General features: G+C 48.0%; 2 protein-coding genes and 1 pseudogene across 2 annotated transcripts; 2 read left to right on the top strand and 1 right to left on the bottom strand.

Moving 5' to 3' along the window:
* The first annotated feature begins 2,011 nt into the window (after positions 1-2,011).
* On the top strand, positions 2,012-2,618 carry LOC127226607 (60S ribosomal protein L15-like; annotated as a pseudogene).
* Positions 2,619-27,548: 24,930 nt separating this feature from the next.
* Positions 27,549-46,581, bottom strand: Ndufv2 (NADH:ubiquinone oxidoreductase core subunit V2). Its single transcript, XM_051190897.1, has 8 exons — positions 46,516-46,581; positions 37,819-37,884; positions 36,471-36,533; positions 36,272-36,388; positions 34,195-34,363; positions 31,115-31,224; positions 28,879-28,955; positions 27,549-27,695 (listed from the first exon to the last, which is right to left on the bottom strand). Exons 1-8 carry the CDS (start codon positions 46,564-46,566, stop codon positions 27,602-27,604), a joined length of 747 nt encoding a protein of 248 aa, XP_051046854.1. The 5' UTR covers positions 46,567-46,581; the 3' UTR covers positions 27,549-27,601.
* Positions 46,582-55,181: 8,600 nt separating this feature from the next.
* Washc1 (WASH complex subunit 1) lies at positions 55,182-60,165 on the top strand. The gene is made up of 10 exons (XM_051190895.1): positions 55,182-55,335; positions 56,165-56,276; positions 56,440-56,586; positions 56,783-56,919; positions 57,107-57,239; positions 57,849-58,050; positions 58,134-58,304; positions 58,884-59,042; positions 59,611-59,679; positions 59,763-60,165. The coding sequence occupies exons 1-10, from the start codon at positions 55,187-55,189 to the stop codon at positions 59,900-59,902; spliced, it is 1,419 nt and encodes a 472-aa protein (XP_051046852.1). The 5' UTR covers positions 55,182-55,186; the 3' UTR covers positions 59,903-60,165.
* Positions 60,166-64,501: the final 4,336 nt, after the last annotated feature.

A 64,501-nucleotide genomic window follows, 5' to 3' on the forward strand; every position in this document is an offset into this window, starting at 1 on the left:
TATAGTTACAGATTTAATGTAAATCATAATCACTAGAGTAACCCCCAACTATACAAGGAGATATAAAAAGCACTCTAAATAATTACAAAAGGAGTAGTTCAAATATGCAAATAATCCAAAAAAAAAAAAAAAAAAAAGGGCAGTGCTGGGGTTGAGCAAGAGAGCTGGCCTGCTGATTAAGCCAGCGGGGAGCACGCTAACCACTGAGCAGAACAACCCACAGGTCAGAGAGCCAACTCCAAAAAGTTACTCTCTGACCCCACATGTGCACTGTGTGGCATGCACACACCGTTACGTACACACAATCAATAAAGACTTTTAAATTTAAAAAATATAATAGCCAATAAAGTGAAAGACCCAATCCAAACTTAGCAATAGTTACAAAATACCATGGTTCATATCTTAGTTGTTTTGTAAAAGGGGGGGGGGCTCAATTTTGCCTCAAGTTTCAGGGCAGGAAAGACCTGATCTCAAACCCCCAGTCACAAGGCACTCTAGCACAGTGCCTGAAAGGGCAGCCTTCTGCGCTGGTCCTTCTAAGAGACATGGCTCATTAGAAGAGGAGCTATGAAACAAGGAGGTGCCATCACTCCAGTGTCTGACAAGACACAGACCTCAAACCAGAGCTAGTAACACGGATAAAGAAGGTCACTGTACATTAGTGATGCAACAACCCATCAAGGATGTGAGCAACAACCCTGGAAGGCAGCTGTGTCTGCAAAGGCTGCTAACTGGCTGGCTGACTGACAGAGCTACAGTGATGGAGACAGGCCCACAGGCTGATTACCTCACTGTGGGTTAGCTTTGGTCCCCTGAATAGCCATTCCTTACCCACCCACCCCAGTCAGAACTAACATCCTATTATGTGATAGAAACAAACCTTTTCAAACTCATGAACCTGACAGACTGCATCTTCCACAAACCCAAAAGCTAAAGCTGTCGCCATGTAACTGACACCCACCCTGCCGTAACCATCTCTCTGATGTTCCTATATTTCCAGCTTGCCTGCATTCATGACTTTCTTTAGCCTTTGAAACTATAAAACTTCATGAAACTGCTTCCATGTTGGGACATGGAATTTGAGGCAACCTAAATCTGTATTCCTGGATCATGGTCAGTCAAAAAGGCTCCAGAAAAAAAACTATCTCCTACTCCTCTTTAGGTGAGAGATGTGTTTTCTGCGTTGACAAGGGCATTTCAATTCTAAGCACATATGCAACCAAACACAAGTGCTCCCAATTCATAAAACAAATACTCTGAGATGTAATGTAAGGTCAGACTAACCCAGCACAGGAACAGTTGGGACTTCAACACAAGACTTGAAGCAATTAACAGGTCATTCCATAAAAAAAAATGAACTAATAAAGGAATGTTTTGATTAAACTATATCATAAACAGACATCTCCACATTTCATCCTTGGCCTAATAGCCTGAGTTTGGAGGTGGGAAGTAAACGATTCCCAGAGGCTGTGTCTTCTGACCTTTTCCACATTAAATAAATTAATTCATCCAAACACTGAATAATACACATTTCTCTTTACAGCCCTCAGAACTTTCTCTAAAAAAGGTGATATGTTAGGACACCAAGAATGTCTAAAGAAATACAAGAAAAGTGAAATAATTCTGTTTATTACACCTGTTCACAACAGAATAAAATTCCTGATAGCAAGATACCCTGTAAAACACAGCACACGGAGATTAAACAATATGAAATGATGAATGGGTTATTGAAGAAAAAAAAAATCAAGGAGAATTTTTAATTCCTAACCCGAATGCAAATGAAAGCACAGCATACCACAAATGACAAAACACAAAAATGGGATCCTATGAGGAAGTTTGTATCTGTAAGAGCCCACATTAAGAAGGCATGCTAGAGCTGGGCATGGGGGCGCACACCTTTAATCTCCGCAGAGGCAGAGGCATGTCGGAAAAACACCAATACCAATGCACATAAAATAAACATATCATTTTAAATAAAGATCAAATTTAGGCTTTTTCCCCCCCTCTGGCGGCAGCCATCAGGTAGGCAGGTGAGGCAAGATGGGTGCATACAAGTGCATCCAGGAGCTATGGAGGAAGAAGCAGTCAGATGTGATGCGCTTTCTGCTGAGGCAATACTGCCAGCTCTCTGAGCTGCACAGGGCTCCCCGCACCACCCGGCCTGATAAAGCGCAAAGGCTCGGGTACAAGGCCAAGCAAGGTTATGCCATATACCGGATTCATGTTCACTGTGGTGGCTGCAAACGCCCAGTTTCTAAGGGTGCAGCTTAGAGCAAGCTCGTCCATCATGGCATTAACCAGCTAAAGTTTGCCCGAAGCCTTCAGTCTGTTGCTGAGTAGAGAGCTGGCCGTCATTGTGGGGCTTTGAGAGTCCACAATTCTTACTGGGTTGGTGAAGATTCCACGTATAAGTTTTTTGAGGTTATCCTCAATTTATCCATTCCATAACCCTGACACCCAGTGGATCACCAAACCAGTCCACAAGCACAGAGAGATGCGTGGGCTGACATCTGCTGGCCACAAGAGCCGTGGCCTTGAAAAGGGCGCAAGTTCCACCACACTCTCGTCGTGCAACCTGGAGAAGGCGCAACACTCTGCAGCTCCACCGTTACCACTAATATATGTGATGATTGTAAAATTGTATACCCAATAAACAATTTAGGACCATCATGTCTGCTTAAAGGTGTTGTTTGTCAACTAGTCTGCAGATTGTCACAGATGCTTTGTGAATTATAGCAGTGAAAGTGTAATAATGTTTGACTACAAGTGATGGCATACCCTTGTTTCTAAAAACTGCCCACGTTGTGTGCTGGGGTAAGTGTATGGTGTTTACGCCATGTGGTATACGACATGTAGAGTAGGGTAGGAGTCCTAGGGCTGCACTAAGATGTGTTTGCTGCGTGTTATAGAACCTATAGCTTTGTTGGGATTATGCAACCTTCTGGTTCATTGCAGTTCTGTTTGCTTGGGAATTTGGTGAGTACAAACTTTTACAGTAGGGTTCTGCTTAGAAGCCTCTAGGAGGAGAAGCTTCCTGTTTTGTGTGCATAGAAAAGAGATCAACCACAATCCACCCCACATTTTGGGAACTGAATACAGTGTCCCATTTTCAGAACCAGGTAGATTTGGAAGAGGCTTCCTGTTCTGTTGGATCTCTGTGGAGTATGGGTTTGATGCCCAGTAACCTGTGCTGACTGACAACCTGTATACTTTGAGGTTGTTGGAGACTGAACATTGGATGGGGTGGGGTATATTTAGGGGTGGTATACGGGGTTGCACTTGGGCAGATTTTTAAAAGTTGTTATCAAGTTAGTATGCAATCATTGCTTCTAGCCACATAGCAAGGATGATTGTGAATTTAAAGATCAAGCCTAGGCTGGTCAATTTATCTTGGGGGTAAAAAGTTGGCAGTATGACTTTGTTTACAGTCTTAGGTAGTGTCTGGGGCATATGAATGGAAGTTGTTGACATTTCACAAAGGCATACTACCTACCAAAATGTGTTTGACTATGGGAGAAGTAGACAGTACTGCCCTTATCACAGATCTGAGCTAGCAGGCCTGATAAGAAAAACTCTTTTAAACTGATTTTTTTTTTTTTCCTCCAGATTTTTAGAGGATGATTTTCGGAAAATACTGGACTCAATCTTGAGACTTAGAACTCTTTCCTACTCGGCAAAACAAATCATTGTATAGAGAAGTTCAACTAAAGTAGTAATTGTCTATTAAACAATTGGGGAAAAAAGATCCAATTTACAGAGGAACCCAATATGACAGATACCAAGAAATTAAAAAACCACTATGGTATACCTTAAAAATATATATTCCACTAAACTGGAAGCTCTAAAAGTGGACAATTTCTAGACAGATAACCTATCAAAATTAAACCAAGATGATGCAATTTTAAACAAGCAGTGGCAATGGAGCAGTAATAAACTGTTGTTTGTTTTTAGTTCCCGCAGGGATGTCAATGAGGCAGAGCTCAGTGAATATACTGCTCTTATGGAAGGACCTAGTTCCGTTATAGCACCCATGCAGAGTAGCTCAAAACTCCAGCTTCAGGACATCTAACGCCACTGGCCTCCTCAGGCAGCTGAGTGTACATAAACACACAGATACATACATACACATATAATTTTAAGAAAAAGAAACTAGGCTCAAGATGCAATGGAAGATTTCACCAGACCTTCAAAGAATACCAATGTTTTTCAAAATAATCCATAAAACAGAAAAAAAAAAAAAAGCAACACTACTAAACTCTTCTTACAAAGTCGTATTATCTCTGCTACCCAAACCAGATGAAGACACACAGCAAACAAACAAACAAACAAAATTATGGTTCAATCTCTCTGATGAAAATATATGCAAAATTATTAAAAAATACTGGCAAACCAATTTCAAGAGCAAAAGATCATCAGGTTTGTACACAGGCATAATGAATTGGGTCCAATTCCTTCCTAGGTCCACAGGGTTGCAGGAAAGAACCAACACCCCAAAGTTGTCCTACCTCAACACGTGCTGTGGTTTATGAGCACACATGTACACACACACAGTTTTAAAAACAGATGTATTTATTCCGTCTATGAGCGTTTTGCCTGCATGTACGCCTGGGTACCATGTACATGCCTGGTGCCTGCTGAGGTCAGAAGTCAGATCCCCTGGAACCGGAGTTTTAGATGTTTGTGAGCCGCCATGTGAGCACTGGGAACTGAATCCAGATCTTCTAAAGCAACAATAAGTGTTTTAAACTTCTGGGTCATCTCTTCAGTCCCACCAATTCACCAATTACAGAGACAGATATGTATATATCATTCACAATGATAAAGCAGGCATCACTCCAGAGATGCAGGTATAATTCAACATACAAAAATCAGTAAATGTTAATACATTACTTCATACATAGCTTCAAGGACAGAAATCACATGAGCATAGATACAGAAAAAAGCTTTTGGTAAAATCCAAACAAGTCCTGAAGAACCTGGTAAAAGAGGGTAAAAGAGGACTAATAACGCAATACTGAACATATCAGCTGCTTACCACAGACACGCTGGTCACGGCAGTACATACAGTAACATATCACAGCTGCTTACCGTGTTTACCGTAGACACGCTGGTCACGGCAGTACATACAGTAACATATCACAGCTGCTTACCGTGTTTACCGTAGACACGCTGGTCACGGCAGTACATACAGTAACATATCACAGCTGCTTACCGTGTTTACCGTAGACACGCTGGTCACGGCAGTACATACAGTAACATATCACAGCTGCTTACCGTGTTTACCACAGACACACTGGTCACGGCAGTACAAACAGAAAGAAAGGCACAGGCACAAAGCCAGCCAAACAAACCCAAGCACCTACAGCCACTATTTCAACAAAGGTGTCAAAAAGACACATGGGTATGTGACAAAAAAACAAACCACCTCTTTAAAAAATGGCCCTGAACACAGACACACCTACACATAGAGAAATGCAACCTGCCTGTCATCCTTCCACACATCCATTCAAAATGGAGTGAAGACCTTAAGTAAGACTTCAAACTTTAAACTTTTAGCAAATAGTCAAGATACAGGCACAGGCTGGGCATCGTGACACACCCCTTTAATCCCAGCAGCACTCAGGAAGAAAAGCCAGGCGGGGATCTCGGCGAGGCCAGCCTGGTCTACATAGCGAGATCAGGACAGCCAAGGCTAGACAGCTGCATAGGGAGACTTTGTCGCAAAAAGATAATGGCACACACAAAATCTTCCTGAGGACAATGTCTCAAAGGATAACTAAAAATTGATAAATGAGACTTCGTGACATTAAAACCCTGCACAGCAAAGGAAACAACCAATAGAGTGAAGGATAGTCAGACAACAAAAAGATAAAGGCAAGGAGGCCACACTGAGAGCTGAACTAAAGTTCCAGCAATAAAGTGTAAAAAAAAACTGGAAATAATTTAATGAAGCAATTAGCATTCATCCATTGTACTTCTAACAGAAGCAAGCAAGAAGCCAGAGAGAAGGCTCAGTGGCTAAGAGCACGCACCACCCACCCTTCCAGAGAAGCTGAGTTTGGTTTCCAGAATCCACACGAGGCAGCTCACAGCCCTGAAAACTCCAGCCCCAGGGGGTCCAACACTGCTGGACTCTGTGGGTACCTGTACTCATGTACACGCCTCTACACTGACGAACACATACACATTAAAGACAAACCTTTCTGTGTATACATACACATACATAGTTTAACTGAACTAGTTCCATCTAGGCTGGTAATGTCACCCCGCCCCATTCCCCACGAGCCATGGACTATAACAACCCCAACATGAGGCATGAGAGACCATTTTGAGTTGTTGGTCAGGGTTGTCCAAGGAACTCCCAAAATGTCACAGGCTACGGCTACTGCCCGTCAGAGGGCAGCTCCCTTTGCTGAAGATAGCACACACTTTGGATACAGGACCCAGAGGGCCTGAGCTGGACCTGAGCTGAAGGCCTTGTCCCTGAGGACTACCCTTATGGTACCAGACGGCGCTATGCCAAGGGAGGGAGACAACTACTCCTCCTACCCAATGGTTGCCCATGGACCACAGCAAGGACCAGCACACACAGTAACGGTGATGCTCATACCTTGTCAGAAGCCAACAGCTTTCTAATTGGACTTAAGTCTCCTCAACAAAAGGGAAGCCATGCCTGGAACTGAAAACCTTAGCCAACTACCCAGAGCTACTGAAGTCAGTAAAGAAAAATCACCAATGCTCAAAGTATCTAGTGTCAGGTACAGTAAATTTTTCATTAGCAATGGATAAAGCTTAAGAGATTCCAAAAGGGATCAAGCACAACCCTCCAAATCCCAAAAACAACTCTTACAACATCCTTTCTCCTTTTACAAAATAGTAAGCTCCTGAAGGTAAGATATCACTAACAGAGTAGGAAGAAGGGAAAAAAAAAAAAAAATCAATCCAAATGTGTTAGCAATTCTATTGCCATATAGACCTCCCCACCCCGCTACGCAATGCTACCAGACTAACCTGCTTAAAATGATTCTCGTTAGACTTTCAATTTAATTTTATCAAGTCTGTTCTGCATACAAAGTGGAACTGAACTAACATTTTCAGTAAATTTCAAAGTAAATCCCAGCACTGTAGAGACAGAGGCAGGAGGATCTCTTGAGTTTAAAGCCAGCCTATCTACTTAGTAAGTCCAGGTCATCTAAGCAGAGCTACATGTGAAACTGGCTCAGAATAAACAAACAATGAAAAAATGTTCTTTCAAGGTAAATCTCTAGGTCATGTTTCCAATCTTAACAATTCCCTACACAGATACTCTTAACTGCTGCTATATACAACATTCAACAGGGGAAAGGCCAAGGTTTCATTACGGAAATCAAACTTGGGATAAACTGTAAAGAGAGACCCAGAGAGTTAGAGGAAATGACAAGCCACTGCTGGGAAAATACATGCAGAGACGGCCATAAGAATTCATCTCCGGGGTGTATGTATAGCTCCAACTGAATTTCAAATGTTCATCCTTACATTCATTATGGTATTTTGTGTACCATTTAAATTACTTAAGAAATTTCAATTTTAAGAAAGATTTGTTTGTTTGTTTGGGACAACAGCTCACTGTGTAACCCTGGCTGCTCTAGAACATGCTTTGTAGGACCAGGCTGGACTTGAACTCACAGGGACTCACAGAAGCCTCAGCCTTCTGAATACTTCAAGTAAAGTTGTGCCCAGCTCGGAGATTGTCTCCATGTGTGTGACTGTGTATCTGTGCATCACTTCTGTGCAGAGGCCAGAAAAGCTCATCAGAGCCTGTAGCACTGGGGTATACATGGTTGCTAGCAGCCATGTGAGAGCAGGGACTGAACCCAGGTCCCCTGCAAGAGCAAGTACTCCTCTTAACTACTGAACCATCTTTACAGACCTCGTTTTGATTAAAAAACCTGATCATTTGGTCTGTCTTGTCTCCCATTCTCCACCAAAGAACATTACTACAGTCCATATTTTCAACAGATTATACCACGTATGAATAATCCTGGTGACATTTCTAAATATTGCTCAGTTTACTTCTGAATATAACTTAATGTCACTTCAACTGAATTCTTTAAAAATAAACACAGACACACACACCACACAAGCCAGCAAGATGGGTCAGTGGGTAAAGACCTTGGTCTTGAAAGCCTGGAACTTAAGTTAGCACCCTAGGGCTATGTAAAGATAGAAGCCAACCAACTCCATAAAGTTGTCTTCTGGCCTCAACATGTATACTGTAGCATGTGTACATGCACACATGCACGTGTGCGCACGCACACACAGTGTGCAAGTGTATACTTTAGCTTTGATAACAAGTGTACTTTTAAAATGGCAGATAAGGGGAGATGGTACATAAACTCTAATAGTCTTCAGTATAAGGTCGTGTTAGAAAAAGCAGAAAGGAATCTTTACACATTGTTGGAAATATGAGTACAGATACTACGGAAGTCAGCACCAAACAATCTAAAAGACTGGAGACTATGGTGAAGGGGGAAGAGTAGGCCTAACATTCGCAGAGCTCTGTGTCCAATCCCCAGAACTGAATAAACTACAGTAGCACGTACCTATAATCCTAGTACTTAGCAGGTAGATACAGGATGATCAGAAGTTCAAGGTCACATTTAGGGCCAGTGAAAAACACAATTTAGAGCTACCACAGGTACCTCAGGGGTAGAAGAATCACCCCAAGTTCAATGCCAGCCTGGTATACGCAGTGGACACAAGCCAGTGAGGGCTGTATAAAGACTGAGCACCACTCCTAGGTATAAATCTGAATTAATCTGGGCCAGCATACAAAAAAGACACCTTCATTCACAAGAGTCATATTATGGAATACACTGATAGATAAAGACAACACTAATTATAATTGTTTTATTCACTGTAAACTATATGTAATAAATTTACTCAGTCATAAAGAGTGGAGTTATGTCAATCACAGGAAAAAGAACGGAAGTGGAGATCGTTATGCTAAACAAGCCAGACTGAGGCAAACACTGCACGCTTTCTTTCATATGTGGGATCTAGATTTTAAAATATGAAAGGCATGGAAATGAAGTGGACCGTTTAGGGGAGGAGAAAGGAACACTGACGCGCAGTGAGGGTGAGCACAAGCAAATCACATGAAACATGAATGAGATGTTACATCCCACCACCCTCTGCCTTACCTTCCCCGGGAAACGCAAGCCTGAAGACGTGGGGCTGGGGAGGGTGACTCCTAGGTAAAGCGGCTGCTGTGTGAGCATGATGCTGGAGTCCAGCTCCTCCTCAGGACCACGTTACCCACGCTACAGCTGGGCATGGCGGCAGCAGCCATCGCCCAGGAGTAAGCACTCCCTGCAATGGAAGGCCCTGGCCCGCCAGTGAAACCTGCCTTATGCTCTTGCTGGTGCTGGAGTGCTTCGTCCAGGGAGATCTCCCCACCATGGCACAGCTGGTTGACAAAGACCGCCACTCCCTGGTCAGCCCACTGAAGGTGTCTACAACTCAGAAGTGTGTGCGCCCAGCGGGTCAAGGGACTATGAGGGCCAGGGTCTGAATCTAGGCTGGACTAGGGTGATGTCCCCAGGTAAAGACTGCTGGGAATCATCCCGCAGGAGATCGCATCCAAAGCCTGGATGGGATGCTGAGGAGGCATAGGTCTCCAAAGAAGAGCCCCAAAGGGATACCGAGGCGCTGGTACCAGTCTCTAGAGAAACTGACAGACTAGGAATGAATTTAAAACAAATGATGGTGAATTAATGTGTGAATACTTGCAATGGCCCCATGGTCCCAGGGCTATGGGATCTGATAGGGCCCAACCTGTGGTTCCTTTAAGTCTTTTCACCTGAATGGGCAGTCACTTCCTGTAGTAGGAGGTGACTAAGCATGGGGTTGGTTATACATGTGGCCCTAAGGTAAGATTTCTTAGGTCCCCAAGGCTCCTGGCCAGGCAAGCAACCACTTGAGGGAGAAGTTTGTCTTTTCCACCCCACTGGGTCAGGTCCATCTAAAATCCCCCAGTCCTGGTTAGGGAACTGTTCTGTTCATGGGGTCTGCACAGTCCCACAAAGATCGTCAGGCCTGAAGACACCAAGGAAGCACCACATCAGCTTCCCGTGACGCTGCCTCCCTACGGTCCAACGGCCAGCACCACCACACAAACAATCAGGACCACCTGATCCCATCTGTGCAGCGGCATCTGACCCAGCTCTGAGGGAAAGGCAGGCCCTCCCCTCATCCAAAAAGATTAGCTGTTAGGAGGGAAAGCCCCTCCATTGCTGCAGAGAAATTATAAGAGGCTTTTCTCCTCACCACCAGACTAAAGGACAAGACAGGCTCCAGTTAGACATACAGCTTTTACTGTAGCCCACATGGGGAACAGCTCCTCACATCAAGAGACTCAAAGCAGCAATACATCAACAAAGAGAACTACTTACTTCAGGAGGCAAAGAGATTAAAAACAGGCCAAATCCTCCAGCTCCTAGGAGCTGTCTGGGCCCCAGCTGTGGCCGGGGTGCACTGCCAGACTCGTAGTCAAGGTCGAGTGAGCTGGAGAAACCGACTGGCAGACCAAACAGCCAAGTAGGCTGCCCTCTGTGAAGACACAGCCCCTCCGTCCCCTCCATTACGCTCCGGAAGGAATGTTCACACTCTTCCAGAGCTCATTCGCAGAAGCCGGAAGGAAGGAAGGAAAAGCACACGCGAAGAAAGCGTTACTAAGAGTCAGGAGGGCTGCCTGTTACTGCACACAGGAAAGCAATCACGGGGATGACCGCTCCCAGCCCTGTCCCACAAGACCGTGAAGCGACCCATCCAGACAAGCTGCCGGGAATGCTTGCAACCGTATATGGCGGTTCTGAGGTTGCCAACCCTGACCCAACAAGCCAGCAAAGCCTGTCTACAGTGTGCTGGGAACAATTCCAGGGAGGGACCCAAGGTTCCCACCCTGACACAAAAACGATTTCCACAAGGGGACTCTCCTGACAATCAGCCAGCAGAGGGGACCAATGTCTGCTGTTTATGGTGTGTGCTTTTCCATGTGGGCGGAAGCGTTTCCTACCTGCACAGAAGGTGAGCACGAATGTTGCACACAGGGTACCACCCCCAGTCATCAGGCTGAGTTGTGACAACGAACAGAACCTTTAAAAACAACACCGGCCATGCACCACCAAGATGCAGGCCTACCTTGGCCAGGAAGTCTGCAACGGATAGGGTTTAGGACGTATTGCACACTGTAAATGTGGCAGCTTTTTCAGGGCCACGTCTGGCTGCTCCCAGGGGACCCAGGGACTTCCAAGCGTAAGTACACACCTGCCTCCAGCGGGTCTTCAAAGACCTGGCTGACACTGCACAAAAATCGCCCGATCCCCATCACTCCCTCAGCTCTTAAAGTTGCAGGTGTCACGGGCAGTTGTAGGAGACACTGCACCCACACCAAAGCTGCTGTGGACCCCAGCCAGGAGTCAACCAAGAGTCCCAGACCCAGACCAGCCTCTGAAACTGACCATCTCAAAATGGCCTCAGATGGGGACGATGGCTCAGCTCCTACCCTGCCTCCCTGCCTCCCGAGTGCACGGACACACCTGGAGCCAGCACCCCGCCCCGTCATATAGATTAGTCTGGAGAACCACCTTGTCCTGGGGCGCGCCAGTTCCTGAACACCCACCCACCTGTGCAACTAGCTGCTCCTCAGAGGGGTCCAGCCTTACTCCTTCAGGTGATGCTGCGAGGGAATATGAGAGACTGACCACACAGGAAAACAAAATGAATCTCTTTGAGGATGGACACAGACAGTGACAGCCTATAGACGAGCTGTCAGAAAACAATTAAATAAATAAATAAATAAATAATTATGGGGAACTTAGTAGTCCTAAATATTAAATATTAGTCATGTGTGGACTTGACCACAAAGGAGACCTGGAAGGGAGCTCCCACAGAGGGACAAGAAGTTAAGGCTGTTACGAGCCTTAACGGAAAAAAAAAGAGTAATATGGAGATGGACCTGAGAGAACTTTGATGTGAGAAAGCCATGCCTCATGATGCTGGCTTTAGTACTGTCAGCCTGAGCCCCTTAGCCCAGGTCAGGGCCTGCGAGCCCGGCTGCCTGTACTGGTGAGGGATGGTGAGGGATGGTGAGTATATAACACAAGAGGGGCATGCTTAACTGGGCCACCTGTTCAGGCCACGGGAAAAGCCCAATGGACACAAATTAAAGCTGAAGTGGTGACACACGCCTTTAATCCCAGCCCTCAGGGAGGCAGAGGCGGGCAGATCTCTGAGTTGGAAACCATCCTGGTCTTCAGAGTGAGTTCCAGGACAGCCAGGGCTACACAAAGAAACCCTGACTCAGGAGGGAAAAGGAGGGGAGTTTGTACCAGAATAGTTAAAAGAGCAGTACCTGCTAAGTTAAGGAAACACCTCACCTGCCTCGGGAGACAGATGCAAACTGGTAATCTTGGACCCCAACATAGATGTGCTCCCAGGAAGTGAGGTCCAACAATACTTGCATCCCTTAGAATCAAGACATATGAGAACTCCTGTACCTTTTTTTAAAACCAGCCCTGCTAGGACTGGCTCTGACAGAGTCCGTGACCACCAATGCCACTATAATAGGCATCCACCAACAAGTTCAACACAGTTAGTGCTCTACTCAGATCAGGAAAAGTCTCTCTTTGGAATCAGAGTAACCGCAACAATAATCCTCCAAAAACCATGGAGGATGAGACTTGTTTACCACTGAAACCAGGGGGGTGGGGGAGGGGGCAGAGCATGCACAAGACCTTAGATACTGTTTTTATGCAACGAGTCAAGAATGGAACAAGAAAAATGCCCCAACACAGATAACATGCCAGGAGTGAGTACCAGCCCATTTCTTCAAGAGAGACTCATGAATGTGAAGGTGAAAGGGAAGAATGGAGGAAAATATGGTAAAAAGCAATCAATCGATGCTGGGTTATTGATTTATGTAGTCACTTAAAGCACTGCTTATACGATCTGCCAAGCATGACTTCGCTTGCTGCCCAGAACAGAACGAGATCTGGGGAAATACCTGAATCAATCAGTTGTCACCCTTAACAACCTGCTGACTGCCACACAAGCTTCTGTAAAATCGCGCTTGCTTGCCCACCCCATAAAGTGAGAATGCAAACTGGACCCAGGGCGAGGCCTTTCAGGAACTGCCCTGGCTTTGGTCCACTGCTGACATCTCCTCTTGTCCACTCTCACGGGTGTTTATTCCAGAAATATCCCAACAGTGGTATATGCTGGCAACCCCACCAGTGAAAGGCTGAGGAGCTTCATGCCTGCTCTAGCCTAGTCTAGACAGCAGAGAAACTCCAGCTTCAACGAGGAAAACCTGTCTCAGGATACACAATGGAAAGCAGACACACAAGTCCACCTCCATCCTTTTTTTTTGAACAGGGTTTCTTTGTGCAGCCTTGGCTGTCCTGAAACTCACTATGTAGATCAGGCTGGTCTTGAATCCAGAGATGAACCGCCTCTGCCTCCCAGTGCTGGGTTTAAGGTGTGTGCCACCCCTGCCGGGCTATGGCTATCCCTTTTTGGCCTGCATACACACTCCACCAGCACCAACAAAGCAGAGATGAGGTGTGGCTCAGAATGAGGTCCTCCATTCATCTCCAACGCCACAAATAAATGTTAGGGCCGGTAGATATAATCAAGAGACACTGTAGATAGTTCTGAGATTGCCAAATAATAACTCAAAATATTAAATACATATAAATTAGGGAAGCCTGAAGTTTATGATAATAACTGCTGCTCCAGTATAAGCCTGTGGCCAGGAATACATCTTTTCCTTTGCCCATCCTCTTTATGAAGTTACTACCATTAGCAGACTACAAGAGCAATGTTAAAGGAAGCAGTAAGCCACTTGTAATTCACATACCTCACCCTGACCCAATTATTAGTTATAAGACTACATCAAGACTACTGCAGACTACAACTGCCCTTTCCGTGGTATCACAGCAAAGCTGAATTGCTCAGGCATTGCTTCAGGTCTAATCTGCTCCGCACTGTTTTTGACTCACAGATTACATGAAAGATTTCAAGATGCCTGTTCGTTCCACGGCAAAAACATCACACACTGTAAACTGATTTAAAATAGTGGTGTTGCTTCTGTTAACTCTTCTGGCAAGAACAATTAACACTGAAAACCCACCAAGTGTGGTGACGGTACAAACCTTTAATACTGAGGCGGAGGCTCAAGACCAGCCTGGTCTACATAGTGAGTCCCAGAGGAGCAAGAGATGACCTCAAACAAGTAATTTCCCTACACCATCTGCTAAATGCTGGGATTCCAGGCATATGCCACTATGTCTGGCTTGGTTTTATTTTTAAAATGAACCATTTCTTAATATATAATGACAAAGTCCAGGCCAACCAGAGCTACAGGGCTAGACAGTGTGTGTGTGTGTGGGGGGGGGGGGGTTCTGAAACCCCAGTGACACAGGTTTACAAACCAAGCAGAAGGAGGAAAATCAACTTTTAGTAGAAAAGACCAGCCTTGAGTCAGGTATGGTGGCACACACACACCTTTGATCCCAGCACTCAGGAAGCAGAGGCAGTAGGGTCTCTGGGTTCGTGGGTAGCCTGGTTTACAAAAAGACTTCCAGGAAAGCCAGGGGCTACAGAGAGAAACTGTGTTATGAAAAACCAATACATACATGTACACATGTACACACACACACACACACACGCACACACACAGATACGCGTGTGCGCGCGCGCTCTTGGGACAAGCCTTTTCTACACAGTGAGTTCAGGTCAGCCAAGGCTACAGAGAAGACCTTGTCTCAAAACCTCAAACAAGTAAAGAGCAGTAACATTGCAAAGTAAGTTAATGCTTCCTGGTCCTTTAAGGAGACCAAACTCCACCACCCCTATCAGATTCACCAACAAACTCTACAGTACAGTTCAAAGTATCGCTAGCTTTAGATACTTTAGATACTTTAGTACCTTTTCTCCACCTGCTAGGTGCAAAGACCATCCCTGGCTATATTCACGACTTAAAGCCAGCCTGGACTAGAGACTATGCCTCGAACAAACAAAGGAAAACCAAACAACAAAGATGCTGGAGCGATGACTGGGCAGTTGAGAGCAGTCAAGGCTCTCCTCTCACCTCTGTGGGCGCTGGGTGCACACAGGGTGCACAGATCACACGGTGCACAGATACACATGCAGCTACAACACTAATGCACACAAAATAAAACACATTAAAACATAAAAGTAAGACAGGTGTGGTGGCACATGCCCATAACCCCAGCTCTCAGGAAACAAAGGCAGGTACACCTCAGTGTGTTCAAGGCTAGTCTGGTCTGTACTGCAAGTTCCAGGTCAACTAGGCTACACAGTGAGACCCTATCTTCATTAATGACAGCAATAGTGAGAATATAGTAACATAAAATAACCACTCTATTTGTCTTGCGTATAAGCTGTGAGCTATCAGGTGTAGAACACTCGTCATTATGCTCCATCAGTCAACCAGTGCTCCATAATGACCATCATTCAAGGGTAAAACTGCCCCTTTACATGCTCAAAGGGTTCTACTTTCTGACATGAATATATACAAAAGCAATAGGCAGGATCTCAATGTAGTGACTCACACCTTTAATTCCAGAACTTGGGGAAAGCAATATTGTCAGGAGTTCGGGCCAGCCTGGGCTACACAGTAAAAACATTCTATCCTAAGCTACACAACAACAACAAACCCCAAACCACTGCAGTCATCACCCTGATAGCTAAACATGTAGTAATCCAGTTCCAAGTTTCTTCTGGGCTTTTAAATCGGCTGTAAAAGTCAGGATTCTAAAGGGAAACAACTGTAAGATAAAAGAGGTGGAAATCTAATAATGTTCGCCAGGTGAAGGGTTACAGAACAGCTAATCTACAAAGAAGCTAAAATTATAAAACGGAAAACAACACATCTTCAACAAATGGTGCTGTTACAACTGGATGCTGGTGTGTAGAAGATTACAAATAGATCCCTATCTATCGCCATGCACAAAACTCGAGTCCAAATGGATCAAAGACCTCAACATAAACCAATCACACTGAACCTCTTAGAAGAGAAAGTGGGAGGTACCCTTGAATGCATTGGCACAGGAGACCGATTCCTGAACCTAACACCAGTAGCTCACCTACTGAGAGCAACAATTAATAAATGGGACCTCCTGAAACTGAGAAGCTTCTGTAAAGCAAAGAACACAGTCAACAAGGCAAAATGGCTCCCTACAGAATGGGAAAAAATCTTTACCAACCCTGTATCTGACAGAGGACTGATTGACAAAATATATAAAGAACTCAAGAAACTAGACATCAAAAGACCAAATAATCCAATTTTTAAAAATGGGGTACAGATCTAAACAGAGAATTTTCAACAGAGAAAACTGAAATGGCTGAAAGACACTTAAGGAAATGCTGAACATCCTTAGTCATCAGAGAAATGCAAATCAAAACAACTCTGAGATACCATCTTACACCTGTCAGAATGGCCAAGATCAAAAACTGTGATGACAGTTTATGCTGGAGAGGATGTGGAAAAAGGGGATTATCCTCCACTGCTGGTAGGAGTGCCAACTTGTACAGTCGCTATGGAAACCAGTATGGTGGTTTCTCAGAACACTGGGAATCAGTGTACCACAAGATCCAGCAAAAGTGCTTTTGGGCATATACCCAAAGGATGCACACTCAGGACATTTGCTCAACTATTTTCATAGCAGCATTGTTTATAATAGCCAGAACCTGGAAAAAACCTAGATGTCCCTCGATCAAAAAACTGATAAGGAAAATTATGGTTCATTTATGAGTACTACTCATTTATGGAGTACTACTCACCGGTTTAAAAAAAAAAAAAAAAAAAAAAAGGACATCTTAAAATTTGCAGGCAAATTGAACAGATCTAGAAAAAAACATCCTGAGTGAGGTAACCCAGACCCAGAAAGACAAACACGGTATGTACTCACTCACAAGTGGGTATTAGACACAAAGCAAAGGACAACCAGACTACAGGCCACAACCCCAGAGACCCTGGGTAACAAAGAGGACCCTCAGAGAGACATACAAGGGTCTACCTAGGAAGGGGAAAAGACAAGACCTCCTGAGTAAACTGGGAGCATGGGGGAGAGGGAGAGGGTGGGAGGGGAGGGGGGTGGGGAGTGGGAAAAATATACAACAATGAAAAAAAAAAAAAAAAAGAACAGCTAGCTAACCTATTTCCTAGTATATAGTTTTTACTGTAACAGTAGTGCAAGGTAACCGGGTGATATAAGAACTCTAATATATATGTTAAGAGTATTAATTGCTTAATTAAATCCTGATAACTTCTAAAAATCTGAATAAGGAGGGACAAAAAATATCTAAAGGATATGAAGGGATAATTCACAAATATAAGTACTATTTCCCATATATTAGCTACTATCCAAACTCATAAGGCTAGAGTCAAATACCTTCTGCAACTACACAGTTTAAAGCCGCACAAAGTACAGTGAGGCCCGTGGCAAGGAAGAGCACTTGCCAGGCCTGAGTTAGACCCAGGGATCCAAGTGGCCGACTCCATGTTCTCTGACCACCACACAGGTGCCACATGCAAATGGAAACACAAGCATTTTTTAAAAAGTAGAATGAAAGTGGCAATATAATTCTAACACAAATGTATGTCTATGTAAATGCCCATATAAGTATGTGTTTATTGTGAATAGCAATCTGTAGAGCAAGAGGACACACGCCAGGAGAATGAGGAGCTGTAGAGTTTGCTTCTTCACAACAAAGGACAGAATGAGTAAGCGGAGATGCTACCAAGCAACCTTTTGTTTACCTTTCATAACATGAAGACAAACAGAAACTCAGTAAAAAGCTATTTTTGTCCTATTCAACATCATATTTTTTCATCTGTGACGTATTTTATAAATCCTGGGAAATGGGGGATAACTTCTGAAGGTTAAATAACTCACTCATACTGATGATCACTTCAGCTATTTAAAATACTTGTCTCTCTTTTCTGTTCTTGTAGATTTATTCATACTTCTTATTCATAAGTTAATTTAAAAGCAGTCTAAACTGACTCCCAGTGATTTTAACCTAGAATTGATCCATGGTTCCAAAGATTTAGATGTAAAATGTACCTTGTAAAGTCGAACCACTGTAACTTTATTTATTTGGGGGGCGGGGTTTGGGGGAAGAGGCTAGCCTGGAGCTCACTAGTAAACGAGGCTGACCTCAAACCGCTTGTGTCTGCCTCCCAACAAACCACTGTAACTTTTAAAGCATTCTTTCATCTTGAGTCAGTATAGCTACTCTAGGCAGAGAAGAGAATCACATATGGTTTTTGTTCTCTACTAGAAGGCAGAAGCTAGTCATGGTAGTACAATCCTGTTATCCTGGATGACCTCCAGTTCAAGAGCCATCTGTCAACACAGTGAGTTCCAGGCCAGCCTGGATGGATTACATGGCGGGATCCTATCACAAAAGATGGAGAAATAAGATGAAATAAAATACAATGAAGATTGGAGGCAGAATGCAGGAAAAGTCCCACATAGGGCAAATAATCTGAAAAATGATGACATGTACTTTTAAGTTTCAAAGAAGTAGTTAGGAAAAAAGCATTTACTGCAAGTATTTGTGATAAGTATTTCAATTGTAGTTCAAATACCTACTGATAATCAGAAAGGCAAACTACTACATATCTTTAACCAACTTCAGTACAACAGACAACTGATAGGGGGCATGGCTACTGAAAATACTGTAAGAGAGGGTGTGAGAGTGTGTGAGTGTGTGACAGAGAGAGACAGAGACAGTGTGACAAAGAGTGTGTGTGTGTGTGTGTGTGTGTGTGTAAGTGTGTGCGCATGCACGCACTGTGTTACAGGTGATTTTAACTCACTTGATATGGATGCTGAGGACTGAACTCACATCCTCTGGAAAACTGGAAGTGCTCTTAACCCCTGGGCAATCTCTCCAGCAGCTCCAGACTAAACAACTTTTATAGTCTACCAATTTTAAAACACAAATAACTTCTACACTGTAATTTACTTCATAATTTACCTTGTGCACTTAAGTTCCGTGTTTCAATTAAACTTTCTAGGGACTGAAGTTTAAATTGAGAAGCTTCTCAAAGTCCACACTAGTAAGAAATAAGAGAGCCTACTCTTGGATGCTCTTTTCTAACCTGGGCAAACTCAAATTTCCCTCTGCTGGACCCAGACCTTTAGAAAGTGTGACGTCAGCACGGTCTTTCTCTTCTTTCTCTTAGTGACTCGGATGTTAACTGCAGGACCACAGATGCAACAGCATGTATAAGGTGACCACGGGCACCACGGGCACCTTCAGGACAGCTCCCTCCCACCGTGTGGCTCGGGGCAAGCTCCTAATCTTGGCTTGGAGATGTAACTCAGAGACACAGTGCTTGACCAGCATGTCTGAGACCAGGAGATCTATCTCCAGAAATGAAAGGGGGTGAGGGAAGCAGAGAACAACCCACATATACATCTCAAAAAACAACGACAAACCCTATTGGGCTTCTTTTCCAGTATTTTTTTATAAAATACTTATTTTCATCTTCCTTTCTGGCCACCCAGATGGTGAACAACTGGCCCTCAAGCATTTTTGATGAAGTCTAAATTTTAACAAGTATTACCTTAATTAAAGCTCTTCAAAAACAGCTAACCACTCTTAACGAAAGAGAGACCCAGAGAGAAATCGCTAAGACACACATAGAAGCTCTTACTACTCAGCTTGAACACTTAATATCTCATAACTATGAATATTGTCGGCTTAATTTGCCATGTTACAACAACTTTTTAATAGGCTTATGAAAATCATCTGAAATTTTACACTTAACACACTGAACAAAGATTCCCATAAAGCAGTCAATAAATTCGATTATCCTGGAACTCACTATGTAAACCAGGCTGGTCTCCAAGTCAGAGATCTCCCTGCCTCTGCGTCCTGGCTGGGATTAGAGCCATGTGCCACCATCTCCTGGTTAATAATACTTTTTATGTTCAAGGTTAAAAATACTCTGATAATGCAGGCAACATTGTAACATCAATTTATTGACTTTCAATATCAAAGGAAAACACTAGAAAAAAATGTGCACTTTAAATAAAAAACAAATACAACACTAGAGAGGCAGAGACATATATGAATCAAGGCCATCCTGGTCTACATTGTGAAGTCCAAGTCAGCCAGGGCTACATGACTATCCTAACTCAAAAGAGAGAGGAAAAAAGAAGAAACAAATACAAAGTTAGGACATACTCTGAGACCTAGACAGGGTCTCACTCTAAGCCAGGCTGACCTCTCACCATGTTGTGGCTGGGCCAGCTTAGAATCTGGGGTGACCCTTCCACCTCAGCCTCCTAAGCACTGGGATTACAGGCGGGAGCCACCGCAGCATCGTGAGTACTTTAGAATCGCTGGATGACTAAAACACATGAACTGTTCAAAACTGATTATGTAAAGGAAATTTACTTCCTGCTACTACCAGGTCTGGAAACCAGCAAGAGACAAATTAACATCACTTACTATGATACTTTCACCATTGTTTTTAAAAAGCCATTGTCTGCTAAGGAAACAAATTATGCTTGCATGAGTATGTAACAAGAATGTTTTCAAATGCTGTATGAAGCAACTTTCCATTCTCCAGGAGGAATCAGAGGGGTAAATCAATATTTAGAGTGTCCATAATCCGCTTTACCAAGATTAGAACTAAGTGGGGATTGGGGAAAAAAATTATCTGCAAGGAATTATAATCCCCAAAATAGCAGGTACAGAAAAGCTGGAAATAAGCAAAAAAACCTAGGGACTGAACCATCTTGTTACACTTGAGAAGTACATTTTTTTTTTTTTAATTTTTAAGATTTATTTTATGTAAGCATATGCTCTATCTGCATATACATTTGCCCACCAGAGGGGGTCATCTGCTCTCACTACAGATAGTTGTGAGCCACCATGTAGTGGCTGGGAGTTGAACTCAGGACCTCTGGAAGACCAGCCAGTGTTCTTAACCTCTGAGCCTTCCCTCCAGGCCCTGAGAACAACATTTTCTTTAAAAGTAGCATCACCACATTCTATCTACATAAAAGTTCCCAGTATTCAATGTGCTTCCTGTTGTACTTTCGTTTGTTCTACCCAGCAACCGTGCAGGAAATTATGCAGGAAATTGTTGTTGTTGTTGTTGTTGTTGTTGTTATAAATTAGTGGTAGTGACAGTGCTAACTGAACAATCCTTCACACATTCCAAGCAGGCACTCTACAGACCCAGGAAATTATTTCTGGTAGATGAAAAATGCAAGGTTCTGAATGTCACATGACTTGTCAGGAAAAATAAAAGTGACAAAGAACTTAAATCTAGGCCTTCTCAGAGTTCAATGTCTTTTCTTCTACTTCATAAAGCTCCTCCTAAATAAAGGACACATTAGCATTTCACAGCAAGAAACCTCTAGACAAATCACTAAGGCAGACAACTATAACTCATGGACCTCCTTACTAAGCTTTACTTTTTCATTTGAAACATGAAGTACATGGATTAGAAAACATGAATTCACTTCTGGTTCTAAGACTAATTCTCCAAATGTGCCCTGTACATGACAGGTATACATTAGCAATAAATCCCCAATCAGAAAGACAACCCTGAAGCAATCTACTGCAAGTGAAGGGAAGTACCGCCTAACCGATGCTACCCCAGTGTCCTCCAGTGTGTGTGCTGGAGTAGTTCAGACTTCCTACAAAGACAGTCTCTTTTCAGACTCAAGGTGATGCTCTTCTGAAACTGGAGCTGCTGGAGAAGCCTGCAGTCTCAACTGGTTGGGAGGCTTGGGTATCGTTTGGTTCCTGGCACTCATATCAGGTGGCTCACAAGCACCAGAAACCCAGCACCTCCATCCTCTGCAGACACTTTGCAGACACATAACCAAAAACAAGCCTTCAAGGGGCTGGAGAGGTGGCTCAGTGCTCAAGAAACCCTGTCTTAAAAATCAAAAAAGAAAGAAAATTTTAACTAATAATCAGCTAAAGAAAAACCTCATACTTAAAAAGTAATCCTTTTCAAATATCCCAACTGACTACTATTTCTCTAACCCACTTCAGAAATAGTCAGTCACTTTCCCCGGTAACCTCGATGGGGAAAATGGGTGTCAGGACGGCGGATCTCAGGTTGGCCTAGAACTCACCATGTAGGCTAAACATTTTTCGTAGTAGTGGTGGATGTATTTATGTAAGCATGTGTGTAATGCATGCATGGAGGCTACCAGTCAACATCTTCGACTGCTCTCCACTGTAATTTTTTTTGAGGCTAGGTCTCTCACGGATCCTGAAGCCTGTCAATCTGGCTGGCTGCTTGGCCAGCCAGTCCCCAGGGCTCTGCTTGCCTCCCCTTCCCCAGTGAGAGAATCGGTCCTCATATTTACACTTTATGTAAACAGCCTTGACCTGCTGCTCCAACTTCCTCTTCCTGAGGGCTGGGTGTACAGACCCCGTAGGTGTGGACTATCAAGCCTGGTTCATTTGACGTTGGGGTAAAATCCCACGAGGTAAGCAAGCACTCTACTGCCCAAGATACATCTCCCAGCAACACCGTAATCTTGATAAAATCATCTTCTCTTCCAGTTCACTCCTTGTTTCCATTACGCTTTCCTGGATATTAGAGAGCCACTACCAAAGGCGATCATTGGTGGAGGCAGCACAGGCCTTTAACCCCAGCACTTGTATGCCAGAAGCAGGCTGATCTCTGTAATTTCAAGGCCAGCTTGGCCTACAGAGTTCCAGGCCAGCAAAAGGTACACAGAGAAACCCAGTCTTGAAAATAAACAAAACAAAAAAACCAAGACTACAGAACCTTTCCAGCCACTGATCTCTTTCTTTCACTATTGCTCTTACTTAACTCCTCCTCAAACAGACCTCACAGGATGCACACCCAGATTCCCACGGGTTTCAGCTCTGCTTAGTCCATAAACTACATTAATAACTTTAAAATACAGAAACGGTAAGAAAATGAGAAGGGTTTCTACTTTTAATTCTGATATCCCTCTGGTTTCCCTTCTCCAAACAGAACATCCAGTTACAGTTCAAGCCTGTGCTGAGCCCAGCTATTTGGTACAGCCTTAGGAATTTGATGTGTGCGTGTGTGGAGCATCAAGGATTCTTTAGTCAAGCCTTTCTCCCTCTATAAACTCCGGGGACAGTTTTTCGTATTTTTACATGTTTTTGCTTTTAACCCAAATGAGAGGCCTCTCGAAAGGCTCACAGTAGGCAGTCACGATGGCTCGGGACTGCAAAGCTACCTGCCACCAAATCCAGAGCTGGAGTTGGAGCTCTGGGACCCACAGAGTGTAAGGAACCAACTCTAGGAAGTTGTCCTCTGGCCTCCACACCCGCAAACAAACGTATTAAACATTTACATGTGACAGTGAAATGTCCTTTAAGGGTAATATAAGGCTACAGCGGCGATTCTAACGCACCACCAGGGCACACATCGCCAGCAGTGAGTTAATCTCCAGCAAAGCCTTTGTGTGAAGGCTGATGAACTGAGAAACATCAGCGACCAGCATCTTCAACAGCCTATGTTTTTAGTGAAGAGATGACTTACTCCAACAGCTCAGTCTTCCCTTATAACCGACTCAGACCATTTTAAAACAAGAAGAAACACTCTCAACCACAGAATCGGTGATGATCCCGAGGGCGTCACTGGTGGCGGGATTTGCAACACACTTCACCCCAGTTCAAAGGGGTGTCCGGCGGAAACGACAGCCCCGACAACCATACCGTTTCAGAGGTGTCCTACGCGCTCAACTAGTGCAACACTGTCCCCTTCCATCCTCGACGACTCTCCCCGTGCTCCCCAAAGCAGCTGGCAGCTGGGCTTCGGGCGACCCTCTTTGTACAAACCGTTTGTTCAACGCTTTGGATCCTGAAGGGTGCGTCATCCCACCTTACTCTCAAAAATCACACCTAAGATTCCAACGTGCTCTCAGGGTCTCTCAACACCGTTCCAACCGGAACCGGCACAAGCTGAGACAGAGCCGTCGGCCGGGCAGGTCGCGCCGGCGTTTGGGGACCCAAGTGGCTCCGCGCGGCCGGCGCCCCTCCGCTTCCACGCACCTCTCCCGGGACCACCGCGCCTCCTCCGGCCCAGCGACCGACCGACCGACCGACCGACCGAGCGGGCGGCCGACATCCGCGCACGCAGCGCCAGCGCCAGCGCCAGCGCCAGCGCGCCGGGCGGGCACCGGGAGCGCGCGGCGGCGGGGCGCGCCCCCGCGACGCCGTCCGCACCGGAGCGCCGGCGGCCGCGCCATGTTCCGGCGAGCCGCGGCCGAGGCCAGGCCGGGGCGGCCGCCCGGCCCGTCGGGGAGCCGGGCGGGGCGGCCGCCCACCCGCGGCCCGTCACGGTCGGGCAGGGCCGGGCCGGGCTGCGCGCGGCGGCTGGGCGCGGCCGGCGGAGGCGCAACCCCTACCTGACTCGGCTGCGGGCGTCCTCCCGGCGCCCGGCCCGCTGCGCTCGGCTGCGCTCGGCTGCGCTCGGCTGCGCTGGGCTCGGCTGCGCGGCGCTCGGGCCCGGCCCGGCCCGGCTCGGCTCGGCTCGGCCGGGGCGCGCTGCAAACCGCGCCCTCCTGCCTCCCCTGCGGTCGCCACGCCCCCCTGGCCCGCACGGACGCGAGGCTGGGCGGGCGCACGGGGCCTCAGCGCCTGAGCGAGGGCCGCCCGGTGGCCGCCGCCGCCGCCGTCTCCGCCGCCGCCGCCGCTGCAGCCCCTGACGCCGCCGGGGCCCGGCTCGAAAACATCTCCGGTCGCGGCCGGTCTCTCGCCACAGCCTCCCTGCTCCCGGACAGCGCTCCGCGCGATTGGCTGCGGCGCGAGCACGTGACCGCGGCGGGCACGTGACCCCCGCAGGCACGGGACGGGCGGCGTGACCGCCGTGCCCCGCCCCCGGCGCGCCCGTCCGCGGGCTCCCGGGAGGAGCGGGGCGCGCGGCGGCGGCGGCGGCGGCGGCGGCGGAGGAGGAGGCGGAGGCGGCGGAGGCGGCGGAGGAGGCGGAGGGGGCGGCGGCGGAGGAGGCGGAGGAGGAGGAGGCGGCGGAGGAGGAGGCGGCGGAGGAGGAGGCGGCGGAGGAGGAGGCGGCGGAGGAGGAGGCGGCGGAGGAGGAGGCGGCGGAGGAGGAGGCGGCGGAGGAGGAGGCGGCGGAGGAGGAGGCGGCGGAGGAGGAGGCGGAGGAGGAGGAGGCGGAGGAGGAGGCGGCGGCGGAGGAGGAGGCGGAGGAGGAGGCGGCGGAGGAGGAGGAGGCGGCGGCGGAGGAGGAGGCGGCGGCGGAGGAGGAGGCGGCGGCGGCGGAGGAGGAGGCGGCGGCGGAGGAGGAGGCGGAGGGGGCGGCGGAGGGGGCGGCGGAGGGGGCGGCGGAGGAGGCGGCGGAGGAGGCGGCGGCGGCGGCGGAGGAGGAGGAGGCGGAGGAGGAGGGGGCGGAGGAGGCGGCGGAGGAGGCGGCGGCGGCGGCGGCGGAGGAGGCGGCGGCGGAGGAGGAGGCGGCGGCGGAGGAGGAAGCGAGGAAGCGCGCACGGCCGCCTGGGGTTGCTGGCGGCGCCCCGAGCTGCTCCCCCGGCCGGCCGGCCGCACCCGGTGCCCAGAGCGCCGCGGTGACCACGCGATCGATCCTCCCACCATTTTGAAGTTTCAGCACATTTTGTCCACCTGGGACCCTGAGTCTCGAGGGGTGCGTGAGGAAATGTCAGCGTCTCAAGCTGCTTGTGCCCAGACTTCCTCTGAAGGCTTTTATCTGCAGCGGTTAGCCGGCAACCGTTGTGCCTTAACCACCCAAGTTACAGCTCCAGGAAACCATCCTCTTCCCTCATCGTTAAACTGTGGCCTCCTTCGGTATCCGCTAGTACCTCAATGACAGGCTTGAGACTGTCATAACCTCAGTATTCTGGCTTTTGCACTTGATGGGGACATAAACCTGCGTAAAAAAATTAGGATCTTCTTCCTTAGGTAACTCTCATATGAAGAAAAAAGAAAACAGTATGAACAGTAGGAAAGCACTTGGTTGCTATTGGAATATAACACCTAACTTTGATATGGGTGACAAGAAACAAAAAGTTGCTTTTAGGTCAATAGGCTCTATGGTGGAGAAAAAAATACTCTAGGAACCTCGTAGACAACTGTATGTACCGGGAACTGAACCTAGAGCCGTGGGCGTGCCAAGCAAGGGCTCTACAGTGGAATATGTAGTGCAGAGCTGTAGTTTCAGCAAGAACTTTTAAAAGACAGAACTTAAACCCCTAAGTCGCAATTACAACCAGTTAGTCAGGCTTTATAGGCACAGCTGGAGAGATGCTTGGAGGTTAAGAGCACTTGGTGTTATTTTGTAACACCTGGGTTCAATTGTCCCCAGCATTCACAAGACCACTCTAAACCATTTACAATTTAAGTTCCAGGGTATCCAATGCCGCTTTCTGGCTCTGGTGAGTACCAGGCACATAAAGTTTGTGTGTGTGTGTGTGTGTGTTGTGTGTTGTGTGCGCGCGCGTGCACGCTCCCGACAGTCTCACCAAGCAGCTGTCTAACATGGACTTGGATACATAGACCAGGCTGACCTCCAACTCAGAAGCAACTTGCCTCTGCCTTGTAAGTGCCTATTACTCTAATGAGGCACCTGTAAGGCCACTGATTGATAAAGCCTGAAGCGATCTGATTATTCAATGAATTAAAGCTATTTGACTTTTCAAAGGTACCATATTACCGCCTTTTTGAATTGAATGTGATAGTTTCATACAAACATGTTGTCCACATTCACCCATCTTTAAAATGCATCATGCTAACAAACTCCATCAATTAATTCTTGTGTGCATTCAATGTTGAGAATGTAGCCAAAGAAACCAAACTATACAGTTAAAGACCATGTGTGGTGTCTGGGGCACACCTTTAGTCCTAGCACTCAGAAGGCAAGGGCAAGGCAGGTCAGTCTAAATAGTGAGAGCCTAATAGTGTATCTAAGAAAACAAGATTATAGTCAAGGATAACATGAAATTGTTCTAACTTTTCTTCTTACAAGTAATGCTGTAACATCAAATTGTTCTAACTTTTCTTCCTGCAAGTAATGCTGTTACTGTAATCCGAAACTTGGGGGTGGGGGCAGTGGTCCATATACAACCAGGGCTACAGAATGGGAAGCCTGTCTCAAAGAACATGCACAAATACAAGCTTTTAGAGGAAAACCTCTTACCCCATTACTAATAGTGAGGCCTTCCCAGTTAGAAACACAGTAAAACTGTATGCTTAAATATTACAATGTTTAAAGGAAATACTGATATAAAGCTTATAAAAAGAGAATGTTAACAGAAAATTTTGCCACATCTAGAAATGGGAAAGAGAACTTTTACTTCACAATAAGCTAACACTGCTAGAAATGACCTGGCAGTTAAGATGGGTGACTAGAGTACTTGATGATAACATTCTTCACAGACAGACTAGGGGGGTGTTTCTAACAGCTTTAAGTTGCTAGGTTACTACCATGTGTACAGGTGGGAATAAACAGTATAAAGCATATGTAGATAGGTTCATATTTTATTTCTCCAGGAACAATTTTACAGTTGAGTATAAATTAAAGGCCTGCTTGTACACCAAAGCCAGGTCCTTTGGGTGGCTCAGTCAAAGACGTGAGGCCTCCGGCTGGCTCACAGCAGAAGCGCCCACTCCTGAAAAGAAAAGCAAGTAGTGATATTAGTGATTAGTTTTTACAAATTCTTTCTTAAAAAAAATTCGGTCAGGTGTGGTGTTACATGCCTTTAATCTGAGCATTCTGAGGCAGAGCTCTGAGTTCAAGGCTAACCTGGTCTATATAGTGAGTCTCTAATAAAAGGAACTTCCCAGCTTTACTGTAACTTTGTGGAACTATCTGTGGTCTGTTGCTGATTAAATGTCATTATGTGGCATATGGCTGTACTGTAATTAGAGACCAAACTATGTCACATTAGGATAATCAATTAAAGACCCAGTGACCAAAAAAAAAAAAAAAAAAAAAAAAAAAAAAGACAGGAGGGGTACAAGATAGCTATTTCAAGAAAAGTAACTATTTTTTCGAAGAGATATTTAAACAAATTTGCACTAAGGGAAAAACAGTAATAAAGATTATCTTGTCCCTGGAACTCTTTGTACAGGGGTAAGAGAGCCAGCTCTATAAACTTTCCTCTGACCTTCACATACACATTATACTGGTGAACATGGTAATTTTAAAATACTTAAAATTGCCCTGTATTTATACAACTGAGAGGGAAAACTGGATCTTTAGGTGGAAATAAGAGGTTGGGAAGCTAACTTCAGAGCAACCTTCCAGCAACATGAACTTATAACTTCTATTTGCAGAAGAGTCTCTTTCAATATAGATGTTTTGGGAGGTCAGATAACATTTTTCCCCCAGATATGTACGTGTATAAAATGTATGTAAGCATGTTTGCACATGTACGTGCACCTGGGGCCCAAGGTCAATGTTAGGTGCCTACCTATATTATCCTCTACCTTACATAAGGCGCCAATGTCCCCTGCTCAACTGTCCACTTGTGCTGTAGCCAGGCTGGCTAGACACCCTGCTGGGAATCTCACTGGATTACAGCTCAGACACCATGCCCCCTCAGCTTTCACATGTTCTGGGATTCTAACACGAATCCTTACGCTTACAAGGAAGAACTTTACCAACACTGAACCATCTCCCCAGCCTTATCTTATAGAGTTTTTAAAAGTATATCTTACTCAGATGACAGCTTTAGGTATGCAAACTTCCATTCTACTCCTGTGAACATGAGTATAAGATTCTTAAAATTAAGCTTATGATACTTCATGTAAGTTGCATGCCATCATAGTTTATTATATAAACGGGTATACCTTGGCCCGGGTTTTGGAACTTTCCCAGCTTTAAGTTCATCAATAATCTCTTCAATATCCTTGGGTGTTAGATCCTCCTGGAGAAAAAAAGAAACCACTGATGAATTATTGCTGTAAAAGAATCTGTAAATCCTTAAAATTAATTCATTTATTTGCCAAGACAGCTACAACTGAGCAATTCCAATACATACACACCAAAAGCTTTAGCTCTGCATCTAAGGTCTGGCCTCACCACCCACCACTGTCTCCCTGCCTCTCTCAAGTTCCTTGACTGATTAACTCACTCTGAACTTGTTTTTGAGGATTTACTTAAGTGATGGCTTGAATAAGAATAGCACCCCGTCCCCCATCTATGTGAATTCTTTTTCAAAGAATCAGGTGTGGCCTGGCTGAAGGAAGCCACTGGGGTGGGCTTCCAGGTTCCAAGAGCTCACCCCAAGCCCAGCCTCCCTCCCTCTCCCTGCCTGCAGAGCAGGGTGAAGCTCTCAACTAGGACTCCAGCACCTGCCTGCTGCCCTGCTTCCTAAACCTGAAACCATAAGCCACGGATTAAACTCTCTCCTTTTTTATAAGCGCTGCCTTGGTCATGGTGTCTCTTCACAGCCATAAGAACAGTAAGACAATAAAAAGTAGAGAAGTGCCAAGAAACAAGAAAATAACCCTAACCCTGAAGAGACACTGTAGTACAAGGGGTAATGATCGTCGGGAGTTGTGATGAATAAGCAGAGGCCCGAGTTTAAAGCTCTAACTACTAAGTAGGGGAAAAAAACAAAAAACAAACAAACAAACAAAAAAAGCCTCTAGACTACTGTATCAATATTTATGCTTCATACAAAGTCCTGTCTAATTCCTATTTGAGGAAGATATAACAGAGGCCAAACCCAACAAAAAATATCAAAAAACAAGACCCCAGATGAGCACACACACAAAAAAATCTTCATGACAAACCTAACACACAAAATTAAGATTCAAAGAAGCCTGTATATTTAATATAAGGATAAGCTAGAAAGTACCCGCCTTGAAAAAAAAAAATTCTAGTCTGGAAACTTTGGCATTGTAGAATGGGCAAAAGTATAGAGATCAGCTTTGGAGGCACCATTAGCATTTCTGGAAGCAGGAGAAAAGTAAGGTCAATCTATTATTGAAAATGCTATCTTCAACAAACACCTCAAGGAATCTCTATACACTATTTCTAAGAAATAAGCTGGATGGTGGTGGCACACGCTTTTAAACTCAGGAAGCAGAGGCAGGTAGAACTCTGAGTAGAGGCCAGCCTGGTCTACAGAGTGAGATGCAGAACAGCCAGGGCTGTACACAGAAACAAACAAACAAAGAAAAATAAACTAACAAAATAAAGTAACTGCAAACCATGATATAATTGGGCCAACAAGTAATTTCAAAATGCTAACTAGAAAACCACACGTAGGAGCTGGAAAGAGGGCTCAGAGGCTAAGAGCACTGGCTGCTCTCCCAGAGGTCTATAGTTCAATTCCCAGCAACCACATGGTACATAATAAATAAAACTTAAAAAAGAAGAAAACTTGGATATTAAAAACACCTCAAGAAAACTTACAGGTCAAAGATAAAGAAACAAGCACAAAATCTGTAAGGTATAAAGTAGCAAAGGGGCTGGAGAGATGGGCTCAGGGGTTAACAGCACTGCTGCTCTTCTACAGGACATGGGTTCAATGCCCAGCACCCACCTGTCTGTAACTCCAGTTCCAGGGGACCTGACATCTATGGCAAAACACCAGCGCACATTTTTTTTTTTACAGTAATAGAGGTATGTTATACATTTCATCTATTTTAAAAACTTAAGCAATATGACATATTACTACAGATCATACAGAAAAAGCTTTAAAACATCTATAAGAATCCACACGAAATGATAGTACCTAGAGAGAAAAAGAAGGTTTGAGGTGCTTTACTTATCTGTATAATTTTTTCTGCAAATAATACAATCAACAGACAATATTATCTAAGTAAATGCCCTAAAATGCTGCCTTACATCTTGTTTCCACTATACGTAAATAATTAATTCTTTACAATTTAAAACACTCAAGTTTATCATATCCTGTACAAAAATACAAAATATTTGAAGGTAATTCTTTTAAAACCTTCTAGATACTTAAGCAAATAGTCTCTTCTAAATGAGTAACTCAAGAATCAACACGTGAAATAACATATTTTAAGTAGGATACTATAGGACATTAGCTTAGTGAAGCTGAATACTCACATAGTAGTTGTCATTGATTTGAACCATTGGTGCATTTACACAGGCCCCCAAACATTCCACTTCTATAAGAGTGAAAAGTTTGTCAGGTGTAGTCTCTCCAACCTTTATTCCTAAAAAATGTAAATGATTGCTGTAAGAAATCGATTATAGCTTAAAAGCAATATGGTTTAAGAAAAACGACATATCAACAATATGTTATAGAGGGTATAAAAAGTGATGTGCATTAAATGTCCTTAAAGAGAACCGTGCATGACAGTGGACATATGTAAATCAGCAGCTGCAAAGTTAGACACAGATCTCAAGTTCAAGGCCGGCCTGTACTGTATGTTAAGATATTGTCTCAATGGATGGGTAGGTGGATGGAAGTTTGGGTGGGTGGAAGGATGGGGTGGATGGATGGATGGGTGGGCAAGTGGATGAATGGGTGGGTGGATGGGTGGGTGAGTGGATGGATGAATGGGTGGGTGGGTGAGTGGATGGATGAATGGATGGGTGGGTGAGTGGATGGATGGATAGGTGGGTGGATGGGTGGGTGAGTGGATGGATGGATAGGTGGGTGGATGGGTGGGTGAGTGGATGGATGGATAGGTGGGTGGATGGGTGGGTGAGTGGATGGATGGATAGGTGGGTGGATGGGTGGGTGAGTGGATGGATGGATAGGTGGGTGGATGGGTGGGTGAGTGGATGGATGAATGGGTGGGTGGGTGAGTGGATGGATAGGTGGATAGATGAATAAGTAATAGTATGGTGCTCATTTCCTTCTGTCTTTTGATTTTTGTATTTGTTTTTTTGTTGTTGTTTTTATTTTTTTCTTTTGAGACAGGGTCTCACATAGAAGCGCAGGCCTGGACTCTAATGACAACCTGCCTGCCTTAGGCTCCAGAGCTCTGGGACTATAGGCAAAAGCCAGAGTGCTTAGCTTTCTTAAGCAGGCTCGTTCCTTTAACAGCAATTAAAGCCTGGAGACCAGTGTATACTCAGTTTCCATTCACATTGTGGTAAGACTAAACTATTTCACCACCCAGCCGCTTGTCTGGCACGGGGCAGACCTCCATGCCTACCTCTTTTCTCTCACTCCTATACGCAGCTGAAGGTATTTACAACTTGCCTGCTTTGGGGTTTTTCTTTTAAGCTAACAAAATTGTCCTCAAGCTTCAAAACAAAGAAGCAAGTAAAATCAGGAGCTGGAGAAACTACAAAGTGGTTAGAGCGCCAGCTGCCCCTTGCAGAGGACCTGGGTTCAGTTCCCAGCACCCACACATGGTTCACAGCCACTAACTCCAGTCTCAAGCCGTCTGGCCATTGTGGGTATTACACAAACACATACTTAAACATACAAATAAAGAGTTATTAAAAAGTAAATAGTCGGACTGCTAATAGCACAGTTATACTATCAGATTGGCAAAGACTCAAAACAGGATCAAAGATTATTAAGGGGGTGAGGAAAATGAGCGCTCATACACTCAAGGGAAGACACTGGCAAAACATGGCAAGCGTGATTCTTACAATCAGTCTTAATACACAACATGCGGAGCATGCAAAGGTGTGTTCACATGAGAACACCAGAGTAACTCCATAAGGGCAAAACGATGCAAGCAAGCGCTGTGCCGCTACACAAAAGTCCAAAGTGTCACCTCAGTGTAAGCACAGGTAATGTGCTTCATAATAAACCAGGACACAAATCTGCTTTCTTTAACTAATATACCAAGCAGTTACCAGAATCTAAAAAAGCCTCAGAGGTGGGTTTTACGGGTCAACTTGAGCTTCCTGCCTTATATACTTCAACATTACTCAGATGTGTCTGTGACACGCAAGGACTTGTATTAAAGAGGGAAAAAGCCACAATTGGCAAAGACCGGCTACTTGAGAGACTGAGGGCAGAGGACTACCAGCAAGAACAGCTTGGTCAACTCAGTAATATCCTACCTCAAAATAAGTAAAAATAGGAAGCGGGGGTGGGGGGTGGGGGGGTATGCTGAGGATGCAAGTCAGTGTGAAAGTCCTCCCCTCCAGTGTGAAAGTCCTCCCCTCCAGTGTGAAAGTCCTCCCCTCCAGTGTGAAAGTCCTCCCCTCCAGTGTGAAAGTCCTCCCCTCCAGTGTGAAAGTCCTCCCCTCCAGTGTGAAAGTCCTCCCCTCCAGTGTGAAGCTGTGTCTTTAGTACAGGGAGAAAAATGAAAGGGTATATACTTTAACTTCACAAAGTTAAAGATTCAAAAATGGCAGCTTGTATGGAAGTGCCCACTTGTTTTATAAATAGGCTATAGTTATACCTATTTAACATTTTCTTTGTTGTGAAGCAGTACTCCTATGCTGTTACTTATTCTGTTGCTCAGAAAAGAGCATGGACATTTGAGATTATAGTTGAGTGTGTGCATGTGTATGTGTGTGTGTGTGTGTGTGTGTGTGCGCGCGCACATGTGCATTTGTGTGTATATTCATGCACGTAGGTGCTGGTGCCCAAGAGATGCTGGGTTGGAACCGAACTTGGATCCCGTGGAAGGGCAGCACATGCTCTCTTCCTACACCACCTCTCCAGCCCGTGCATTGTCTTTTTGTTTTGTGACATATGATAACATATGAGACAATTTTCCTAGAAGCTTTACAAACATACTTAATGATTAACATAGATTAAAAGCTTAAACTTGAAGCTGAGAATCAGAACACAAGCTAGACAGAATTAAAAGTAAATATGTTTTTTAAGTACCAAGAGAGTACACTACATTGGGGTTGAAATTTAAAGGAGAAAATGTCAGCTCCAGAAGAAAGGTGATTCTATCTGAGGGCAGGGAGTATAGAGAGAAGGCTGTCGCGCTAGGTTCTTAATGGATAGCCCAGGCTGACCCAGAGCTCACTGGATAGCCTAGACTGACCTAGAACTCAGCACCCTGAGTGCTGACATTATAGGTATGTACACACGGGTAGCGGAGGTGTTTCAAGACCGGGTTTCCCTATGTAGCCCCGTCTGTCCTGGAACTCACTTTGTAGTTCCGCCTGCCTCTGTCTCCCGAGTGCTGGGTTAAGTGCCCCACCACACCCTGGCTGATCTTGGTCTTGTTAACGGGAGAAATGAAGCCCCATACCAAGCTTTCTCTGCAGGGCCTCCAGTATGCTGTCAGAGTCACGAAGCATACAAGGTGTAGTGGTGCAGACCTGAATGTGGTACTTCCCAACTGGCTTCCGGTTATACATTGTATAAAAAGTTGCCACTTCATACACTCTCATTGGAGGCACTTGTAAAACTTCTGCCACCTAAAATGTTAAAGCATGAGAGGCGATTACTATGTTTATTAGCTGAGGTGTGGTTCTAGGCACTCTACAGTCAGTCACTTCATCTTTCTCTGCAGCCTTAGGACCAAGACTTAAGAGACTCCTCATTATTGAAACAGTTTTCAAAAGAAGATGCAATGCCATGGCAAGATGGCTGAGCAAACAGAAGACCTTGTTTGCCAGAGAGGCCTGATGACCTGTGCTTGGTCCCTGAGACTCATGTAAGACCGAATCGGGACTGAACACACACACAAGCAACTCTGTAAAATTGTCCTCTGATCTCCATACATGCAGGCATGCATGTGTCCACACATACATCACACACTAAGTTTAATTTAAAAAATATGTGTACACATATATACTTTTTTCTTTTGGTTTCTCTAGACAGGTTTCTCTGTGCAGCCCTGGTTGTCCTGGAACTCTCTCTGTAGATCAGGTTGGCTTCAAACTCACAGAGATCCTCCTGCCTCTGCCTCCTGAGTGCTGGGATTGAAGCCATGAGTCATGACTTCTGGGCTTCAAGCATTTTTAAAGTGTTTAAAAAGTAATGATGAAGCACTTTTAACAAGCACTATACATTACACAGTTCTCGTCTCTTCCTTCTTTCTGAGCTGGAGATTAAACCCAGGGCTGGGGTTGACAGGCCAATGCTCTTCCGCGTAACTACAGCTCCGTTTCACTACAGCAAGGATAGTATTTAGTTAAATAAAGCTTTGTAACACATTTCAGTATCAGGGAAGAATATGAAGCAAATAGAACGATCAATGCAATCTACAATTTGCTTTTGTGGTTATTAGATAAGTCTATTCCTATTCATCGAATAAGAATGATTGCCTTTTTTGTTTTTGTTCCTGTTTGTGATTCTACCTTAACAGTTAAACCAAATAAAATTTAGAAAATGATGAGAGTGAGTGAACTACAGTAGAAATATCTGATAGATGGTCAAGCACAATGAATTGTTTTTATACGGCACTTTGTAAATGAAATGCTGTATTCTCACATGAATGTAATTACTGTATTATCAGGATATAAGTAGACTTGAAATCAAGATAATTGCTGAAACTTTTTGAAAGCAATTAATCTTCACATCTCCGATCTTAGCCTTGGTAGTTGAGGCAGGAGGATTGGCAAAAGTTTAAGACTATATTGGATTAAGCCAGGCGGTGCTGGTACGCGCCTTTAAACCTAGCATTGGGAAGGCAGAGGCAGGCAGATCTCTGTGAGTTCCAGGACAGGTTCCAAAGCTACAGAGAACTGTCTCCAAAAATCAAACTGAACAACAACAAAAAAGACTAGTCTGGGCTAAGTGTGTCACGTAGACCCTGTCATGGAAGAAGAGAGATGAATCCTACAGTATTTATTAGTAGGCAGAAGTGTGTTGATTGGCAGTTCTGAAGGTAACCAAATGCAGACTTTTGTTAAAGACTAGAACCAAAGATGTAAAAATATTAATAGATTGCATTTGGTAAGGGATTTTACCCCCTGTAATTTTACTGTTGAAACACTGCATTAACTTTCAAAATACGTTCATACTAAACTATACACATTTGGGATTTTTCTCATTAAGTAATTTCCCTCAAAAGGTGGGTGGGGGCAGACACCACACAGACGGACGCAGGAGGAGGACGGGAGGGAGGGAGGGAGGGACAGATATTTCACATTAATGTCTATTTTCCTGCAAGGAACAAACGAAACTGCATTAAAGAAACTGACAAAAACACACTAAGGAGGTTCTGTCTGTCTGTCTGTCTGGCCATCCATCCTCTGAGAGAGAGACTAAAGGGTTGCAAACTCCTGAACGCTGATATTAATGGTCACTCTGATAATTTCTACATAAGGAAGCTGTCACAGGTGATGTCTCCTCTTCCTGAGGCTAACTGAATTCCGTACCTTGTTCATCGCGGATATGGGCAGCCATCCATTCTGCCTTTGGGCTAGATCCAGGACTGGGAGCACAGCTGCAGCTTTGTGTCCTTCTGGATAGTTCTTTACTATCGCCTCTATCCTCTGTAAAAGGAAAACGCCCGTATCACACAAAGGAGAGCACGGAATCCTTGATAAATCATCCACACTGTTCATTTAGTCATACCTTATAGTTTTCTGGTGTGAAATCAAATGGAGTATCTGGGTTATTCTCAGGAGTATCTCTATGCTATGTGAAGATAAAAAAAACAGACAAATTTTTTCCCAAAATTATCAACATTTCCCCTGAAATGTAAATATGTATTACCGTACATTACATTATACTGTTGCCGCTCATTTAACCTCTATTTTAATTCCATCATAGAGGCGTATATTAATTATAAACTGTTTGGCCGATGGCTCAGGTGTCTTACTGACTAGCTCTCTCATAATTATTAACCCATTTCTATTAATCTTGCTTGGCTTACCAGGGATGCTCGGGCCTCTTGCTCCCTTAGCATCTATACGGGGCTTCCCTGACTCCGCCTTCTACCTTCCTCTGTCCCTACTTAGATTTCCTGTTTGTTTATTGGTCAAAACAGCTTTATTCATCAACCAATAAGAAAAACACATAGTCACAGCATACAGAAGGACATCCCCCAGCAGGTGTTAATCAAAAGAGGAAAGAAATTGGAAGCTTTGGACAATAATTTCAGCTATGTGGCCAATTTAATGTTTTTTTACTAAGTCTAAGTCATAAATCATGGTGCATGTTTTCATTGACTTCAAACACTAGAAACTACTCATATCAGATAAATAAACACAACATCTAAAGCTTTCAGACTTGTACAACAAAATTGAGGCATTTGTAGATACCTCCTAGAGTTAAAACTGCGAAGCCAAAAATAAGGAGGCCAACTAATTCGTAAGGTAATATATTTATTATGTAGTAATGTCCTAACTATATTACTATAAACTCTGGAGTCACGGCCTTACCTTCAGCCAGCCAACATGACTGACTTTTAAGACCATGGAGTCTGACGACCAGGTTGGGGCTCATAGTAACTTTACCAAACAATAACCCAAATTCTTATTCCTACAGTCTCCTAGGTTCCCAGGTGTTAGTTTCTATTTGAGAAGGTCAGCTGTAGCCAAACATCTATTATAATAAGTTTAACAAGCTATGTTTAGATCCCCACAGTAGTCAATATCTGCCAGACACAGGTGTTGATGTTTTGTGTGTCTGGGTGGGAGACGTAGCTCAGAGGTTGAGGACTTAGTGCTCTTGCAAAGGACTCAGGCTGGGTTCCCAGCACCCATGCAGCAGCTCACAGCTAGCTGCTTGTGACACCAGTACCTACGGTTCAACAGCACCTCTGACCTTCTTGAGTTCGTGCATGGACACGGTGCCCATGTCTGTGCTCAGTCACACATGTCTAATTCAAACACTGCACACTCTAGGCAAGGATTCTACCGCCAGTGGTAACATGCCCCACCATTTAAGACACCGCATTAGGAGGGTTTTGATTACTCACCACAAACAAGGCCCCTCCGGCACCGCTCTGCACCGCTGTCTTATGCAGATCCCTTGCATGTCTTCCCTAACGTTAAAAAATAATTAACAACACTTACTCAAAATTTTAAGAAATTTTCATGAACTTGAAGAGTCACAATTTAAAACAGGGTCCCTATGTAGCCCAGGCTGACCTTACAGAGATCCACCTGCCCTGCCTCCCAAGTGGGGATGAAAGGTTTTCGAAATCACACCTGGCCCTATTAGTAAACATGGTAAATGCACATGGTGATATGAGTCACAGCTATGCACAAATGAGTCACATTATACTCCCTATGTAGCCCAGGTTGGCTTTTTTCTTTGCCTCAGCCTCCCTGGTACTAGATTGAGTGTGGTAACCCTGTCCTTGCCTCTCACCCACCTGAGCATGGCAGGTGTATGTACCCTAGCTCTTTAAAAGACCCCTGACCACTGGACTATCTTTCCCGCTGTCCCCCGGGGCAGACAGGACTGTCCCTGTCTCCCTCTTCTCTTCTGTCCTCTCTCTCTCTGTCTTTTTTACCTTTCTCTTCCCTTCCCCTTCCTAAGGAGACTTCTCACTAAGCTCTGCCTGCCTGCCTGCCTGCTGTGTTTTGTTCTCTTGTCCCTCTCCTGTACCGCCATCCCCAGCATAAACAATTGCACTGTTATTCTAAACCCTACCATTTCCAGAGTCTGTGAAGCACAAGGCGGGGACCTGGTTACCAGAGAAGACTAAGTGTAAGTGACAGGAAGTAACAACACACTTCACTTTGCCATAGATCAAAGGTGTAGTTCAGCTTAGAAATAAATTTCCACAGCACATCTTGCTTTAATTATAAAATACCTAGTTACTGACTGCGAGGCACAGGCATAACATATCAATTTTAAGTAGATTAGAGAAGTTCCCAGAGGGGCTTTGCTTCAACTATGTTCTCCCATACCCCTCCCACGAGACAGTCAGTGCATAAACAACTGCTACCTTATGCTTTTCTCTTGTTGTAAACATATAATTTTTAAAAAGAATGCGACATAGTCAAGGCTGTGAAAAAAGAGACTAACTCAGGCAGTGGTTTCCAGGCCAGCATGTTCTACAGAGCTCCAGGACAGCCACAGATGCAGAGAAACCCTGTCTCAAAAAAAACAAAACCACTCCAAAAGCAAAAATGAAACTAAGTAGAAAGCAGTTAGTGCAGTCACTCCATCGAGAACACAGTAAAATGTAAAAACAATTTGAAACAGAGTCACTTAAATAAATGCTAAGAAAAAAGTTACTGTGCAGTAACGTAAGAAATGGCTAGTTTAACGTGGACAAAGAACCTAACCCTCTTCTCACATTGGCCTTAGCAGACTCTCTTCCTTCACACCAGACTAGCTTGACGGTTCCTATCTTCGGGCTCAGTTCTTACTCCTCTATCATGTCTCTTTTCCTTCTGGCATCATCTACTGCCTATGCTGACAACTATATTAAGTCTTTCACACTTCTAGTGACAAAGAATAACACCTGGGGAGGTTATAAATACATAAAGTCAATAAGAAAAATTAATAAAGAGCATGAACATTTAAAAAACTTACTAGCAATTAAAAGCATGCCATTTAAACATCCCCAGCTTAAATCAGGAAAAGGTTTTGGTTGGAGATTTTTTTTTAAAGATAACATTCCATTTTGTTGAGAGCATGGGAGAATGCGCTTGCTAACGCATTGGGCAAACACTCACACAAGCCTTTTAGGGAAGCAAACTAGTATGATTTATGAAAAACCTCAAAGAATTTACATCTTTTAACACAGTAATACTTCTGGGAATTTACAATTTACTTTTAAAGAACATTATGTAGCCAGGGGTGATATTGCCCTGTCTGTAATCCTAGGAGGATGTCATGAATATAGGCCTATATAAAGGTAGGTGTAGGTGTGTGTGTGTGTGTGTGTGTGTGTGTGTGTGTGTGTGTGATGAAGATCAGAAGAGGATATGGCATTATAGGCAGCTGTGAGTTGCCCAGCGTGTACCTGGAAATAAACACTGGTCCTCAGAGCACTAGGGCTCTTAACTGCTGAGCCATTTCTCAATCTCACTTTAGTATTTAAATTTCATGTGTACAGGTGTTCTGCATGCATGTATGTCTGTGCGCCATGTACAAGAATGGTCCTATGGAAGACAAAAGAGTGTTGGATCCTTTAGAACTAGAGTTACAGATGGTTGTGAGACACCATGTAGGCGCTGGGAATGTAATTCTTGTCCTCTGGAATGGCAGCCAGTGTTTTTAAACACTGAACTACCTCTCCAGACCCTCATTAATAATTTTATTTTTCTGTGTGTGTTTTTTTTTTTTTGTTTGTTTGTTTGGTTGGTTGGTTGGTTTTTCAAGACAGGGTTTCTCTGTATTGCTTTGGAGCCTGTCCTGGAACTCGCTCTGTACAGGCTGGCCTCGAACTCACAAAGATCCACCTGTCTCTGCCTCCCAAGCACTGGGACTAAAGGCGTGCGCCGCCGCCACCACCACCCGGCTTTCTTTGTTTTTGTTTTTTCTCATTTAATATTTTTAAAGCTTAGTTGGGTTTTTGTTTGTTTGTTTTGAGACAGGATCTCTCTACATAGCCTTGGCTGTCCTGGAACTCACTATGTAGACGAGGTTGACCTTGAACTCAGAGACCTGCCTGCCTGCCTCTGTCCCGAGTGCTGGGATTAAAGGCAAGATCTTGATCTCTCATATTTTTTTATTGGGTTGTTTTAAGACAGTGCCATTACTTGGGAAGAACTAACATGTGAAAGCATTATCTACTTAGCAGAGACAATAACTGAAAGACAGATTTAAGGTAAATTTTTATAGCACAACAGATAATTGTCTCATGTTTATAACTGTAACAAAGAGCCATTATCAAAACAGAACAGATTAATGCTTCTTGCATTTGCAAGTAACGGTTTTTTATATTTTAATTAGGCTGTGATTTGTCCTGATAAAATTGCATTTTATATAGCTGAAAACCATCTACTCTCTGCTGAAGTTAATATGTAAAGTTCCCTCTTCCTTAAAGGAAGTGGGAAGGGGGTAGGAGTAGCACTGATGTTCCCATGAGGAATTTATGTTCCTAAGTTATTCATGCTAATAATGTATTACCACACCAAGCCATGAACAACCCCTTCATTCAAGACGCACAGGAAGGACAGCACAATACCAGACCCAGAGAGACTAGGTAACAAGGAGGGTTCATGGGTGGTGGGCGCACCCAGCTCTCCCAGGGAAGGGGTTAACAAGAGATTGTGAGTGGACTGAAGGCAGGTAGGGATGGGGACAGGGGCCATCAGGTTCAGGTCAGGTGGAGCCCTGGCTCAGGGGAATCTCCCAGGAGTCTACAGGGAGGACCCGGGCATAGACTCCTAGCAACAGTGGGTAAGTACCTGAACTGGCCATCTTCCTGACCAGATTAGTGCCTGGCCCAATTGTCTCAGAGAGGTGTCATCCAGCACTGATGGAGGCGGATGCAGAGACCCACAGCCAGTTGTTAGGCGGGTTCGGGAATCCTGCTGAGGAAGAGGAGTGTAGGACCCAGAGGGGTCAAGGGCGCCACAGGAAGGCTCACACGGTCAACTAACCTGGGCTCACAGACAGAATGGACAAGCCAGGAGCCTGCATGGGGCTGGGCTAGGCCCTCTGCATATGTTACAGTGTAGCTTGGTCCTCTTGTAGGACTCCTAACAGCAGGGGAAGGTGCTGTGTCTGACTCTTTCACTGGCTTTTGGACTCCTCATATGGGGTCGCCTTGCCCACATGAGGAGGTGCTTAGTCTTACAGCAACTTGATATGCTGTGTCTATTGATAATCATGGGAGACCTGCCCTTCCCTGGAGGGAGACGGAAGACGGTGTGGAGAGGTATGGGGGAGGGACTGGGAAGGGAAGATGGAGGAGGCTGCATCCGGGATGTAAAATAAACAGATGAATAAAGGGGGGGGGAGCATTTAATCCTTTAATTCAGGGAGGAGGTGAGTCCATGTGAGGAAAATATCTCAGGGTCCTTTTCCTCTCACTAATTACTAAGTCGTACATTTTCTACCTGAGTAATTTTTAACTGTTATTTCTGCTACTGCATTCTCTGGCCCTGCTTCTATTCCAGCCCGCCACCCCACCCCACATCACTACCAGTAACACGGCCCCCTGACTTTGCTCATTCTCTTCCCAAGGAGGCAGCACTGGGATCAACGGAGAACACTACTCCAGTGATTCAGATGTGAACCCAAACCCTACACCTACAGCACCCATCAATCTGAACCCTAACCTACACCTACAGCACCCATCAATCTGAACCCAAACCTACACCTACAGCACCCATCAATCTGAACCCTAACCTACACCTATAGCACCCATCAATCTGAACCCTAACCTACACCTACAGCACCCATCAATCTGAACCCTAACCTACACCTACAGCACCCATCAATCTGAACCCAAACCTACACCTACAGCACCCATCAATCTGGTCCTTCATCATATGTAAAAATTTCTCTGGGGAACTTGAGAGAGGAAAATTTAAACACACACACACACACACACACACACACACACACACTCTATAGGATACTATGTTGCCAAGCTATACTGTTCAATAGGTAATTATTAAATCTTCACTTTACTAAGGAGTATACTACATAAAGCCATCATAGCTGAGAAAAATCTGTGATTTAAGATTCTTCAGACATATACACATTAAGATAAAATTTCTGGGCTTTTTTCTTTTCCTTTTCTTTCTTTTGAGACAGGGTCACTAAGTGGCTCAAGCTGACATTCATAAAACACTGAGACCCTGCTGCCTTTGGGATTAAAGGCATACACAACATGCCTAATGTGAAAGGTAAAAATTTCTTTTGGGTCTGCTGTGATTTTGCAAAGTTCGGTTTAAATATCTCCAACACAACAGGCCAGCCAGAACTACTTAGAGAGACCCTATCCCAAACAAACAAACAAACAAACAAACAAACCACAAATGTAAGCCAGGCATGGTGACTCATACCTGTAATCCTAATACTTGAGAGGTTCAAGAAGATAGCCAGAAGCTAACCTGGACTACAAAGTGAGTTCTAACACAGCCAGGACTGTTACACAAAGAAACCCTGTCTCGAAAAAAACAAAAAACAAACAAGCAAAAAAAAAAAAAAAAAAAAAAAAAAACTGGAAAGAGCTACGATTGAAGGTGGCATACTTCTAGAACAGCTAAGTAGATACTCCAAGCCAACACCAACATTTTGGTCCTTTCCTTTTAGCCTGAAGGCAACCCTAGTCTGCCCTGTGCTAGGCAGCTCAAACTACAAAGGGCAGGGCAAGCAGTTTTAAACGGCTTGACCCACCAAAGGAACGGATAACCTCAGGGATGGACAAGCGAGAAACCCCAGGAAGGGATGTGTCAAGACAGAAAAGAGCAGAGTTCTACAGACAAAGCTCTGCTGAGCCCTTTGTAATCGACAGACTCGAAGCAGCCCAGCTAAAGAATAAAACCTATATTTGGTCTACCAGTCACGACAAAGAAGATGCACATTCCTTAAGGAAGTAAATTAGAATGTAGTGCCTATGTAACAGCACCTCAAAATAGAAAGCTGTAGCTTGGGGCTGTACTGATTTGTAAAGTGTGTCAGTGCTACAGGATACTGTGGCCAGCACCCAGGTGAAAACAGAAGCTTATTCGGAGCCTGTGTGTCTCACAGTCACAGCCAGGACAAACGTTTGTCTCCTGCTCATCTGCACACGGGCGGGGCTCAAACCTTCTTTGGAAAATGTAATGGGAGATGGCTCAGCAGTTAGAGCACTTGGTTCTCTTCCAGGGGGGATCTGACTCCCAACACCTGCATCAGGCAGCTCCCAACTGCCTGCAGCTCAAGCTCAGAGCCCAAAACCCACTTCTGATCTCAGAAGGCGCTTAGTCTCATAGCTATCCACACGCGCATAATCTAGAAATAAAAGAAAAACGTATGTGCTCAAAGTTTCTCTCGAGAAAAGAGTTTCCTTAATTAGACCTTACTCCTCCTTTGATTTTTGGTAAGTTCATTCTGACACCCCACTATTTGTGAAAAAGTAAAGGCCGGCCATACAAGGCACACAGACAGCATCCATCAATGCAAGGCTATCTGTCATTAAATGACAGTACAGTGGAGCCAGCAAAGCCAGCCTAGTGACCAGAGGACTGACTGTCCCTCAACCTCTACATCCAACATGGCAAGTGTCCACACACACACACACACACACACACACACACACACACACACACACACACACAGAGTTAAAAGAGCAAGGACGGTTCAGATGTGCACACTGACAAGCTAGCTGATTTAATGTAGTGAGTACCTGGGCGGCTGAGGTCCAATCGCTGCAAGCCAGTGGTCAGTCAGGACTAATCAGTGAACCCCACAGCAGCTTGGAGCATCGTGAGACCCTGCCTCAAAACCATCAGGGCTAGAGAGCGGGCCAGCGGGCAGGGCCCTTACTGCTTTTGCAGAGGACCTGAGGGTTACATGGTGGCTCTCAACCAACCATGCCTTCAGCTCCCAGGAGGTCAGTGCATGTGCAAACTCAAACACACATATACATATAATTATCTAAAAGAAAAGAGGCATGGTAGCTAGCACAGACTTGTAATCCCAGAAAGAGAATGAGGAGTTCAAACCATCACTGGACATATAGCAAGCTTGGCGCCAGCCTGGGTTACATGAGACCCTGTCCCCACCCCCATCTAAAAAAGTACGTCTGGAAATTATAGGGGGGAAAAGTTACACAACCATGAACAGTTCCTTCTAAATTTTGTTAGGATATATTAAAGTTTGGGCTGGGGAGACGGCTTAGAGCTCAAAATGAGGACCCGAGCTCAGTCCCCCAGAACTCACATAAAAATGAGTAGGAGCACATTGCTAGGCACAAAGAGAATCCCAAGAAACATCATGGCCAAAAGTGTCTGTTTCAGTGAGAGACTGTCTCGAGGCAATAAAACAAAGAGAAATAGCATTAGACAATGGACATCTTCCTCTTGGATGAACAGGCATATAATGTAACACACACACACACACACAGAGAGAGAGAGAGAGAGAGAGCTTATGTGTGTATACCTGGTCTGAAGATAAGAGACATGAAAAAGATAATGGAGGTAATTCATATGTCCTGAGTTATTTGCTGCCCCCAATATCCCATTTTTCTTATGTTGATTACACAATAAACTTATTGAAACTGTACTATGTACTATTTTCTGAATTGCAAAAACATTTATTACAGTTCCTTATTTTTCACTGTTCAACTGCTTTTCAGGACAGGTGTGTGGACTATGCAACTGGGAGGCAGAAGCAGATGTGGGTTTGAGACCGGCCTAGCCAGGCAGGGCTACAGAAACCCCCTCAAAAACCCAAAACAAAATCTTGCTTTTCAACATTTAACCTCTTGTTGCCCTCTGCCTCAAAGAGGGAGCGAGCAGCTGCTCTCTGTGGTACTTTTCATGCCCTTACCTCTGGAGGGCAGCCTCACCCTCGTCATCTGCGTATTTAGCAGGAGCCCCTCTTACTGAGGTGCTTCAATCAGACCTTTTCTGCTCTCACTCCTACCCACACGAAGCAGAACCCTTACCCTCTACTGTAAACCTTTATCTGGCTCCTTGCTATACTAGTCTACCATGTTTACCTTCTGTTGATGTAGGGGACTTGAATCTGAGTTGGGCATATTGTGTTCAGGCTAACCTTGAACTTACTAACGATGACCCAGACTCTGATCCTCCTGCCTCTGAGTGCTGGGACTTCAGATGTGACCAACCGTACTCATACGTGCCTTATTGATGTTCTTACATGAAATAACCCCACAAGGAGCTGTTTCTTACTTGACTGATGAAAACGCTGCACCAAACTCAACAATACGATGTAAAATGCAGATATTCAGCACACAGGAAAGGAGCTACCGAAGACCACTTCGCTCATTATCTTACTCCAGCAAGACATGGGCTCACAACCGCAATCTCAGCACTTAGGAGGGGAGGCAGGAGTTCAAAGCCAGCATGGCACACTTAGCAGGCTTCAGGCCAGCCAGGGCTGCATGGTGAGACCTAGTCTTAAATAGCAATTTAATCCCAACACTCAGGAGGCAGGCAGATCTCTGAGTTTGAGGCCAGCCTGGACTACAGGTCGAGCTCCCAGGACAGCCAGACCTACACAGAGAAACTGTCTCGAAAACAACAACGACAAAAGAAAAAGGAAAAAAACCCCACTGTAATCCAATCCGCAGGATTACCCACAGCGAGGCTTCAAATGATTACCGACAGACTCAACTGCGAACGAGAACACTCCCATTTCCGAGCAGCCGAAGCAAAGAGGCAAGCAAGCTGCTCTGGGTCACAGCCCTAACTTCGCAAGGTCACCCCGGCGATGCCAGCCTCCTCCACACCGCAGGTCTAACCCCGGAGCCGCGGGTGGAATTCTACCCTGTGACACACTGGTCCGTTACTGAGAACTGCCTTCAATTCTGTTTGCAGTCAGGAGAACGAAGCCCAAGCAGCCAACGGAAGGCGCCTCCTTTCCTGTATCGGTCACGCCTTGGCCTGCAACGAGGCGCAAGAGAGCGCGGGACCGGCCGTGGCTGGCGGCGGGACCCCCGGGTCGCCTTCCCCGAGCGCAGCCACTCTCCCCGCCACCCAGGAGCGGCCCACCGTGGCCACAGCGCCCGGGCTCAGCCCGCGCCTCTTACCCACTGAGCGGCGAGGCCCGCCGCCCGGGCTCGCAGCGCCAAGGAGAACATGGCGGGGCTCGCGGTTCTCCTACCCCGGCCGCTCTAGGCTCAGCCCCGACCAACGAGAGCGGAGGCCCGGCGCGCGCGCCCCCGCGCCCGGCACGCACCGCGCACGCGCCCCCGCGCCCGGCCCGGGCCTGCGCGACCAGGGTGTCCGGAAGCGGGGGTGTCGACTCCGGAAGCGGGGGCGCGCAGGGGCTGCTGGGACGGGGGGCGGGCCCGGAACGGTCCAGTCCCTTAAAGGCCCAGGCCCGACGGGAAAGCGCACGGCGGCGCAGCGAGGAGAGCGCGGTGGGCGTGCGGCCTTTTCCCGGGCGCGGGCACGGGGCCTGAGAAAGCGAGTTCCCCGACAGGCGCCGGCAGCGGCTTCTCCGGCAGGTTTGGAGCGCTCCTTGCCCCTTCCTGTCTGGCCGGTGCGGGAGGGCGGTGGCCTGCGCACGCTGCCTTCACTGGTTCGTGTGCTTTCAAAACCAAAGCACAGGTGATGAGCCTCTCAGTGACTCAGCCGCAGCCTCCTCGATGATCTGCATCCAGGACAACTGCCAGCCAGGACTGACAGACACTCCAGCAGGACTTACAGACCCACGGACACTCCAGCAGGACTTACAGACACTCCAGCAGGACTTACAGACCCACGGACACTCCAGCAGGACTTACAGACCCACGGACACTCCAGCAGGACTTACAGACACTCCAGCAGGACTTACAGACCCACGGACACTCCAGCAGGACTTACAGACACTCCAGCAGGACTTACAGACACTCCAGCAGGACTTACAGACCCACGGACACTCCAGCAGGACTTACAGACCCACGGACACTCCAGCAGGACTTACAGACCCACGGACACTCCAGCAGGACTTACAGACACAACAGCCAGGACTTGAGTTTGGGGCTTACAGGAGTGCAGTTAGGTTACTTGGTAACCCTCCTTATGCAGTTAGGGTATTGGCAACCTGAGACCTCTTCCCCTGCTAACACCCTGCTTATCTCTACCTGCATTTCCTCCTAGCCAATACCCTGCTCACCTTCAATGACCTGTGATTAAGAACATCCTGCAGTCTGGTTACCAGGTAACAACCTCCCCCTCTGAGTTCCCATCTTACCTAGTTTCCCCGCCCTAACCACTGTATATAACATGCTTGAGAAAAATAAAAAGTTGCAGCTTGATCAGAAAGCCTGTCTTGCTGCCGGTTTTCGGTTTCTCCTGTCTCCTGTCCTTCATTCCAGGTCCTTTGGGGTTCAGGCCTTCGTTGCTTACTTAGCTCCACCTAAAGAGTGAGTTTGGACAGGGCAGTGGTGACACATGCCTTTAATCCCAGCACTCAGGTGGCAGAGGCAGGCAGATCTCTGTGAGTTTGAGGCCAGCCTGGTCTACAGAGTGAGTTCTGGGACAGACTCCAAAGCCAAAGCGATGCAAAGAAACCCTGTCTTGAAAAACAAAACAAACAAACAAAAAAGTGGGTTTGGGTTGGGAAAAAAAGTTCATGCCAGATTGCCATGGAGTAGGTTATTATCAGGCATTTCACCTCTTAATTAGAGAGGAGCTAAGAGAAGCCCATTTACAAACATGGGGTGTGTTTCCCACTGGTTAACCCAGGGTAGAATGCCTTCAAAATTATCAACAAAATTGCAGCGGCACCCAAGGAAACAACAGCCGTATTCAATTTGAACACATACAGATTAGTCTCAACGACTTGGTAACTCCAGACCAACATTCTAGGAAAACACATCTCCTAGAAAAATATCACAACATATCAGTGTGTGTGACCAGACTTAAGTCAATAAAAGAAACTCTATATGCTAATACAGAAACTTAAACACAGCTCAATGTGGAGGTACACACCTGTAGACCCAGGACTCCATGAACAAAGGCAGGTAGGTCTCTGTGAGCTTGAGGCTACCTGGTCTATTTAGTATGTTCCAGGCCAGCCAGGGCTACATAGTATGATTGTTTCAAAGGACAAAAGGAACATTACACCTTTTGAACTTGGAGCGGGAGAAAAGCGATGAAGGATTTCACCACCAATAGAAACTTCAGCTTTGTTGCCAGAGTTTTCTTGTCCTGCTGCCCCTCTCAGCCTCAAACAAGCACAACAAGGACGCTATATTGATTCTTAAATGGCTGGCCGATGGCTACGGCTTTTTATCGGCTAGCTCTGTCTTAATCATTAGCCCACTTCTATAAATCTATGTATTTCCATGTGGTCTTGACTCACCGGAGAATGCCGGGACCTATTGCACCTGTTACTCCTTTGGTGCCTACATGGCAACTCTTTGCAGCGCCTCTCTGCCTACCTTTCCGGGAATTTTCATCTCCTAGTCCCGCCTATCTTCCTGCCTCTGTTGGCCAAACAGACACCAACCCTGCTTTTAAGAGCTCTCTGCCTTCCAGAAGACCCTTGCCCCCAGCTTCCAAGCGGAAGCCCCCTCCCTACGAGTTTATAGCTCATAATTTCCCCACATCACATTGCCTTCAGTATCAGATGCTCACAACCTAACCTACCTACCTAACAGTGGCTCAGCATAACCAGGTAACTGTAGGGTCCCTGATGCGCCCACTGTGTCCTGGTTCATGTACAGAGAAGGCAGAAAGAACACTGGACCCTGCTGATTATGAGTAGACAAAGTGGGTGCTGGGAACCTAACTTGGATCTTCTGAAAGAGCAGTCAGCATCTTAACCTCTGAGCTGTCTCTCAAGGAACTCTACACATAAATGTTTTTTTTAAAAAGCGTCTCCTGGTTGCTATGGCAATCTTTGCAGGCCTGTAATTGCTTCCCTACTTTTCAGCTGGGGAGGGGAGATTTCTGTCTCGTGGCTGCTGCCTCACTAAAAACTCATCAGATGTAGGCTGAGTGTGGCTCCTTTGCCCCTAACTCTCAGGCTAGTATGAAAGGTAGTATGCGGGATACAGAAGGAATAGGGAAGACTCACTTGCCTCTAACACACACACACACACACACACACACACACACACACACACACACACACACCCGCAGTCCATTCCTAGTACGCCGTAGTCTACAGTCTGATTGTATGCAGACTTTGACTACTCCAGGTCAAATCATCCGTGTGTGTTCGGTCCCTCACTGACTTTTTAAAGGGCCTTTACTGCCCGTAAGCACAGGGAAACCTGCTATCCTCTAAGCCTTGGGTCCAGCCAGTTGAGTGTGCACGGCTGGAGGAGAGGGGTCTTCCACGTGCTGCCCAGTGCTAGGGCGCACGAAGGGCGTGGGTTTTCCGGGCGGACACGGAAGAGGCCCGAGGCTCACGCGCGGACCTGGGCCAGCCCAGAGAGAAGGGCGATCCCTGCAGTGGGCGCTGCCCGCCAGCATTCCTGAAGGCCGGAAGTCGGAGAGCCGACGGCGGGCGCTAGGACCCGGGGGTGGTGGCCGCGCGGAAGCTGGCGGCGCGGTCTGCGGGGCGGCAGGGGCGGTGGCGCCGGCGAGGACGCCGTGCGAGCCGGGCAGGCGCGAGCCGCGAGCGAGGCCCCAGCAGGCCGCGACGATCCGTGCGGCGATCCGGAGGACGCGGTGAGAGCTCCGGGGGGCGGGTTCGGGTCCCCGCGGCTCCCGCTGCACCCGCGGCTCCCGCTGCACCCGCGGCTCCCGCTGCACCCGCGGCTCCCGCTGCACCCGCGGCTCCCGCTGCACCCGCGGCTCCCGCTGCACCCGCGGCTCCCGCTGCAGGGAAGAGGCCCCGCGGCTGCCTGAAGCTTCCAGGGGGCGGGGAGCGGGGGGGGGCGATGTGCACCAGGAGTTACGAATTGCACGGGGGACACGTACGTGGCGGGTTGGCGGCTCTGGGTCAGGCCCGTGTTTGCCAGATGTCAAGTGCTGGCCGCTGGAAACGTCATTCGCGCTAAGAGAGGGAGTGCGGTCTGATCGACATGCGTAGGTGCCAGGGAAGCGCCACCATTCGGGGTTGATTGTTTACGTGTCCGTGGTATGCATAGAGAAGAAACGGAGCGAGGAGGAATCCGCGCCGGCCAAGACTGCAGCCACTTGGGAGGGAGGGGTTACAGCGCCTCAGGACGAAACTCACATAGCTACATTTCCATCTTTTCCCCACACTAAGTAGGCAGTGTTCACCCCGTTTAGAAACTTCCCCTTTAAGGGTGTGTGTGTGTGTGTGTGTGTGTGTGTAACGTACGTCTGCACCCTCCTTACAGGGCCGAGTGACAAAGTACAGTTCCATCGAAGCCCACTTTGGGGAACCATTGAGTTTACTGGGTTTTGCTTACAGAGCATGGGTGATCCCGGCGCAGCCATCAGCAGGAAGTCACTGCGCAAGGATGATGAAGCTCCCTCAGTTAACTTTCCAGTGTGTACACCGAGACTAATGAGTGGTGTGCAATTGGACAGAAGTATAGATAATGGACCAGGGGGTGTAGGAAGGAAGGGCGCAAACCATACCCCAGATTTTCCAGCGACCTCTTTGTAAAAGGAGATAGCGACCTGCTGAGCTGCCTTGCCAGTCTGAGGGTTCTTTGGAAGCATAGGACAATGGGGAAAAGGATAAGGAAGGGAATTAGGTTCTGGCGGTTGCATCTGTGATCAGTGAAAATAATTGGGTGAAGTTAACAGTATATTTTAATTTAACCCACTAGATCTAAAATGGGGCAGTTTCGAGCGTGTAACTGATACGAAATACGAACGAGATGTTTTACTTGGAAGTCTTCGGTTGTGTAGCGCTCCGCAGTTGCATGCTGCTGGATAGCGCAGGTCTCAGGGTTTGAGGCCGGACTGGAGGCTAAAGTCCTCCCTTGGGCATTCACTGTTTTCCATACTTGTTTCTATATGTCATTCTTTTTCTTGAGGCTTCTCCAAGGATTTTTGTTTTGTTTTTCGAGACAGGGTTTCTCTGTGTAGCTTTGGAGCCTGTCCTGGAACTCGCTCTGTACATCAGGCTGGCCTTGAACTCACAGAGATCCGCCTTTCTCTGTGTGTGCCATTCTCCAAGGATTCTTACAGGGAAACCACGAGACATCACTTACCATTTGCTGTTCACCTTTGCTCAACCCCAGCTGTTCTTAATGCTTGATGGAGAACCCCAACCCACCCTGTTCCTCTGGAAAACCACGTTCACAGATTCACAGCCCGGATTAGACCTTCTGTGGGGAAGTCCTGACCCCAGGTGCTCTAGACTGTCAGTTACTGACACTTACCCCAGAGTGTAGTGGTTTACACACCACTCCCTTGTGATGGCCAAAGCAATTTAGTGTGGTAACCAGGCGTCCCTTAAGGGCGGTTGACCTTTGCTTTGGAATGCCCGACAGACCCTAGTTGGCTCCCAGGTGAGATAAGCCTTCCTGCTGTGAGGCGTTAAGCCGCTTGCTTTCTGCTTGCTTGCTATTTAACTGCTTGCTTCTGCTTATCTCTGTGGGGCTGGGATGAAGTGGTCTTGTTACTACTGTACTGTGGAAATGAGAACCAAGGGGAGTAAGACAGCAGTGGCTTCTGTGATGCCCACCTCCGCAAACCCCGTCAGCCCCCTTCGCCACTACCGCCTTCCTTGTGGGTATCACAGCCTGCTGCCTTGGAAACCGCTTAATTAGTGGAGGGTACTGAGGAAGCCAGACAAGGAGGACGGACGCCTGCATCACCCCGGGGGAGCCTCCGAAATGATGGACACTTGGCTGCCTTGATGGGTGTAGCGTCAAACCTTGTCCTCACACCTCAGCAAGAGTAAATTCATTCCATCTAAATTTGAAGTATTTGATCTTCCCAGTGGATTCCGATGCTATGACACGGGGAGTCACCTGTTGGTAAGCCTGCCCGCCCGGTGTTGTGTCTCATTCATCTGTGCTGCCTTCACGCTAACCGGTATTTACAGACAAGATGACAGTAAGCTGCTATGCTCACCGTCATAGTTCTCCAGTGGACATGTTGATTCCTTGTTTGTGTCTATCACGGACAGGGACACACAGACAGTTGCAGAGTTCAGCTTAAGAAGTGACAGGAAGAACTTTCAGTTTTTCCCTCCTGGCTTTACAGGTGGGAGCCCTCAGGCTTGGATTTAGGTCAGCGTGGCCAGCAAGTTTGCCTCAAGATCAGTGTAAGAGGTGAGGAAACATCTCTGAGAGTCTGGAGTCAGGGTTAGGCTTGTGGTTGTGGAGCAGCTGTCTCCATCTCGGGGACATGGTAAATGCAAGGGCAGAGTGAGGATCGGCGTTGGTGGACGGTTGCTCAAGACAGGTTCCCATCTGGGAATGGGAAGCAGAGACTGTCCTGGTGACTGGAATAGCGAAGAGGAGCCATGCCAGGAAACAGCTAAAGAGCAGAAAGATCACCTCAGATCTGGACAAAGTGAGGCCCAAGGACGTAGGAGAGAGCCAGTAGCATGGAAATCAGCAGGAGGAGCCAAGGATAGGCTTGGTGAAGATGTTGCTAGGATACAGTAGGGGGTCGCACCTGGCTCTTTATACTGGGACTACCAATGGAGAGCAGGGCTGGTCCTCAGCCTAAAGATTGGAGCGGTTTGCATTAAGAAAGGACAAACATTTTATGGACGGTCCCACAGCACTTTTAAGGCCCAATAAAGCCGTTGGTCCTGTCACACTTAACCCAAAGGCACCCAGCTCCATTGCAGTCGAGGGCTCCAGGGTGGTACCTAAGAGGAAATCTGGGGTTCGGTGCCAGCCTAATGAATGTTTCCTGGCTGTCTTCTGGTGAGGGCCTAGGGTTGCCCCTGGTTATAAGGGTCAGGTGCCTTAATATCAAGTCAGCCGTATGTCTGTTTCTTTTCAGTCAGTGTGATCGCTGCGTTAGTGGTCCTGGGGGGAGGGGCAGAGTTAATTAAACCCAGTGTAAACAGACCGCCCTGTCCTCTGCTTTGGAGGACATTTTCCCGAGTTTGCACGTCTTGGACCCCTTGGCTCTGGCCAGGGTGAGCAAAGCCTGGATGTCCCTTTTCCTAGAGGCATTAGCCCTGCCACAATCTGTCTCAAGGTGAAGCAAGATGGCTGCCCATTATTGAAAATAGGCTACACCTTTTATACTCTATAATTGCATTATAGTTTAACCACAAAGTAAAGTTGGAAGTGTACTTAATGATTCAGGGATGAAAGCAGTCATCAGAGCATGAAGTAAAAATAAATAAATAATTAAGTTTATTGCACAGGTTTAATCCCAGTACTCGGGAGGCAAAGGCAGGGAAGTTCTAGGCTAGCCTGGTCTACAAGGTGAGTTTCAGGACAGCCGGAACTGTTTTGGAAAAAAAAAAAAAAACCAAGCAAAAAATAACAAGTTTGTCAAGGATCTAAACGCCAGGTGCTGTCTTACACACTTCCTCCTGCGTGGTCTCAGCTCTGTTGGTAAAGAGGTGTCAGACAGAGTCCTGAGAAACAAACCCCAAAGAGCAGTTTCATTCTTCAAGGGGCATGATCCAGCAGCGTTTGTAGTTTGTATGGCATTGAGCTGCTTCCTGACTGCATTGCTTCGTGGGTCTGCTCCTAAGCCCCCTTTCCATTTCGCTACCATCCGGAATCCTTCAGTGTGTGCTCTGTATGTGGCAGTGGGCATCAAGCCGCTCTTAACTTCTCAACAGAATCAGCTCCCTGTGGGGCAAACCAGATCTTGCCATTCACCCAGTAAGCCATTCTCATCTTGGGTTGTAGTCTACACTCATTAACTGAGCTCTAGCCCTAAATGGCCTTAGGCAGTGACTCTGGGTATATTGTTTCTCTAGACTGTGTGTTTTTCGTCCATGGGACCAGGAATGCCCAGGTAGTATGTCTCTAACTTCTCTATTCCTGACATAATGGGGAGCAAGGGTAATGGGGAGCCCTGTGTGGAGAGTTAAGCAGAGTGATTGCGCTATATGGTATGGCTCCAGGGTGGTGGGGATTTGGTTCCCAAAGAATTACTTATGCTCAAAGAGATTGCCCTTGCATGTATTCTCATCCCTTAACGAAGAGCACACTAAATCCCCTAAGGAAAGGATAAGGAAGCCCCGCCCCATCACACACAGTGAGAATCGTTAAAAATGTCCGTGAGAGTGCTGTAGAGCCGCGATCCGCAACGTCAGAATGCTGGGACTTTGTCAAGCAGGGGCAGTCGTCACGCGGCCCACGCCTCCCAAGTGTTCATGTCTGCATTTTCGTCCGTCTGGAGCCGACCCAGCAGCAGATCTGGTCGATCCCCATCCACCCTCTGCTTCCGGCCTCTTTTGTGCTGGGCAGCCATGGTTGTGATGGTTGAGACTTGGGAGGTGGAGTTGAACCGATGTGTTAAATAGGCCACTAAGCAGGGTACCAAGTGCCGTGGGAATAAGATCACAGTATGTCCCAGATTTTCTCAACTCTAGTCTCTGCCAATTACGAGTTCCCGCCATTGCCTTCAGTCTCCTTATCGGGGCCTCTGGGGAGCCCTTCCTCTGCCTGCCATGGTGCTTACACACAGTAAAGCTGTGTAGAAATTGCCTCCTTCGCGTGACGGCTCCCCCCCCCCCCACCTCCCGTAGGTAGCCCAGGCTGGCCTTGAACTTTCTGTGTATCAGAAGAAGGCCTTAAACAGCAGCTCCTGCCTCTGCCTCCCAGGTCCCGTGACCACCTTGCCTGCGGCTACTAGGTAGACATTGAATGTGGGACCATGTTCTTGATGTGTTCATTCCCACCCACAGGCATCATGACGCCCTTGAAGGGCCAGCACTCGGTGGTGGGCCAGCCATACGCAGTGCCGCTTATCCAGCCCGACCTGCGGCGAGAGGAGGCAATCCAGCAGGTGGCAGATGCCCTGCAGCAACTACAGAGCATTTCTGGAGACATCTTCAGCAGGTGAGACCTGCTGCCCAGCCCCACCCCCTGGCTTTTGGTGTGCACAAGGTACACCAGGGTTTGTCGGGAAAGCTAGCAGGCTGAGCCGGGAAGTGCCCGGGACAGGCTTTTAGTCTGGTCAGGTCAGGGAAGCTCCAGTGCAAAGGGAGGGGCTGATGGCCCTGTGGGTGTCCCCCAGGGCTCCATTTGATCCCACACCCAGGGGCAGCACTGGGTTTGGCATGTCAGGGCACTTGGCACCGTTGTGCCCACCCCTCAGGAGAGCATGGGACAGGCTAGGGGTGGGGCTGTGCAAGACTCACAAGCCAACACTGGGACATCATATGTACTCTGCGAGCTGTCTACAGGTACAGCGCAATCCCCCGTCTGCTGGGGTTAGGGTTAGGAGTCTTGCTCTACCTGTTTTCCTCTCTGCAGACACCGGAAGCCTGTGAACAGCACGTGACCACCAAGGGTGCAAACGTCAACTGTCAGTAGCCAGTATCTGTGTGAGGTAGCTAGTATCACAGCTGTCTCCTTGCCCGAGGTTGTAAGCGCCTGGGTCCAGGAGCTGCATCTTCTCAGATGGCGTATGTGGGCACAGAATAGAGGCTCAGCGGCTGCCCTTCCTTGTCCAGAGCTCACGGTGAAGCGTTTCTAGACCCCCTTGGGCTGAATAACAGGGCAGACAGAGGTCAGCTGAAGGGCACTCTGACCAGCCCAGCGGGCAGGCTGCATCGCGGGGAGCGCTTAAGCCCAGGACCCGGCGGGGCTCAGGTCTGCTGCTGGCACAGGGACAGAGGCTACACAGCTTGAAGTAGCACCCACGTCTACATTTTTCCAATGACAGGATCTCCCAGCGAGTAGAGCTGAGTCGGCGCCAGCTGCAGGCCATTCGGGAGAGGGTCTCCTTGGCCCAGGCTAAGATAGAGAAGATCAAGGGCAGCAAGAAGGCCATCAAGGTAGGCCGTGATGTCTGTGTTGTTGCTGGTGCCTTGGTCTTCTGTACCCCGGCTGTGCAGCCACACCTCGCTTCCCTCCTGCTGCGGACACCCATTCTTAGTGCCCGCCTGTGAGGACTAGGCTACCCTGAGTACGGGGCCCAGAGTTGTCCCCTGTCTTCAGGTCTTCTCTAGTGCCAAGTACCCAGCGCCCGAGCGTCTGCAGGAGTATGGCTCCATCTTTACCGGTGCCCTCGACCCTGACCTGCAGAGAAGACCCCGGTACAGGATCCAGAGCAAGCACCGCCCCCTGGATGAGCGGGCCCTGCAGGTCTGAGTGCCACCTGCATGTCACACGCATGCACACGCATGCATGCACGCAGGCCGCGCACGTGCACGCGCGGCTGCTGGGAGGCAGGGCCTGAAGGTTGACCACAGATTTCGGTCTCCTAGAAGGATTCTGGTTGGGGTGGTGCTGGGTCCATAAGCCTGGTACTGAAACTCCACCCACTCTGACCCTACCGCAGGAGAAGCTGAAGTACTTTCCGGTGTGTGTGAACACAAAGTCGGAGCCTGAGGATGAAGCTGAGGAAGGACTTGGGGGTCTTCCCAGCAACATCAGCTCCATCAGCTCCCTGTTGCTCTTCAACACCACAGAAAATTTGTAAGGGCATTAGATAACCGGCGGGGAGGAAGGAGGGAGGGAGATCTTGCTTAGGTAGCTCCCGGAGCCTGAGCCTGATGTAGTCCTCAGGACTGACAAGTTAGATTTGGCTTCTAAGGCAGTGGGAAGGGTGGTCAGGGGCCGGCCTGGTCCCAGGATGGATGATGGCCTCCTGACCACTCCACAGGTACAAGAAGTATGTTTTCCTGGACCCTCTGGCTGGCGCAGTAACAAAAACCCACACAATGCTGGGCACAGAAGAGGAGAAGTTGTTTGATGCCCCTCTGTCTATCAGCAAGAGAGAGCAGCTGGAGCAGCAGGTGGGGTGGGGTGCTCCCACCGGGGCAGGAGGAGGGGTGGGGTGCTCCCACCGGGGCAGGAGGGGGGTGGAGTGCTCCCACCGGGGCAGGAGGAGGGGGGTGCTCCCACCGGGGCAGGAGGGGGGTGGGGTGCTCCCACCGGGGCAGGAGGAGGGGGTGCTCCCACCGGGGCAGGAGGGGGGTGGGGTGCTCCCACCGGGGCAGGAGGAGGGGGTGCTCCCACCGGGGCAGGAGGGGGGTGGGGTGCTCCCACCGGGGCAGGAGGGGGGTGGAGTGCTCCCACCGGGGCAGGAGGAGGGGGTGCTCCCACCGGGGCAGGAGGGGGGTGGGGTGCTCCCACCGGGGCAGGAGGAGGGGGTGCTCCCACCGGGGCAGGAGGAGGGGGTGCTCCCACCGGGGCAGGAGGGGGGTGGGGTGCTCCCACCGGGGCAGGAGGGGGGTGGGGTGCTCCCACCGGGGCAGGAGGAGGGGTGGGGTGCTCCCACCGGGGCAGGAGGGGGGTGGGGTGCTCCCACCGGGGCCCACTTGTACTGCCCGCCCCGAGGCTGTGTGGGAGCCCTGTGCCCTGGCAGAGCTGCCACGCCTTCCTGTCCACACCTGACCCTGCAGGCTCCGGAAAACTACTTCTATGTGCCAGACCTGGGTCAGGTCCCCGAGATCGACGTGCCGTCCTACCTCCCCGACTTACCTGGCATCGCGGATGACCTCATGTACAGTGCGGACTTGGGCCCTGGCATCGCTCCCTCGGCTCCTGGCGCCATTCCAGAACTGCCCACCTTCCACACGGAGGTGGCTGAACCCTTCCAGCCAGGTGAGCGGGCACCAGGACGGAACTGACCAGAAAGCTCTTGCTGGCTCTTTCCCCAAATCCTCATCTTCTCACACTCCTTACAGAACTGGAGGGTGGGGTGCTGCTGGCACCGCCGCCACCGCCGCCGCCACCGCCTCCCGCAGCTCCCACCGTGGTGGTCAGTACCCCACAACCGCCATCGTTCCCTGAAGTGGCAACTGCACCTGGCCAGGTTGCCAGGGAGGAAGACCGGAGCAGCGGTGTGGCCCACTCAGGTAGGGGCAACGCAGATAGGGCTCATGTGGCCAGCCCTCACTAACAGGACCTGCAGGTTTCTCATGCCGGGGTCCCCGAAGAGGTCCCCTCAGGTCCCGCGTTCCTAGGCCGGGATCCCCAGAGAGTTCTTGTTACGGACATGTAGTGTTAACAGGGTCGATGGAGTGGGACCCTGGCTTTCAGGGCAGAGGAAGCCTTGGGAAGGTGCTGTACCCGGTTTCTAGGTGAGCCAGTGGAAAGCGTCCACTGACAAACTTGAAAATCCCAGATTGCCACTTGTCTCCAGCCACTTCTCGGGGTAGAAACCCTTTGTTGGCTTGTGGGGTGCGTGGCACCGCAGAGTGCCTAGAAATAGGGGTAGAGAGGAAAGACGTGGACTCGAGGCCCCTCGGCTCATTGTCCGCAGGGAGGCCAAGGTCGCCCTGACCCATCCCAGAGGTCACAGCTGGGCTCCGCCATGGAGAGCAGGCCCCTCCGTTCCTTTGCCAAGGCCCTGAGATCACCTCCAGCCTTAGCCAGGGCGGCTCTCCCCATCCTACAGTGCTACCAGCTACCGGTCCTTCACCCTCTCCTTACAGCCTCTGTCCAAGGAGCTCCTAAGGAGGTGCTCGACCCCTCCAGTGGCCGGGCCACTCTGCTCGAGTCCATCCGCCAAGCCGGGGGCATTGGCAAGGCCAAGCTGCGCAGCGTCAAGGAGCGCAAGCTGGAGAAGAAGAAACAGAGGGAGCAGGAACAAGGTAAGGCCGCCAAGGGTCTGTTGCAGCAGCCAGGTTCCCTGTCACCCCGCAGGGAGTCCCTTGTGGCTACCCTGTTAGGTACCCTTGTCCCTCTGTCCTGGGCCATGGGTTCCCTGAGGGAAGCTTTCCTGCCTTGAGCTCTCCCAGCCGAAACCGTGAGAAAGGAGAACCCTTGAGTAGCATTGCCCAAGGAGACCCAAGGCACCCGAAGTCCTCTGGGACGAGACGGAGGACTTACCCTCTTCCACCCTGAGGATAAGGCTTATGTCTGCCAAGAACCCTTGCTAGTGGCATCCTGGTCAACGCGCGTGTGAACTACCAGGAGTCCTGGGCTTGCACGGATCTCCTGACCTGCTTTGTGACTGCATGCCAGTAGCCTGGCCTCCCTGAGCCCATGCCCTCAGCCATACGGGGGTCCTGGGAACTGAACCATTAAGGCAGGGCTGGGCCGTGGGCATATCACATGTCACCAGCACGCGGCACGTGAGCCGCGTGGAGGAGTGAGCCCCGTGTGTGACCATATTGAACTTGGTTTCCTCTTCCCTTACCTGTTGCTCTCCCACCGCAGTGAGAGCCACCAGCCAAGGCGGGGACTTGATGTCTGACCTCTTTAACAAGCTCGTCATGAGGCGCAAAGGTAGGCATCTTGTGCATCTCAGTCTCCGGAAGGGGGCTGGGGAGGCGCCACGCCACACTCTCTCTCCTCCCCTCCCCTCCCAGGAATTTCTGGAAAAGGACCCGGCGCCGGAACCAGTGAGGGGCCGGGGGGAGCCTTCACCCGGATGTCAGACTGCATTCCACCTCTGCCACCCCCACAGCAGCCCGCGGGAGACGAGGATGACGACGACTGGGAGTCCTGAGTGTGCTCCACCTCGCGCATTCGCGCATTTGGCAGGGCAGCCCCCGAGGGGCTCCTCAGCCAGATGGGGCCTTACAGGTCCTGTCGCCCGAGGAGGGGTTCGGGGTCTGTGCCAGCCTCTGTCCATGGCTCTGTGGGGGCTCTGTGAGCCGTCTGCGGCTTCCCTGGACTGCTTTGCTCTACCCTCCCCTGAAGAGCAACAGCAACAGGATAGAATAAAGAAAGCAACCAGACCTGAGCCCAAGCCAGCAGTGCCCTTTTAGTAAGCGACGGGCAGCCGTGTGGGCTGCCAACAGCTTCTTGGAGCGAGCTGGCGCGCTTCCCCCCTCTGTCCTTGGTGGGTGCCGTCCCTCATCCTCGAGCTATCTATCATGGTCAGCATCTTCCCTGGTGGGGTGTGGCCTGCAGTTCTAGCCCGGGAAGGACACAGAAGATGGCTGGTTTGTTCTCACCTGTCATGGCGTCCTGGCTTTGTAGCAAAGCCAGATTTCGTGGACCCAGGCCAGTCACAGAGGACACCAAGTGAACGGAGGCCTAAATTCCCTTGTGAAGCCACGGACTAGCTACTGTCAAAGCAGGCCTGTGGGTGACACAGCTTCTTACCAGGGTCGTTAACAGGCAAGGCTCAGCCACCTTCCTTGAATAGGCCGGTTAAACAAAACAGTGCAAAATAGAAAAGAGATTTGTCAGTGTGCCAAGTCTGTCTTTGGAGTCTTAACGTGAGGGTTCAGTTTAGACAAAGAGCAGAGGGTATGGTCAGATATGGTTCAGCCCCACGACAAGTCAGCTGTCCGGAGCCATGCTCCCCGCCACCCAAAACCACAGCCACAGCCTTTTCCCTCTCCCGGTAGGAGATCCTAAGGGAGGTTCCAGTTTCTGGAGGTAACTCAGCTCAACAGCCTGACAGCCAGTGGGAGGCACACACGTCCCCAGAATAACTTTGTTCATGTGAGGATGGTCCCGGGCGCCTCTCCCCAGTCCCCCGTTTTCTGAAATGCTGGAGATACTTCAAAGAGTCTGATTAATAAACCATCTTCTCTTACGTCCACTGTCACCACGTACTTGTGGAGGGACACGGGATCCAATGGCACATGTGGCCATCAGCTGTTGTTAGCCCCACATTTGCAAGCCCTCTGGCTCCTTCCCTTTCTCCATCCCACACCTACCACTGAAAAGGGTGGAGACCCAGCCCATGCCGAATCCTCAGCAAGTCACAGCTGCCCACTCCTGTCCTATGGGGTCTCAGCTCCAGCAGAGAGGGGGCTGCCTACCAGGTCAAGTCATCGGAAGCAATCTCTGGTCATCTTCCTCAGACTGCAGAGAGGAGCAGGATCTCTTCAGGCGGCCTCCAGCCATGCTGCAGCACTGTGGGGAGCCTGCTAATCTGGGGAAGCCCAGGACCATCCATTCTGCCAGGCCTAATGGCATCTGGAGCCTGCCTCATTTCCACACCTCAGCTTGGAGCTCCCGATTGTCACCTGGCCCGTTTGTTCTCTTGATACTGTAAAAGTCCAAAGTGCAGGCAGGAGTGAGGGCTAACATTAGACTTCCAGAGAGAGTGGTTTGTATCGAGAACATCTGTAGGGACAAGAAAACGCTTTCCAAAGGGGACTCCAGAAAACTGTGTTGGGACTGCTTAAAGAGTCTGGGTTTTCGCTAGGCAGTGGTCTTTAATCCCAGCTCTGGAAGCAGAGGCAGGCATAGGAGTTCCAGGACAGACAGAAGTGGGGGTTGGGAGGATCCTGGGTTTTGGAGCCTGGGATTGAAACTTGATACAGTCAAACTTTAGGGAAACAGTAGAGCCAGCAAGTGGGTGAAGGAGTCAGAAGCTCGCCACATTTGACAAGCTTGAGGAGTCCTGGAAGGTACCCCAGATGGCACTGTCCTCACAAAGCTGGTCCTGGCTGCAGGGCTACTCACCAATTCCTGATGGCCGGGCCACCAGCAGTCCTGCTGGGCATGAAGGGCAAGAAACACCACTGCCTCCCATCACTGGGTCACTTGCAACAGGAGTGGAGGTCTTTATTGTTTTAGAGGCCACTAGAACATCCTTGGCTAACATCTCAGGAGGTAACAACGGGAATGCTGAGTTGTTACACAGTGGGCCCTCATCACGGAAGACACTGCTACCTTCTGCCTTGGGTTTGTTAAGGCTTATACTGCTACAGCAAAACACACCATGACCAAGAAGCAAGTTAGGGAGGAAAGTGTTTGACTTATACTTCTGCATCACTGTTCATCATTGGAAGGAGTCAGGGCAGGAACCTGGAGGCAGGAGCTGATGCAGAGGCCATGGAAGAGTGCCGTTTACTGGCTTGCTTCCCCTAGCTTGCTCAGCCTGCTTTATTATAGAACCCGGGCCCACCAGTCCATAGCTAGCCCCACCCACAGTGGGCCGGGCCCTGTCCCATTGATCACTAATTGAGAAAATGCCTTACAGCTGGATCTTATGGAAGCATTTCCTCAGCTGAGGATCCTTCCTCTCTGGTGACTGTAGCTCGTGTCGAGTTGACCCAACCTGCATGCGCGTCCTCAGCAGCCATGAAGGAGGAAGGACTGTGAGGCAAAACTGCCCGTGGTTCCGGCTGAGACCAGTCTCACTCTGGGAGCATTTCAGTAGCGTGTCACTGTTCTGAAGGCCAGGATCCCAACCGGAAATGTCTAGTGACAGCAGGTCAGAGGCTGGGGGGGGGGGATTGGGGCCCATCCGGTTCTTCATTTCAGAGAAGAAAAGTCCCAGACACCGAAAGGGTTTTCTTAAAGTGACCTAGTGTCCAGGTGGGGACAGCAGTGGCTTCAGATGCTGGCACAGGGACAGCTCAGTTCCCAGAGGGTGACACTCACACAGGCTCTCAGACTCCCAGAGGTACGTGTCAAGGGAGTCAGAGCCCCACAAATGGAGCATGACCTCCGGTTTCTGGGGCTGAGCCATGGTGCCCTTTTCTGGGTGGTCCCTGGCTGTTGTCTCTCCCTCACCAGCCGCCTTTCCTCCCATCACCAGAGCTCAGGGGACAGGCGCTGCAACCGGTCAGCCCCTTCAGTCCGCCGCCACTGTCCTAGGGCCTGGAAGCTAAGGAACGGTCTTCAGAGTAAGAACTGCATGAACTCTCCAGAAGACATGTCCAATCGCTCATGCTGGCAGTGTGTCATATGGCTGCTCTCACGGCCCTCTGTCTCATCTCTTCTTGCCTCCCAGGCTGTGCCCAGCACGGCTCTCCTCACAGGGACCACCTCCTCCAACACCCTGTACTACTCTTGTACGGGGTTCACGAGCCCCAGAACAACCCAAGGAGCCAGACAATTCCGAAGCAAATGCAAAGGTTTCTTTTTATTGTATTGTTCAAGCTGGCCAGCTTGGATCTCACTCCATGCCCGGGGGAATGAGATCCCAACCAGCCATAAAGGGAAGCTTTTAAAGGGGAGGACCATGAGGCCGAGGCCAAAGGCCACAAATTCCAGAGTTTCCATTGTAACATAAGGTCGTACAGAGTAAAGTACCGAGTAAAGCAGTAACTATATATTTTAAGCAAGATACATTTGAGTAAGATAACACAGGGTTGCAGGGTCACAGGGTCCGGCAATTATCCCCTGGGCTGAGGGATCTTTACAATCATCAGGGGATCTTTATGACCAGCAATTAGCAGACCTAGGAATGTTTGACTAAGTGGTGGCCAGTCACCTCCCCTTCTCTGAGAGCAGGGCTCAGGCACCAGCCATGGCACTCCTGATTCAAGGAGTTAAATTTTCCTTTACCATTAGAAGTTCCCTTTCTATGTATAGATTTAGGACCAAGTTTTAAATTTTTTATTAATTTTAATTTTTTGTCCTTCATTACCATGAATGCTCTCAGGCCCGCTACCCCGCTGAACAGTTTCATGTGGACTTACCTCACGCCTTTGTCTTCCTGATATCCCGGACTCTGCCAGTGTGCAGGCTCCAGCGGGCAGCTTGACCATGGGACCAATCATCCTGGGATCCAGCACCTACTGAGGGCCTGACACATCCCCATATTTACTGAGTGTTGGCCGGCAAAAGAACAGCTCACAGCATTGTACAAAGGCAGCCCAGAAGCTGGGGTCAGACTCAGACCCAATCTTCACACTTACTCCTTGTATGTGAGAAAGGAGTTGGGCCCGTGGAGGAAGAGTTGTCCCCGTGATGCTACTGGAGGACTGGCTCGGGCAGAGCCCAGGAAGTGAGTTCCAGGCTTCATGGCCTGGACTGAGAGCCCAGCCCTGCAGACTTCCCACAGCTGGGCCAATATCCCGAGGAAACGCAGAGACAGGTGTCCCATGGCCACCTCTGACAAATCTGGAGAGGGCCCCCCCCCCCCAGGAGACGCAGAAGCCAGAGGAAGGATTCACAATGAAGTTGTCGCCCTCTTGAGGGCAGAGCTCTCACTACAAGGATGCTGCAGAGAGCCTAGGTCAAGAAACAGTATCTTTAGTTTCATCATCTAGCTCCTGTGTCCTTTTGGCCTACAGCTGGCTCTGCCCGTGCAGCTGTTGGCACACTAAGCATTCTGGGGAGAATAGGACCCCCAGTGATGGGACGGGACGGTCTGAGATCTCTGGGACTTAGACAGGAAAGAAGATAATGG

The sequence above is a fragment of the Phodopus roborovskii genome, unplaced genomic scaffold (assembly GCF_943737965.1).
Source record: "Phodopus roborovskii unplaced genomic scaffold, PHOROB, whole genome shotgun sequence".
Taxonomy (NCBI): domain Eukaryota; kingdom Metazoa; phylum Chordata; class Mammalia; order Rodentia; family Cricetidae; genus Phodopus; species Phodopus roborovskii.

Bases quoted from the DNA above. Each gene is read 5' to 3' on its own strand.
- Ndufv2 (XM_051190897.1), bottom strand. From the start codon at position 46,566: ATGTTCTCCTTGGCGCTGCGAGCCCGGGCGGCGGGCCTCGCCGCTCAG. The intron at 36,534-37,818 runs GTGAGTAATCAA...ATCTTCACATAG, and splicing joins CCGGAGGGGCCTTGTTTGTG to CATAGAGATACTCCTGAGAA. The intron at 31,225-34,194 runs GTATGGGGCTTC...TACATTTTTTAG, and splicing joins GGCCCTGCAGAGAAAGCTTG to GAATAAAGGTTGGAGAGACT.
- Washc1 (XM_051190895.1), top strand. From the start codon at position 55,187: ATGACGCCCTTGAAGGGCCAGCACTCGGTGGTGGGCCAGCCATACGCA. The intron at 56,920-57,106 runs GTAAGGGCATTA...ACCACTCCACAG, and splicing joins TTCAACACCACAGAAAATTT to GTACAAGAAGTATGTTTTCC. The intron at 58,305-58,883 runs GTAGGGGCAACG...CTCTCCTTACAG, and splicing joins CAGCGGTGTGGCCCACTCAG to CCTCTGTCCAAGGAGCTCCT.